This window comes from Echiichthys vipera, assembly GCF_963691815.1.
Source record: "Echiichthys vipera genome assembly, chromosome: 8".
Classification (NCBI taxonomy): domain Eukaryota; kingdom Metazoa; phylum Chordata; class Actinopteri; order Perciformes; family Trachinidae; genus Echiichthys; species Echiichthys vipera.
Genome location: NC_139833.1, coordinates 14,804,941 through 14,872,691, shown reverse-complemented (window position 1 = coordinate 14,872,691; position 67,751 = coordinate 14,804,941). Strand labels below are relative to the sequence as shown.

Sequence of the window (67,751 nt, the reverse complement as noted above, 5' to 3'; positions counted from 1 at the left end):
ACACACCTGTTCGCACACACCCACACTTCCCACTGATGCACTGTTAGAAATCATCACTGAGTTTTATTAGTTTGCTCTGCCTGGTTTCCTAGTGCAGTGTAATATGCTTAATAGCACTCCAAAAATAAACGAGTCCTTCTGTGTTTTACTACTTAGCAGTGACCTTGACTTAATGACCAATGTGATTCAACATCTAAATGCTTAACTACCCCTGTCTACGGAGCGCAATAATAACCAGCTCAGCAGAATGAGTGTATAACGACCCCCGGGACTGTTGGGTTTTCAAACAGGAACGACCCAAACACATACACACTTGTACACAAACAAATTCCCATGGGGCAGTGAGGGTCTCAGCTCAGCAGGGACCCTCCAGAGAGGTGTATCTGAGCCAGGCCTACCATTGGCCAGCATCGTCTATCCAAGCATCCCCTGTGAGCTCATTAGCCCCAATCATAACCACTTCCCTATATCTACTTTACATGCTCCATCCATCGCCACCCTGCCACACACAAATTACACTCTCCATCAGAATCGGACGGATAGTGTGGGTGTGTGTGTGTGTCTGTGTGTGTATGTGGGTCTGTGACCGCAGGAGTGTATGTGTGTTTAAAGGACAAGGAAGGTCGGCAAGCCCCGTGAGCCCCTGACATTTCCCAGTGGATTTTGCAGACCCAAGTAGAGCAGAGTAAAGTGGGCGGGAGGCGGCATGAGGGGACACGACCGGAGGTGAAGAGTGGGTAGAAGGAGGCTAAGAAGTATGTTTTCTGGTGATGAAGTGGACGAGCAGGTTTCAATTCTGGGCCCCTGTACAGTTCTTTTATGCTGCGTGACCCAGATGGGCAGTGAGGGAGAAAAAGAGGAAAGAGTGGGAGGCAGAGAGAGATGAAGAAAGAGGCTTTTCATTTAGAAAATGAGTGTATGCTGCAGACACGGGAAGGACCCCAGAGAACCATAGAATGGGGATGAGACAACAAAGAGCCCCACCATCAGTTTAGTGAATGGATCTGTCCATCTACCCCTTTTATCTCCCGCTGCTCTCTTTTTTTCAGCATCTCTTCCTCTCTTAATCAGCCTCTCATTGTGCCATTAGCTGAACCTGAAGTCTTAATCAGTGGCTTGGCACAGACACCATCGTATATCCACTGCCCTTCTACACACACGCGTACAAACACTAAATAAACACATTTTAATGCGACACCAATCATGTCATCTACTCAATGAGCCCTCCCCCCCGCCTCTTGTCGCCCACCACCCAAACATAACACATGGGACGCCTGTCTCTCCCGTCCATCAGTCAGCCAACACACTGCCAGTCTAAAAATATAAGTGAGTGTGTGTGTGTGTGTGTGTGTGTGTGTGTGTGTGTGTGTGTGTGTGTGTGTGTGTGTGTGTGTGTGTGTGTGTGTGTGTGTGTGTGTGTGTGTGTGTGTGTGTGTGTGTGTGTGTGTGTGTGTGTGTGTGTGTGTGTGTGTGTGTGTGTGTGTATGGCTTTTTGGTGTAAATTCCTTGGGGAGGTAGAACGATTTTAACTCAGTAACCTGAATCACCTCCTATTCCAAATCTTGGGTGCATGAATACTGTACACACACACACACATACACAAACACTTATGCATGTCAGTGAGTGTGTATTGATAATGTTCATTAGCATATTTATGATCATTGCCAGCCCCTTATTGTTTGCACGCTACATTAATCTTCATCTGTTGCCTGCCGACTGACAGCTCAATCTAACAAGCCATCACTGGGCACTGGACACAAACACACACACACACACACACACACACACACACACACACACACACACACACACACACACACACACACACACACACACACACACACACACACACACACACACACACACACACACACACACAAAGTATGCATAGTTGTACACAAAGCATACTTGCATCAACAAACGAGGGGCATTGTCTTCACACATGCAGACACAGACACACACACACGACACATTCAGGCAAACAACGTGATTGACATTCACCCCTGTGAGCATTATCACCGGAGGTTATCCTACCCAGCTGTGTGGGGGTCTGCTCGGCTTCTCCCTGTGCAGCACTGTGGAGTTGTGCCCCACAGGCGAGTACACATTCCTTCTGGGCCATAGGTGGGTGATGGTACCCCTTGATCAGGGTGCACCAAGCCACTCTCTGTACGTCTGCCTGCACAAACACCTCACATATGTCCTGTCATCTATCCCGACCCTTCCGCCCACGTTATTACAGACTGACATATTCACAGAGGTGGCCCTAAGCCAGCACTTGCCCTCAGGTCAACATAAAGAATGTAAAGACACAAACACTCCTTACAGGGGTGAAAAGGTAGGAGCACGACAGAAACACCCAGGGTGCTAAATAGTACCTGGAGAGTGTGTGTGTGTGTGTGTGTGTGTGTGTGTTAAATGAGTTGACAGCATGTGTGCGTGCACAAATGGGCACTCGTGCAATGTGCACTTAAATGTTAATGTCTTTGTTTAAAGCTATGACTGACTGACTGACTCACAGCTGATGATTACTGGCTGAATGAGTGCTGGAAACAAGCCCAGTTCAATGGGCGGTCTGTTCTCCTGTTGCCTCTTCCTTTCTCTTCTTTTTTCTCCCCCTCCTCCTCCTGTTTTACCCTGCTGCTCCAGGAAAAGCAACCATGGAGCCAGGATATCTGCCTGCTTATATGTAATGTATGTAAAAGGTAGGAGCACAACAGAAACACCCAGGGTGCTAAACAGAGTGTGTGTGTGTGTGTGTGTGTGTGTGTGTGTGTGTGTGTGTGTGTGTGTGTGTGTGTGTGTGTGTGTGTGTGTGTGTGTGTGTGTGTGTGTGTGTGTGTGTGTGTGTGTGTGTGTGTGTGTGTGTGTGTGTGTGTGTGTGTGTGTGTGTGTGTGTGTGTGTGTGTGTGTCTACATTTATCTGGGATATAAATTAAAGATAGCAGAAGAATGAAAGCAGAAAGATCATAATATATTTTTAAATCCACTTCTATTTAAAGGGTTTTCAGCATGTTGACTTTTCTTTAAGGAATAGTTCAACATTTTGGGGAATTACCTGAATGACCCTGAATGGAGTCCTGCATGGGGCTCTGGTAGGGGACTCCATAGTTCTGCTGGGAGACTTTAACGCCCACGTGGGCAATGATGGAGACACCTGGAGAGGCGTGATTGGGAGGAACGGCCACCCTGATCTAAATCCGAGTGGTCGTCAGTTATTAGACTTCTGTGCTAGTCACAGATTATCTATAACTAACACCATGTTCGAACATAAGGATGCTCATAAGTGTACGTGGTACCAGAGCACCCTAGGCCAAAGGTCGATGATCGATTTTGTGATCGTATCATCTGATTTGAAACGACAAATGAGTAGTGCGGGTGAACTGGGAACGTCTGGAGGAGGCCCCTGTCCGAGAGATCTTCAACTCACACCTCCGGCGGAGCTTTTCTGGCATCCCTGTGAAAAGTGCCAGAGTAAAGTGGGCAGGAGGCGGCATGAGGGGTGGAGGTTGGGAGCATTGAACCGGAGTGGGCAATGTTCAAAGCTTCCATTGCTGAAGCTGCAGCAGTGAGCTGTGGCCTCAAGGTCTTAGGTGCCTCAAGGGGCGGTAACCCTCGAACACCGTGGTGGACACCAGTGGTCAGGGAAGCTGTCTGACTGAAGAAGGAGGCCTTCCGGGATATGCTATCCCAGAAGACTCCGGAGGCGGTTGCAAGGTACCGACAGGCCAGAAGGGCTGCAGCCTCTGCTGTGTCAGAGGCAAAGCAGCGGGAGTGGGAGGAGTTCGGAGATGATGCCAGTGATGGTTGCTTTGTTTTGCAGTCAATGTTGTCTCCAGTTTACCTCTTATGTAGTTCTTTTCTCTCAGTAGGAAATAGTATCGCTGTCAGAAATTTCCAATATCTCCAACTCCAGGAGGTTGACGTGAAAGTTTTTTCCGACTCGTTGATTGTAATTATAGTCTGTAAGATATGATGTGAATGCAGCTGGTTAGCTATGTAGAAAAATCCTCATTTTGTATTCCACCTTAAAGCTCTGATTGGTTGTTTGTTTCTCCAACTACAGGTCTAGACAGATACCTGGTTTCCAGGAAAGTTAACCCTCACTAATTGTTGCGTTGTAATGTATATGTTCTGTTGTTTTGTTTTGCTTTGCATTGCATTGCTGCAATGCAACTCGTTGTGGCTCATGGGGGAATGCTGGGTCTCTGTAAATCACAAATAATTAATAGTGTGGTCTAGACCTACTCTATATGGAAAGTGACTTGAAATTTCTTTTGTTATGATTTGGCAGTATAAATAAAACTGCATTTCAGAGCTCCCTGCTGGCAGTGTTACATACAGCAGTGTTAGTTTTACCTAATTTCCTGTCTAGACAGGATGTTGTTATTCGGGCAAAGATGAATGGCCGCGTTGTGTGCATTAACTAAGTTATCTTTGTCCATCGTCTTCACATGCTTTATAAGACTCAATGTCTATTGAGTATGTTTGTTTAATAGGCACAATCTGTTAATTATTTCAGAAAATAGTATCTTTGTTTGTAGATACTCTGATTCTTGTTTGCATGTATGTAACTCTGCTAATGTCAGTTCTCATTGCATAATTATTTCCTATTGGGCTTGTGGATAACAGCCAGTTGCAGTGTCTTCATTGAGTCCTGTCAAAGTTGCCAGGCAACCAAATGACATGCTGCAAAGTTACTGGATGGACGGATGAATTGTTGTTTAGCGCATAAGGATTAAACAAACACTGTGCTGGTCTGATACACTATCTTCTTACTTAAACACTCAAATTTATAAATAACTGTAATAGAGGACTGTTTTTGAAGGTTTATTGAAACTAAAAACAAAAGGCATGTTTGTTTCAGATACAGTGTAAATATAACAAAAAGGTATGCGAGTTCTAGGTAACAGTGCGACACTATTGACCAGAAAATGCATGTAACGTTGACAATAAAGAGATAAATAAAAATTAGAAGCATTCCGTTGTGTAAAGTTTGATAACTAATTCATCTTATCAATAAGTTACGTATTTGTGAATCAGAACATAGTGTGCAACCCACGTTGTTTATCTTGTCTTGTTTCTTATCTAACTGCACCCCATCAATGATGTTGGGCATTTCCTCGTAACTTTACATCTGAAACAAGACTCCTTACATTTTTATAGATAAACCTCCTGTGAATTAGATGATATATGAAATCTATGGACTCGTTTGTCTTTGAGCTATAAGATGGTTTAAAATACAACACGCAGGGTAGAAGAAGTCGTAACGCTTCTCTTTCCTGGGCTATAAAGCTATTTTTATAGAGGCTATCTATAATATTCCACTATCAGAGATTATAGAAGTTTTATTGTGATCGCCCACAGAGAGAAGAGTTTTATGTAGCTTTAGTAAATCATTCCTTTCCCTGTTTGATATCAGCTCCTAATACTGTTTTGCCCGTGTGAGTATAAGAGTTGAGCAGTGTTAACATTTATGAGGTGCAAGCTAATATATTTGAATAGTTTATGGAAGCAGTAAAGAGTGAAATACATAATTCGCTAACATGTACCATGTAAAACGGCTCTTAAATATGAGCTGTGAATACAAATGCAGATTTTCTATTGTTTAAGCATATTCTATCATTCACGACCAGGAAGGCTCTTTCTCCGCACTGCATTTATCCAACAGTAAAACTCCTCCTGTCTCTTGTGCAAAATGAGCAGCAAGGAAGGGGGTGTTATCTTACAACGATGCATCTTCACACATCACAGAAAACTGAGGAATACATGTATGTCCAGATGTTTTCTTCCCACTATCACTGATTAAAACAAATTTCCATTCATCCAAGAGAAATGCCTTTTTTGTGTGTTTGATAAATTAGGTTGAAAGAATATTTTAACCTATTGATTGGTTCAGATTACAGACACACACTTAACCTGTTTTTGCTGCTACCTAATCCAAAATCTGCAACTGCACACCTGACTTTTTAGTTGATATCGCACAACACCTGTGTTATGGAACAGATTTGTTAAATGTTCATATTAAAGAGATTTGTGTTCGACAACTGTTTGTTCCCTGTTCAGACAGCCTTTTTTAACCTTTAGATATTTTTACTCTCTAGATCTGAGTCGACGACCACAACCTCAGAATTTCATTGTACAATGAGAATAAAGCTTTTAATCTTGAATCTCGAATGAAAAATTTTAGTAAGGCCAACCTAGCACGGCTTATTCATGATGTAGACACCACTGTGGTAAAGACAAGATTGGGGGGAAAAGACTAAATAGATTATTGTGTGACATCTTTTGGTCAAAGGCGAACTACTCAATTTCTGAAAAGATGTATTATAACTTTTATTTTGTTATACATGCCCTCCAGCTTCTTGAATTAAATGAAATGGTAAAAAGAGAAATTTTTGCAATACAGTGAAATGGAAAAGATCCTTACTAACTTTATTTAAATTACTTCTGCCAGTCTTAATCCTACAATCATAGCAATTCATTATATTAAAAACTGCATTGCACACACACTATACATTGCTTTAAACACCATGCTTAAATTTCATGTACATTTCTCTGTTTCAGGGCAATGATTCCATGACCTGGTTAGTGTGCCGAAGGTTCGGATTGATGTATTAACACTAACTGTGTTTCTTTCATCATCAGCTGCATTTAGCCCATGATTAACTCCCAATCATATGGCGTGATTAAGCCATAATAAAAATATTCCATACATATTTAATATTCCACTAACAAGGAAACCAGCTCCCAAACTGCCAACAAAATAGATATACACCCATAACACGCACACACTGCCACATACATCTCTCCTTTCCTCGCCTGAAAACACACACCTAAACATTTCACAGCTATCTCCCCCACACCCCGGTGCTGGTGGAATTAGAAAACCAACCCCGCGGTCTCATTAATTAATTAAACACCATGTGCCAGTGGCACCTGGGTACCGGTTATCGCTGCCACTCAGACACACCGTGATCTCAATAACCACCCCACCACAGGGCACTGAGAGAGGGGAGGCGGGGGTGGAAGGGACATTGATTCTTCTTTCACAACTTTGAGGTAAAGACAGTTACTTTAAAGTAGGAGGAAAACAGGAAGAGATAGAAAAGAGACTTCATACGCCATCCTTCTGCGGAGGCAGTAAAGTGGGGCATATTTAAACTAAACAGAGCCTGTTTGCGGGTCCCTACCTCCTCTACAGGCTCCAAGGGGTCTTTTTATCATCTTGCCTAGTGGGGGCCCTAAATCACTGACGCAACGCCCTCCTCATCATCTACTCTTAATACCTCTGCATGTGCAAACACCGCAGGAACACACACGCACGCACACACGCGCACCCGCACACACGCGCACACGCACATACACACTTTAATTCTTGCCATAGTAGCCTTTTCCATTTCTAAGCTGCCTTTAATAGCGTTTCCTAGCGAGTTCCAATCTTTACTTTTAAGAAAAGGTTAAATAGATGTATAATCTACATTTTAATACCATATTTGACACATTTGCTTTATCTTATGAACTGTGGACCAGTGTCAATAACAGCTGTCTCATATAAATTGAAAAAAATACATTTTATGTTATTTTAATATGTTTTTATGTCTGAAGTGTGGTCACAAGTTTGTTTGTTTTTACATTGCTCACAGCTCACAAAGCAGATCCCAAAAAACTACCTTAAAATGTCATTTAAGTATCTCATTTTGAATTGTATTTATTTATGATATTGAATGACCATCAATAAAAGATCAAACAACCCACAACAAATACCACAGTTATAAATATACAGAACTGGGATTTCCAGCTTATAGAACCCAGATTTAAAATTATACATATACTTTATTTTATTCTTCATCAAAAATATCAGGATCACTAACATAAATTGACTATCACTGTGATATTCCAAGTGCTTGACTTTAGTATCAATTCTTAATTAAAGCAGGGCCACCTGCACTAATTGGATCTACAGGGATAAATGGTTTTCAGTTCTGAAAAACAAGCACCGCTGGTGTCTTTGCATTTCAGCTTTTGAATCTGCCTCTGAAGAAATGTCTGAATCAATATGAGAAGTGGGAATTGAAAAGTCAATGCAGGTTAACCACACACGTTAAACAAACTGCAGCAGATATCAGAATAATTTGTTTTTGAATGTTTGACTCACGCTGTCACCCTGCACCTGATAGAATAATAGAGCACATATTCGATTAATAGGTAACATATTAGGCTGCCTATCATCTTGAAAGGGTTACAGTCAAGGCTATCTGCGACTAATGAAGACATAGAAACTATTACATAACCTGGTTACAGCGCACCAATATTTAGAAAATGCATTTCAGTCGGTCTGTTGACTTCAGCTCACAGCAGCAATGGACCTTTTGGGAAACTGGAACAGCCTTTTTTCCCAAATGACATGGCGACAGGTGAGAATTATTAAATATATCCACAAGTTTTTAACTTGATCCAGCACTACCTACAGTTCTGTCATGGACGGATTATGGGACAATGGGCCCCTGGACACAGACATGTAAGAGGCCCCCCACTCTGTCTACGTAGGAACAAGACACCCAAAGTCATAGAGTCGACTTTAAGTTGTTTAGTAGTCATTTTGAGTCTCTTTGTGGTCACTGTGCAATTATTTTTAGGTGGTTTTCCATGTGGTCTTTTTGGTTCTCTTTGTGGTCATTGTATGTCCAATTTTAGTTGTTTTGTGTCCAAGTAATTTTGCATCTTTTTGTGGTTGTTTTGCATATATTTTTTAGACATTTTATGGTTTCTATGACATCGTTTTGTTTCTCTCTGTGATCATTTTTCATCTACTTTTAATCATTTTTCCGGTCTTTGTCTGAATTTTTTGTCTCAATGTGGTGGTTATGTGTCTATTTTCAGTCATTTAGCATGTCTTCAGGGTCGATTTGCATCCCTACAGTCATTTAGCATCTCTTTGTGATCATTTTGTGTTTTATATTCAGCAACATTTTATAAGTCAGGGCCACTGACCTTCAGGCCCCTGGGCCTGTGCCTGGAAAGCCCGTTCAGTAATCAATCTATGCATCCTGTCTGATATGTGTGTGTTTGTTGACCAGTTTTAGAGATGGTATGAAGAGTTAAAGTATGTTGGTGACTAGAACTATGACAAATCTGATAGCTCTAACTGTATCTGTAGTTATGTATGATTCTACACCATACAGAAAGTACGACTTATTTCAAGATCTTCATTACTGTGGCAGCTCGACTTTTATAAATATTGTCTCACTTTTAATCTCCAAATCAAGTCAAATGCAGATCCAATGTCTTCAAATATCCCAGATTTACATCAGAAATATCAACTTCTTCCTCATTTAATGTTCGTGCATCGTATGTTGAATACTGCGACTGCTCTGACTTTGCTCTTTTTTTTTCCTTTAGATTGATCCGAGTGTGTCCACAGCAGAGATCGGAGACCTGATTGAGTTTGTGCACCCATGGTCAGGATTGTCTCTTTGGGGTGTTTATGTTGGAGAAGGCCGTGTTATCCATTTTGGAGTGGGAGGTAAGAAACTGCTGCATGTGTGGAACTTAAAAAGTGTTACTAAGAAAACTAAAACGTATCAGAATTTATTTCAATTAAATTTGCGTTATGCACTTTCTTACCCTATTTCCCTGTAACTGTTAGATGAGAATATGACACAGAGAGCCTGCCGCAGCTTCCTTCAACAGATGGTCCCAAAATCAAAAGGTGACCGTGTCCTTAGGAAGACCAGAATCTGCACACAGCTCATCACGGAGATCAAAGTGCCTCCAGGAACTCGAATCAGAGTCAACAACAGCAAGCACAACCTGGTTCCATCCCCACAGGAGATGATGATGAATTGCTGTGAGACGTTTCTGCACCAGGAGTTCAAATACGACCTGATGAACTTCAACAGTGAGCATTTTGCCACATTTGTTCGATACGGCAATGCAGTGAGCAACCAGGTTGGTGTGAAGGGGATTGCTTGGTATTAGCTCTGTAGCCAATCAGCCTACAATTTAACCTTAAATTATTTATTTACTTCTTTTTTTTTTAGATTCCTTTTAAGACAAAGAATGATGCTCACATGGATACGACTCAGACTCTGCAAATGATAATACAGCAACGCATGGAGACAGAAACTTAAGATCTTCTGCGGCACCTCATGTATTTCTGTCGCACTGACTTTTAATGAGCAAAAATAAAACTCCTTTGCTGCTACATTCTCTGAGAATGTTTGATTTCACAACTCAAGGCACACTCAAATGTGTTCAATGAAAAGAAAAAAGGGATGACACAACAAACAACAATGTTTCTGTGCATCCACGCTCACCCGCAAAATCCTTTAGAAAGTCTATTAAAGGCCAAAAGAAAAAAAACTTGCCAACAAAAAAAATCCCATATAGTCAGGAAAGTATGTGTCCTCTTGTTTATTAAGACTTCAGGAATGTCAATAAGAGCATTTCTATACAGTAGGAGGGCTGAGGAGGCCAGCTCGCAGACACAATGACCTTCTGCTATTCTCCTTGTTGATAATGACCCAGACAAAGCCACACTGCCCATCAACCAGACCTCTAATAAAGGCAAACACTCTCTATCATCTGCTAATAACCTCCACGCAGCAGCAACAGTCATTAACAGGCCAACGTTAGCGTCTGAATGCGAGGAGGGGAACAAAGCCCTGCGCGGACAGGAAGTAGTGGAAAGCATCCCGTTTATCGATCTGCGACTGTGTATTGCCTGATGGCGCACGCTGGTAACTACATTCTTCTTCTTCATCCCCAAAACACACAAAGACAAACTATGGTGGCAAAGCAAGAAAAAAAATACACAGTGCAAAACATTTCACTCTAACTATCAATCCTTTTGGTACGCTCGCTTGCTAGGCTCTTGGTTGTACAATGACACACACACGCACACACACAAACGCACTCGCACACACACACGCAGGTGTGTTTTTTTTCCCAGAGATAGGAAGGTAAACTCGTTACTCTTTTCTTAATTGGTAAAGAGATTCCGTCCTTTTTTTCCTCTCAGCAACCCCTCGAGGGGAATGCTGATTGATTGTCCTCTGAGTCCTCATAATACCCCCTCCCTGCACATTTACACATATATTATGTTTCAGAAGACTTCCACTTCACCCCACTGCAGACCCCAGTCGTCCACAGACAATTCACAGTTCAGTCGAGTATCATTTTTCCGGTGTCCCATCTCTCCTCCGAGATTTGCACATCATTGGCTCAGCCTGACAATGTACCCATACAGCTGGTCTGAGAAGGCCTGAAGAGAGAATTTATCTTGTACCCTCCTCCTCCCAGCTTGGCCCATGTCCCTGGGGAGCTGCGGCTCCCTCACCAGCCTCTCCATGGCCTTAGAGAAGGCCTCTGCCGTGGGCTCGCACAGAAAGCCTGTCTCCCCGTCTGCCACGCTCTCCAGGGGGCCCCCGGAGTTCACCGCGATAACAGGGCAGCAGCAGTACATGGCCTCTACAGGAACTATCCCAAAATGCTCTCTGCTCGGGGTGTACAGCACGGCTGTGCTACCCCGTAGCAGTGCCACCTTCAGTGAATCAGAGGGGGAGCGCAGGAAAGTGACACAGTCCTCCAAGTGGAGCTGCGCTGCTAGCTCTTTCAGTTCAGTGTAATGTTGAACGTTCTCCGTAACTCGGTCATCGTAGCCCCCCGCCACCACCAGGTGAATACCAGCTCTCTGGTCTAGAGCAAGGTTGCTCCTAAGGGCTGCAAGAGCCTCCAGAGCCAGCCCCAGATTCTTCTTTCTCTCATATCGGTTCAGAGAGAGAAACAGGCAGGAGGTTCCCTCAGGGAGCAGCCCTTCCAGGCCTTGTGCTTCACTGGACTGCTGGTCAAAGGTACATGTGTTGAGGGAGGGATAGAGGACATCTGTCTGGACTCCTCTTAAACCAAGAAAGGTTTCACTGAAGATGCCTGCAGTGAACTGGCTGTTTACCAGAATCTAAGAGGAAGTGCAGAGAGATTAGTTCATAAGGATCTCACATATAGCACAGGCATGGATATTCTCTATAAGATGGATGACAGCCTACAGTCTTTGATTATCCTAATGTCTAGACTACAATCAAAATGTCATTTTATTTTCTATCAGGGCCCTGAGCTTTACAACAGCTTGCCTGCAGAGATCAGGCTGTAACACATTTGAAATAGTTGCTTTGGTTTATTTAAGCTGATTAAAATAATATAACTTGTATTTTGATGTATTCGATTGCATTTTAGTTTTAGCAGTTATCAAGAGCCAAATTCATTCGGGAAAACTCAATTGTTTTCCAAACTTCAACCACTGAACTATTATTTTTCACCTTTTTTTGAAGGCAGCTTTTACCTGTGACATCACTGGAAATTCCAGTATTCATGTAGTTGATTAAATGTCTATACGTAAGATTTTCTATCCAGTGCAATAAACCCACTTTGTGCATCAGAATCAACTTAAATTCCTAATATTTTATTTTGTAACGCGTAACTACCGTAATCAATCGTCAAGATGCAAAAACAAGGATTGAAATAAAATTGAGAAAAATCATATTATACTATTAGTTTTAACAATGGCTTCAGAATGTCTCTGACCATTCTTAACTCTATGCATAAAAACACATTTTTATTGCATTTATTACTCTTAAAACACTGAAAATCTAATACAACTATTTTTTTCATTATTATTATTTTATTATTAAACTTGATCTTATACATGTCTGGTATTTTTTTAACCACCAAAATTAGCTTTTCCATCTGGATAAAATAAAACTTAACGGTGACACAATCCTGCCTTGCAACGAGACGATCACAACCTGTATAATGATACGGCCTTCAACCCTCAGCCGTTACGTACCATATCAGCCATGCCAGTGGTGCGTTCTTCAAGCCAGTCGATGGGAGCGCGATAAAGCTTCTTCAGGATCGACTTCCTCTGGGTCAGCAGCTGGTCTGGGAAGTGACAGTAAAAAAGAACCTTCTTCCTGCGACGCGACAGTCGCAGCACCGGGATACACACTGACACCTGGGGTAGAAGTAAAGGGGTATAAACAAAAAATGCACGTGTTCCCTAAAAAATGTTTCGTCTTTCTGGCTAATCAGAAGCAAATATGGTGGCAGGAAAAATAAATAAATAAAACACTAAAAAGTAGAGAATGTATAAATCAATACTGAATATAAAAACACATAACATAGCTAATAATTCAGTAAATATAATATAATCATATACTGTGTTAGTACTAAACAATGTATTTAACCTCTAAACACAGCCTAAGACAAGTACTGTAGAGGCTCTACGTGAACTTTGCATGGCATGTTTTGGTTGCAGTTTTGTTCATCTAAGCAGAGAGACTTTCTTTTCTGCTGTCACACTATAAGTCTAAAAGACTATAAATATGCGTGAAAGAAAGGTGATACCTGTGCGTATTTATGTGAAAGACAAAACAGTATATAAATAAGCAAGGGAGGGTCAACTTTGAGATATAGTCAAAGGGTGTGACACAAAAACGGAGATGGGCCACTGTTAACAATGGGAGCTATTCTCTCAGAAACAGAGACAGTTACAAGATACAGAGGGCTCAGAGGAACTGAAATGAGTAACAACCAAACAAATAAGTAGTTCCTGTATGACATGACTCACCTGATCACAGAAGATGACATCATACTCCAGACCGCTGAGGAAGACCAGGTAGAAGGCCACGTAGATCATCCTCAAGTAGGCACACAGGGCATGCAGGTAACCGAACACGCTGGTGGGTAGCCAGTCACCCACACATACCTATTAGAAGAGTAATAGACTCAATGAAATCAGTGTGTGTGTGTGTGTGTGTGTGTGTGTGTGTGTGTGTGTGTGTGTGTGTGTGTTGTATTACGTGGGAAGGTGTGTGTGTTAACCTACCACAGGCAGTTCTGGGTCAAGGGTCTCAGAGAAGCAGTGTGTTGGGTCATGATGGGCCGTCCATATCTGAACGCTACATCCCTGAGACTTCAGAGCGACGGCAGCATCGACCACCAGTCGCTCTGCTCCACCAATGCCAAGGTCTGGGTGGAGGAACACCACCCGCACCATCCTGCACACACAAGAATGAATAAAGTTAAATTTAAATCTGGAATATATTTCCCAACAAGATAATGGTGGTTTGCAGACAGGGTTGAAATTAAACACATTACATATCACATTTCAATTTAATCATAACAAAAGTTATCTCAAGAGACTTTCCATAAAGAGTAGGTCTAGACCACACTCTGATTTATTTATGATTTACAGAGACCCAACAACCCACCATGAACAAGAGCAAGTTGCACTATCTTTAATATAATTTACAATATCTATATAAATAGTATTTATCCAGCAATGTTGTGGACAAAGTTGCGACGAAAACCTTCCTTTTACTGTCAAACCGACCAAACTCTATGGAGGACGGCCATCTGTCGTGACCCGTTGGGGGTGAGAGACACACACAGATGCAAAGATAGACACGTTCACAGACAGACAGACAGACATACACACACACACACACACACACACACACACACACACACACACACACACACACACACACACACACACACACACACACACACACACACACACACACACACACACACACACACACTAACTGTAGTAATATCCATAGTAATGTGAATATGACTAACAAGTTATGGCGTTAATATACTAGAATGATATTGATAGTAATAATAATGGGAGTTAAGGTAAAATAAATATGAATAATGATAATTATAGTCAACAAAATGATATGAATTGTAGCAAAAATAGCTGTACTACTACTGCTGCAGAAGATGACGCTTCTGCTGTAAATGTCGTTAATTGTTTGCTTGAAAGGAAGTTTTCTCGTGCTATAGTGATGAGTTGTTAGCCTGAAGCTAATGCAATTATAACCCGTTTAAGAAAAGCTAACGCTAACTTGCTGGGCAGTCGTCTTTATAACTGAATGCGGTTAACGCTATATCTCCATATAAATAACTACAATACAGTGATGTTTACCTTTGGATCTCTTGACTACCTTGTCCGAGTTTGGAAACCTGCGATTAGATGATCGTAGCAGCAACAGGAGCTGTCATGAAACTCTACCGTTTGGACGCCATGTTGGCTCATATCATCCATTCTGACCAACCTAACCGCGCTGTCGTGTTTGAGCCACAATGGCGCCTGTTTCCTCTCAATGTAAAGGACGCATTTCCTGTGAGACACGTCTCCTTCAGAATTCAAGCGGATAAAATATATGCCTCTAAAATAAAGCACAAATATACACATACATTCAAAGTACTAAAATACAGCTGAGATGTGACAATATGTTAGATTTGATATTCATAAAAAACAAGCTTTTAAAATAACGTTTGATTTGTTATTTTTGTGGTCGATGCGATCAGCCGGTCAGGCTTCTACTCGGTCTCCTGTGCTGGTCTTCGTGTGTTGCAGTCGTGTCCTTTTTAGACAAGCGTCAGCTTTGTGGGGATCTCTTCTCAAGTCCTGACCAATTCACACACTTCTGCTGCTCATCTGACGTGGACATCAGCTTGAAGAGGGGTTCAGGGTTTCACTTCGCATCGGACAAATAAAAAAACAAAATGGTAAGATCATCAGCTCCATCTGAAACTGCTGAAGCTTTAACTCTGCTGTACTAATTTAACGTTACACCCGAACCGACGATGGGCTATATCCGTTAGCAAGCTTGCTAGCTCGTCATTTGTGGACGTGGCTCCTTTTAAACAACTCAAACAGTCCCAAAATACACATTTAAAGTTGGCCCAGCAGTAGATATTAATAAATTATGTCATATAAGTGAACACAATAAGTTGAGACTCTGCATGTTATCACTAGAAGTTGAAAGCAATGAATGAACAGTGTGGACAGTTTGTCTAGTAGGCCTGTTGCCATCAGTGTCATAAACACACTGTACAGCTATTCAAGCATAATTATTAAATATATATGTCGTTAGGTTAGTTTTAGCTGTAAGTGTGTTTGTGTAAGTGTATGAGTGACATGCACAGATACACTAGATTTTAAGGATTCAGTGTGCCTTGCAAATGTATGTTTAACATTAGCATATGATGTTTAAATATAAGAATGTTATTAATGATCATTGTAATATATTATTGTATGTGCCATTACAAAGCTGTGTGTATAGGCTTTAGGCCACACTAGCTTTTAGGTCCAGTTTAATATGCAACTCAATTTAATAATATATTTGTAGTAGTGGGTCCCTGCTTCATCTCTCTTTCAGCTAAGGGGTCCTTTGGCTTAAAACACGTTGAAGACGCCTAGTGTGAGGGGCAGATATTAGACAGAGGGTATAATCGGTTCATGTTTATTTTATTTATTTTTTTCCTTCAGCCTGGACCAGCAGCAAGTGCAACCAATGTTGGGGCGTCTAGCCGTTCCCCCAGTAAGACAGTGGCTCCCCGTGCAGCCGGCTCCACAGTCAGACAGAGGTACACACACACACACACACACACACACACACACACACACACACACACACACACACACACACACACACACACACACACACACACACACACACACACTCTACCAAACATTTACCTCTACTCTTTGTCCAGTAGACAGAAGGTTGCATAGAGATGTGCTACAGACCTGAATAAATAGGTGCAGTAACAAAGAACTAGAACTTGGAGAGCACAGACCCCGATAAGCCCTATATCACAATGGTTATGTAGTGTGTTTTTCCATAATCCTGTTGACAAACAAAAAAATAGAGCTAAAAACATAAACTCCTTGATGGAGGTAATGAAGACTCTTTGGTGTAATGCTCAAAGGCTCCCTGAATAGTTGGAGTATAAAAATATTGTGAATCCTTTGCAATGGTCGTCCCGTTCCCCAGATTTCAACCCATTTAAAACCTATTGGAAATTTTAGTCAGCCCTGTTGGGCAGCTCTTGATCACTATCATCAAAACCCCACGAGGGAATATCTTTTGAAGTTCAACCCTCCAGTAAAATGTGATCTGTCACACATCAGCATGTTGGCCACCACTAACTGTGGAAAAAGTAGACATTGAAAACCACTTCACATTAAACATGAGAGATAAGTTATGTGGTCATCCCGGCCTGCACACATTCTCTATAATTATTTGCGAAATACCCCCAGCATTGACCCCGCCTGCTCATGTCAGCATACTGTAAAGGGTGATTGATGATTTTCAGATAGACCTTCTCTTCATTTTGCATGCCCTGTGTAGATTAGAGCAGCAGATAGATGTTGTGCTGTTGGCTTAATCAGTGTGTAATCAGAGGCTCGCTGTTACCTCTCTCATTATTACCCATTACTATCACCCTCGTCATTACCTCATTAACCTCCGTTTAATCTCATCACATGAGTGAATCAGCCATGAATCATTCTGCTCTTTCATCAGCAGCTATTGTAGTTAGTTACATACGATTACAGTGTATAAATGGACAGATTTTTAAAAACTTTTTTTAATGAAATGTTTGGTTTCAAGAACAAAATAACGTGTCAGTTTGTCCTAATAATCTTCTTTTCCTAAAGAGTCCTTTTTATAACATTAAAATAGTTCTTTAGTAGAAACATTTAGGCATTTTAACAGTTTAAAATCAGATTACACATTTGTCATGTGAAGCCCTTAATAATGAGATATGACGCTCAAACACTTGGTAGTGTCGATATAGTTTTGACTGGGGGTGTGTGTGTGTCTATTTTTACAGGAAAGCTACCAGCAGCGGCACACGCAGCGGTGGCAGGACCACAGGATCGGCAGGCACCGGTGGCATGTGGCGCTTCTACACAGAAGACTCGCCAGGCCTCAAAGTGTAAGTGCAGTTTATAAAAGCAGAACAAAGGAATGTACATACACACTCGCAAAAAAAATGAAACCTCTGACATTTCTTACTTGGCTCACAAACACGTACTAATTTTCAGGATTTCCGCCACTTTCATTCATTCATTCATTCATTACATTAGCGTTCTACATGTTCAATCAGGGAAAATGGCAGGAAATTGGGCAGGCGTGCCTCTGTGTTGAAACAAATCATATCCGAGCACTGGATCAGCTTGATTTAAGTCTCTATACCCCACATACACACACATGCACGCACGCACGCGCGCACGTGTTGGGAAAGCACACTTTTGGAAAACTCGCAACCTCATAAACTTCTATCCCGCTGCATCCTCACCCCTGATATTAAAGAAGGCGTCCTGCCTCCTGGCCATTGCTGGCCACGGCTGATCGATGGTGCTGTGGTGATTATTGAATGCGTCTCTACAGCAGTCGAAGGAGGGCAGACTCGCCATACTGTGCTGTATATCGAGTGCGTGTTTGTTCCTGCGTTAGACACCGGCCTCAAAGCTTCATTAAAGGATGCACTCTGAAAGGTCAACTCAATTACAGCCTTTCTGACAGGGAGAGGAGGGGGCCGCTGAGGAGGTGGTTGGCATGGCAATGCTGCTCCTTAGCAATGCAGTCCTTCACCCCCCCACCCCCACACTCAGTCCCTCCTTCAGAGATGAGAGTGCCTCCTTGTTTCCTAAGCTCATCAATAAAATCAGCCACTCCACAAAGACTCTCTCTGGTCGCATTTAGAGCAAATGATGGGATTGTGCGTGAGTGCTGATCAGTTTTTCTTTCTTGTGACAGCGGCCCGGTGCCAGTGCTGGTGATGAGTCTTCTCTTCATCGCGTCGGTGTTCATGCTCCACATCTGGGGAAAGTACACCCGCTCTTAAACTCTGCCTGATGACCTCTGACCCTGCGCCTCGGCTTCTTAACACATCGGACCTGGACCAAACAACAAATGAACAACAACCTTACTCCCCTGCTTCCCTTCTGCACTACAGCATACAGACATACATATGATGTACATGAGCTTCATCTGCACCGATGTTGTGATCTCCACCTGTGTTTTTAAGATCTGATGGGATGAACTGGAGGAAGCTATGCTAGCCCACCTCAGATGTAACGTCTGTGTGTATGCGGCTGTCCGTCAAAGCAGCAGCACCATGTTCCTGCCACTTTTGCATCAAGGTTCAGTGTGGTGCTCAAGGACATTGTTGTTTTCAGGCCCCAGCAAACATTTCCTCCTGTATCATGAATTGCATTTTTTTGTTAACAAAATTTGTACAAATGTAATTGTAATATTGTACAATAAAAAGTAAAAATCAGTGTGTGTGTGTTGAAATTGACCCTTAATGTGTTCTGAAATAATAACCCTGTTTTGATTTGAGACCTATCAAGTTGTCTGTATACGAGAACAGATCCCAACCATATTTTCAGTGACATAATACTCACTTTGAACTATCTGTAACCAGACTGTTGAAAGCTGTACATTTGCCAGAAGGCATTTACAGACATTTGTTTCAACAAAAAATACTTTCAGAACCACAACTGTTAAAGTAATTTAGTGTGATTGACAGTTCACCATGCTTGATTGACGAAAATTCCAGTGACTTGCAACTTACTGTATTTGACTGAGGCTTTGGCCATAACTCACTATAATCACAATTTGTTTTAATATGTTCAATATTAAATGGTCCTTAAAACCGCATATAGTCGTATAATTAACCGTAATGGCCTTAAACAAATGTCATCCTATAGCTCAATGAGATTACACAGCACGTATACATGAAAGCATCTTATCTGCATGAGCCAGTAAAGCCTTGACTTGTCTATACATACGTTTTAAACTGAGGTTTGACTGGATGAAAGTGTTAATAATTTTTCAGTATGCATACCTCTCTGGAGGTTTAAACATGGGCTGCCCCCAGGGTTTGTCCTCCCCACCAGTACTGAAGCATTTTACTGTCCATATCAATAACTGCAGACAGGAAACATTACCTTTTGAAAAGTGGCAAGTAAAGTTTTCAGTGTCGTTATACCTGAAAACATTCAACATGCAGGATATTAGGAGTTGTATGGCTTATGATGACTTAAATGCTGAATGTTACATACTAGTTGTCCATTTGAATCTGGTTTATTGTAGGAGAAGGTACAATTTTAGGGAAAGTATATACCTGCATAAAACCATTCTCTAAAAACTTATTGCAATTTTTTTGAGGCAACAATCACAATCAAAAGAACGCTCTCTAACCTAACTGACCTAAATGTGCATTTAGGCTTTTCTTCTTCTTCCCCAGGTGTTTTTCTGTCTTTTCCTGAGGGGGGCGCTGCAGACTATTTTCTGACTATCACTGGGTCACTAAATATAAAGATATAACTGTCCTCACTGAGGGAGTGCATGAACACATGTTATGTCTAATCATATCATAATGCAATGTAACATGTCTGTATAGCAACACGCCATCTGTTTGATACTCAAATGCCTCAATGTGATGTTGAGTAAATTCTTTTTAGATGAAAATCACTAGAAATGAGTCGAGTGGAACAAAAGTAAATGAAGAGAACAGCTTCAATTCAATTTGTCCTCATTAAGTGAAACACTGTGCAAAAATGTATGATGACATGATGATCAGTATATATGGCTGGGTGTTTTGTAGTAGTAGAAGTAGAAGTAGTTCTGGCCCAACCTGCATCACCAGGTTACCTGTGTCGAATATGAAACCACCAGCTGGCGTGTGTGTGTGTGTGTGTGTGTGTGTGTGTGTGTGTGTGTGTGTGTGTGTGTGTGTGTGTGTGTGTGTGTGTGTGTGTGTGTGTGTGTGTGTGTGTGTGTGTGTGTGTGTGTGTGTGTGTGTGTGTGTGTGTGTGCGTGTGTGTGTGTGAGTGAGTGTGTGTGAGAGAGAGAGAGCTTGCACCTTGTGTTAAACGTAGCATTCAGATCCTGTTCATTAATTCATTCTGTTGCTATGGCTCTGCTTTCCCACAGGCTTCCAGTGTTCGTGGTAAACTCAGGCACAACTGCCACATCACTCTCCCTGTCGTCCTTGTCCTATGCACACGCACACACACACACACTGAGATACACTCACAAACTCTGCGGCCCAATTCATGGTGGCACAACACGGCAGTGAGCCAGAATAATTCAACGTAACAATTAAATATGAAGGAGCCGTGGCGTAGCTGTCCCTCTGTTCAGGAGTCACAGAGGCCCAGGCTGCCCGTGGAGCACTCCGCACTGCTGCAACCTGTAGTTCCAAACTCCTCCTGACACCGTCTAAACAAGTCAGCTCAGTGTTTCATCAAAGGGTAGAAATGAGGTGAGATTTCTTTGTTTCCTTATCGCTGGGACCAGAGTCTTCAGCCTTTGTGTTTTCGGACAGACAGACACATCAATAATGCTCTAAAATGTTTTTCAATTTTGATTTTTCACTTTGCTGTTTCTCCAGTTGGCTTGTGCGTGTTGGAATGTTATGTGGAAATGTTTTTGTTGCTTTATATTTAATTCACCCGTCCTAGTTAGTATAAATATTAGTGAGGTGACTGTAGGATTTTATCCTAAAGAAGGTGGTTTGCCAAAACATTGATTTTTAGAAGTCAATATCAATCTTTAAGTCACAGTAAGCATGCAACTCTCAGGTATGTGACTCACTACAATAGGTGTGTTTTTCTTTAAAGGTCCCATATTGTAAAAAGTTTTAATGCCTTTGTTATATATATATATATATATATATATATATATATATATATAGCATTACCACAAGACAATATTATGTGTGTTTTGAACATTAAACATTGAACATGTTCAAGTGAAAACCCAAAATACAAGTATGAACCTGAAAATGAGAATACTATGGGAACTTTCATTCTTTAGCAATCACTCAATAAACATTATTCAGCAAGAGATTTATTTAACGTGAATGTTAAGTTACCAGACAAGTGAAGCCTTTATTGTCTGTTCTACATATATCATCCTTAACATCCACATGTGAGGTGACATTTGTCTCGTGGAAAGAAAGAGAGGAGTGAGAGATGGGAAGAAGAGAGAGAAGAGAGAGCAAGAAAAGAAGCTTTCTTCAATGCACTTCCTCTGTGTCTTTTTCACCAGAAACTAACCCATATCCTGTGAAGAAACCACACAGTACAAGGGATGGTCCCTTACATAGAGGTGAGCACGCACACACGCACACACGCACACACGCACACATGCACACACGCACACACAGACCTGTAAATAGGTCACATGTATTTTCAGTTCTACATATAAAGAACATGCTGCTGTGGTTAAGCATTGAGGAAGTCTCTCTCTCTCTCTCTCTCTCTCTCTCTCTCTCTCTCTCTCTCTCTCTCTCTCTCTCTCTCTTAAAAATATAATCAGTATATTTTGTGATTTCTTAAAAAAATTATTAGGCCTATATATATAGATAGATAGGTAGATAGAGAGATAGATAGATATAGATATAATGATAACAAGATAGAAATACAAGTGTGTGGACACGCGGTTTAAAAAAAAAAGTACAAATAAGTGAGAACTGTGTAAACACTGGTGTGTCTCTTTCTTTCTCGCTCTATGACTATGTCTCTCATTCGACCATCATACACTTGTTTATGCCCGGAGATGTTCCACCCCGCAGGTGAACGCAGCTATCAGGATATCAGGTTCAGCAGGGGGCTTATGATTTGAAACTCTTCTTTCTTTTCAAAGTCTGCGCAGAATATTCCTTCTTTAGATGAGTGTCCAGTCAAGCACACACGTATGTCAGGTATGTGTGTGTATTTTTGAACAGATCACATGGTTGGTAAAGCGTGGAATGAATCGGCAGACGGATGGAATCGATCCACACTCAATGACCAAGTGAATCCTGAGGGATGTCCCAAAAACTGAGGGCTGGTATATGGGATGCAAGGACACCTGGGGACAGGATCTACACTGAGAAATTGTTTAGAAATGGTGCTGTACACAGGCCCCTCAGCTTGATCTATTTACAATATATGTTGTAGTGTAAAGTATTGGCAGCGTTGGAAAAAGTATAAGTAAAAGTCCCATTAGAACATAAAAAAATAATGACCATAAGTAATGGTCATTATTCTAGGGATTGGTCTTTTTCATGTGCAAAAACGGATCATTTTTATATGCTTATCGGTCCACAGTGGAATACATCATATTTGTATCAGCTTATTATATGTTTTGGTTGGACAATTGTTAAGTGCAAGAGCAAAGTGACCCCAGCTGTCAGAAAAATGTAGTTGAGTGAAATAAAAAGTGCTCAATGATTACTTTTACTGTGCTTTTACTTGTGTGAAGTGTAAAAGGCATAAAACAGTTGTACGTTTTTCAACAACTAATAGTTTTCTTCCTTTTAGTGCAAAATGGCTGGTTACATTGTGCATTTTCTGTATTTATGTAACATTTATTATTGATTTTATTGGGAATTTAATTTTTTGTATCCTTTTTTATAAATAAGCGTGCGTTATTAATATATTTATAATAGTAACTCAAAAAGCTACCAAAGTAGAGTAAATAAATACATTTACTTAGGCCCGGTCGCCGTTATAATAAGACCAGAAGTGATTAGTCAGTAGAACAGCAGTCAATCGGTTCAGCACTCTGTGGCAAACGATCATTAGCAGCAGGTCTGCTGAGAGGTGAGAGCTTGTTCACTGTAAAATAATCTCACACCAGGTTCTGCACCCAGACCACATGGTCACTGTCATATGAACTGTATGTGGGTCAGGTGGGTCAGAGGGAGCTGGGCCACAGAGAGAGAATTTGTGGGTGAGTGTGTGGGTGCCAGCTGGAGGCTTCCTGATATTTCTGGATTCTCCTTCAGTGAGAAATTAGAGTCAGTGTCGGAGCCAAAGCTGAGTCTGCATCTATCACTACCTCATCTCTCACTCTCTTATCCTCTCTATGTGACACACACTCACTCCGTGCTTTATACATGAAAGACCATTCACCCTGCAAAATGGTGGAACTATTAGAGGAAATAGAAGTCCTAATAAATGCTTATATTTCTATTAAATTCTGTTGCATCTGTCCATGTTGCATTCCAGTAGAGTTGTAATTGTTGGTTGAGGTGACAGAGACAGAACTATTTGTGTCTTTGGTAATATTATCCAAAGGTACTGTGGAGAACATTTTACATGGATAAATTGTTTTTTAGGCAACAGGCAAACATGGTGTTGCGCAGCTTAAAAATTAAGATCTTCACCAACACCGAGTGTCCTGGCAACAAGATGCTGACTGCAGTTCACTAACGGCCACCGGTGTCGCTTATAACAAGGGTTTTATGAACGTTACACAGAGAGTCTTTAAACCATCTTTGTAGTTTGTTTTATCTACAGTACTTTAGCACAGTTTGCTCCATTAATGGATATATGGCTCATCAGTGTCAAAGATCAAGTTCTCAGATCTCAGATCAAGTATTTAGAGGTGGTATGTTCCTTTCCCAACCAAACACACAGCAGCAGGGGTTGCTGCACAGAGATTTTTCACCTGAAATCAACTTGTTTGATTCACTTGTTTTCAGCAGCAGGTGGCAGAGCTGTTTTCAAGAAAAAGCTCTCAAAACCCCACTGTACACTACCTGCTCAGCACCAAACAGCAGACAGGCAGTTAGTGGCGAGCTATCTCCACAGCACTGTCAGTGCAGGAGTATAGTCTGGCAACATCAGTTTATCATTCAGAGATACGCTCTGGCTTTTTTTTTTATTTCTTTAAAACAAAATCCCAATCATCTTGGACAACGATCCAGGTGTCAGGCTTTGTCCCAGCACTATACATTCAGTGAGCGAGACGAGCTGGGAAATAGTTTGCACAGTGCTTGCTACTCTCAGTCTTTCAATTAGAGTCGATAAAACAGACAACAATTCTTTAAAAAGGACATTTCGATGAGTTGATGATCTTTTGGTTTGTCGTTATGCTAATATTAAAATAAAATAAAATAAAATAAACATGGTAATATTAAAGGCACGGTGATGTGGTGGTTAGCACTGTCACCTCACAGCAAGAGGGATGTGAGTTCGAATCCAGGCTGGGGCCCTTCTGTGTGGAGTTTGTTCTCCCTGTGTGGGCTTCCTCCCATAGTCCGAAAACGTGCAGGTGTTAGGTTAATTGATGACTCTAAATTGCCCGTAGGTGTGAATGTGAGTGTGACTGGTTGTCTGTCTTTGTTTGTCTCTATGTGCGTCCTGTCCAGGGTGTACCCCGCCTCACGCCCAATGTCAGCTGGGATCGGCTCCAGTCCCCTGCGACCCAGATAGGGACAAGCGGTTGAAGATCGATGGATGGATGGTAATATTAAAAGCCTTATTTGGAAGTCCACATTTAATTGTTGTTTTTTTTGTATACAAATCAATTTAAACATGTCAAGCAATGAATACAAATGTTAAATATTTCTCAGCAAATGCATGAGATATGGTGTACTATGTTCAAATAAGACACATGAGAAGAGAGCACTAAATACATGAAGAGTGAAAAGAGAAATAAAGAAATGCATCAACAAAGAACTGACAAATGAGACGAAAAGCTGTTTAAAAATAGTCAATAGACAACTTAAATAGAAATGGAAATTAAGATCTTGAAGAAGGATATGGCTCCAAAGGTTGAGGTTGAAAGCACAAAGGAAAGAAAACAAATATACAGAGAGTTGACAGAAATAGAGGTTGAGCACAAGCAAGAGGAAAAACAAAGAGAAGAAGAGGCACTGGTGAGAGAGATGAATAAGTACAGGAAGATGGAAACAAGTGGAGACAGTTGATGGAGGAAGACAACCAAAAGACATTTAACAGATATATGGTGATGCAAAGAAATAAAAAGAATGGAATAATGTGGGGGCTCAACTTAAGACAAAAATGAGAACTAGAAAGAAAAAGGCCAGAGACAGGAAACCAAACACTCTTTTTTGATGAGAAGACAGCAAATGTGTGTGTGTGTGTGTGTTTCAGAGAGAGTGAATACAGATATATTCAGACCATATGAGAAAAATATAAAAATAATACGTCATTAAAGCATGTAAACATGCTCTATTAGAAACCCAAAACACAAGTATAGACCTGAAAATGAGCATGATATGGGCCCTTTAATATAAAAACAAAATACATCAAGTTGCTTAAAAGGCAGAATACACTGTAAACATAAAACCTGAGTGAGTTTGTGTACACTTATGTGCCACATGTGTATGTTTGTGTGTTATGATAAGGAGGAATCCCACGATGGAGGCCACGTTGTGACCTTTTAGCACACATCAGCAGCGTGGCCACGTCAGGCCTGGTGATGCCCCGTGTGACTGCCCCAGGCATCTGGGCTGTGATGTCATGAGCATGTATCCCCCAGCACCCCCCGTTACTAACTGCCAGCCTGCAGCAGAGCGGATCAGACTGGACTCTGAGGGACACACTGGCCACGGCTGGACTAATTTAAGGAGGGAGGGAGGGGGTGACACCGATGAGCTGAGTGTCTCAGGTGTCAGCCTTGTGCTTTATAATATTAAAGACACTTGGCGTGCGTGTGAGAGTGTGTGTGTGTACCCATGTGTTTGTAAGTGTGTTGTTTATGTGCAGTGTATTTTTAGGTGACTGTATTTTCCACTCCTTGTGCAGCGCTCCACAGCAGTGACAGAGAGGGGGTGGGGATTGTACTCTGAATCTGGGGATCACCTGGATCTTGTATAATAATGTTCCTCATTAAAATATATTGATGTAGTCTGAAAGATATTCTGAACATGCTTTCAGTTTATTTCCACACATAATTCTGTGTAAATAGTTGCAATATGTGTTACATTCCTTTTGTATTACAGCCTAAAACAATGCTGGGGTTACTTGCTTTCATTGAGTCAAACATTATAAACCCACATTATTAACAGAAATAGTCCAGATAATGACGTACACAGTCTTTCTTCTTAGGTTTTTCTTAAAGATAGAGCCAAGAGCATTTATCTCTGAGTCATATTTATCATTTTCTCGGCTCCCTCATCTGTGCTGCGCTCCTAAAGCGAATACCTCCTACATTACATGAAAATAAAATAATATTCTGCGATTAGTATTCTGAATGTGAAAGATCCAAATGAGGTGTAATTCTTGGTGTAGACAAACTGCCAAATGAGATGATATAACATTTGTTTTTGTCTCCAAGAAAATTGTTATTGATTTATGAGAAAAAATGACATGTGTGACTAGCATAGAAATAACAATAATAATAATTATATGGTGTACATACAACAGATGCATGGGTTGGGAGTGGTAGGTGGTCATATTTTTTAAGGGAGCATTTTCTCTATTGTTAATTACGAGATGTTATGTCTTTAATGAATGTCAAGATTTTGGTTATCTCCGGCTCTCCCTCTAGGCACCACGCCATCCACCTTGTACAATACAGGTGTGTCGGTTTTGTGGTTTATGATTTCATAAGCTTTCCAGTGTAGCAGAGTAGCAGAGTTGCAGCGCTGATGAATGAAGTAAGCCGTCACATACAATGAGAGCAGCCTTCAGTCACATGTCTGCTGGACAGACATAGAACATGATGCTATTCATAATAACTAGTAAATAACGTCACTCACTGAATAAAGTTATGAATGATTTAACATCGTCTTCCTCTGCTGCTGTGCTTCCCATTCAGCTAAATGCTTTCCTAAAAGCTTTAAACACCAACAGTAACTGATGTGTTGGCCACTTGGGGACGGCGGAAACGATCTGTAAACAAGACAGACAACACAGAGCAACATTAGCATTAATTTGGAGTCTGTTTGTGTCCGATTAATAAATGTTAGAGCAGCATTCACTCTCCTCCTAACTCTGTTTTTGGTCTACAGCAATTCCTGAAGTGAAATATCTGGCTTTTGAGCAATTAAATGCTCCACTGTTTTTAACACCTATTTAGCTAGTCACTAACGTTGTCAATTGGTGCTGGGTAGGTAGCTTAGAGTGAGTTTATCAGAGCTTTTTTATGCTGAAAACAGCTGCCTGAACTGACATTGATGAGAACAGTGACAATAAACCAAAACAGAAAATTATCCCAAAATCAAAAAGACTCTATGATTCTATGTGGGCTCGTCAGCATGAGTGGCCCCTTTCATATTATACAAATTGTTTTGACACATGTACAACATAGTGAGTGGAACATGAGTTTTGTTTGTGCATCAAAAATTTGCACTACCACCGCAACAACTTTGCAACTCACAATTGTAACCATAAATAATCATCAACGTTTTAAGTTTTTTATCACCACATTTGAGTTGGATCTGGTCAAGCTGCAAGGAGAAGGAGATCGCATTATACATTTGGTTCTGGGAAGATTGGATGATGGACAGTCGTGTTACAAACAACTTCCTGTTTTATGGCAAAATACACAAATTCGCCACCATACCACGGCCATGCCATTTGACTCAAAAGCTTTGAAATTAGGCTTTGTCCAGTTCTTTAGATTGTACTGACCCCGTTTCAAGTTGATCGGGTTAAATCTCTAGGAGTATGTTAATGTACACCCCCTTAAAAAGGAAAAAAACCTGAATGCCAAAATGGACGACTTCCTGTCGGATTTAGTTTATGGCTCCAAGAGGCTTATTCGTTCATCTTCACATCACACATCACATACCAATTTCCATGCATCTACATGAAAAATAGTGTTGCTGTTTCTATTGAGCCGATTTGGCCCACTAAAGCCTGAGGTCCATGTTTCCTCAAAAACGTGAGTGATTTGGAGGAATAATAACAATCCTCTGAATTTTTATAGGACCAAACCAGGTAATGATCGCTCAACAATAAATATCCTCATTGTGTCTATGAAACTCACATCTCCCCTCACACACACATTTCATCATGCAATTCTTTGATATTTGAACTCTGTGATCATGTGCCAAACTTTTTAAAGCATGTTGTAAAACCACCTTATCACAACATCTTCTCCAGGCTGCTTGATTTGCATACAGCAAGTGTTCGTGCTGATATAAGGCATGCTCATTCCATCTTAACAGGTCTGTCAGGGCAAGTTATTGCATGTGCGTGTTTACGGCAGGTGAGGGTGCATTACACAGTGTTCCGGGAGTGGAAGCGCTTAAGGAGTGGAGGCATAATTAGGTGGCAGTAGTCCTCTCAGTGGCTCAGTCCTCTGTGACTTGTTGGCTTATTAAGTAGAGGGTCGCTGGGTCAAGTCTCAAGAACTGAGGGTCAAGGTAGCAGGTGCCAGTTTGCCTCCTGGGCACTGCTAACGTTCAAGGCACTGAACCCTCAACTACTCCATGGGCGCCTAACCATGTTGACCCTACGTTAACCCCTGAATTGTATGTGTGCATAACAAGGAGATTTGTGAAAGGATACATTTCAATTGCCAATGGATTGACAAATAATAAAAGGGTAATAGGTAATAATGTGAATTGGTTTCTAACACAGTGAAAATCCCCAGCTTCGAATCCAAAACCCAGCCAACACAACTCTGTTTGTGGACAAAAATCAGAGCTGTGCTTGTATCATTTTACATATGATAGAGTTTTTCTTGCACTTTACTGTGGACCTGAAGTCAGATGAAAACCCGTGGATGCAAAGAATATTGTGCAACCTCATTTCAAACTATACTTTCATTCATAATTATCCTGCAGCCGGCGCTCTGACCCAGTGTCTTCCTGTGACCCACCAGACAGCGGCCACAGTCTTGACACAGGACCCTCACATACACATCCTTCACAATAGTTACGTAAGCCTTTCTCTCTGCTTAAGAGATGAAAGAATTTGCATATTGGTCAAGTTTGCTTTTGTGCTAACGGAGCACATACCATACTATACTCCTAGGTTGAATGCTGATCTCTCCCGCTCTCTCTCTCCTTCTTTTACTCGCTTGCCTACCAGCTGCAGGTCTGAGCAGGGAATTCCCTCATAATGTTCAAGTGTAAATCAGAAGTGTTAAGGGGGCTTCTGTGCGTTTGTTCATGAGTATGGATGTGTGTGTGTGTGTGTGTGTGTGTGTGTGTGTGTGTGTGTTAGTGTGTGTGTGTGTGTGTGTGACACATGTCAAAGCCCCAAGTAATAGAGAGGATAACAACATAATGACAGGCTAGTCCTCCAGTCATAATTGTTTCATAGCCTCGGGCTGAGGTGTGGGTTTGTGAGAGGGTGATGGGGTGGGGGTGAGCTTATTCTGTCTGCTACCTGCTCTCTCTAACACTTTCCCTTCTTTGCTTTATCTACTACTCTTCCTGCCTCCCTTTCTTACAGTAGTGGAAGAAGTATTCAGATCTGTAAAATACTATTATACTATTACTATTAATAGGAATTACCATTATAGGAATAAACTGTTTGAGGTGGAGCTAGTTTTGATTACGTTATATACAGTTTGTTACAGTGGTTGTATCCAACGTTTCCAACCTAGGGGTCATGGCCCCTCCAAAAAGAGGGTCAAAAGCTACAGTACATGTAAGGGGTCATGAGATAAAGAAAAAAAACCTCTGGTGAAAAGGGGTGAAAAGGGGTGATTAACAAGAAGACAGCAGCGAAAATGTCTAACTGGAGAGGAAACAAGATTCAGGAAAATTCTGTTGTGTGCTGCACGTTTCAAAGAGAAGCTAAATATCTAAACCTATGAACATCTTTGTAAGTTGCCAAACACCAAAATGGCTGGAAACACCGGTCTAATGATCTCAGAATGCAAAAAACAGATATCTGCAAATAAATGCAGATAAATTAAATTTAAAAAAAAAGGTCTAAAAAAAAAATGCTAAATTGACATCGTCAGATAGCCGATGGGTTCCAAGATTGCATTTCAGTCAATGCATTACCCCTCTATTCCTCTCTACTCAGACCGTTTGCCTGCATGCAACCATTGACCCACTCAAACATTAACTACTAATACTGCTGAACCAGAACACTTCTCATACAAAAATCTTGTCCTGTGGCCTACAGATTCTGCATTTGCATGTTAATATTTGTAAACAGCGATGACTGGATTAATAAAACTTTGTATTTCATAAGTTTATCATACGGTATATAACTACACCTGTCATGAATATAAAGTTGGTTAAAAGGAATATTTCCCTCTTAAAAATAAACATAAACATAAACATAACACGAGGCATTAAACTAAAAATACTCCTGTATAATACCGGAATAAGTATATGTACTTTGTTACTCTCCATCACTGTTTTCTTCCTCCTCATCTTTTCACCTCAGTCTCTCTGGGCTACTGCTTCTGCCTGATGTTCACTAGTTGTTCAAATGAATAAATTGATGAGAAGAAGAACAAGTAAAACAAATCCAAAGATACAATCTGCTGGGGGTGAAAAACGCAGACTTGCAGATTTTTCTCAGAGATTTGCAAGGTGAATGACTGATGAGTGGGGACAGCAAGTAAACATGACAGCGTGTGTGTGTGTGTGTGTGTGTGTGTGTGTGTGTGTGTGTGTGTGTGTGTGTGTGTGTGTGTGTGTGTGTGTGTGTGTGTGTGTGTGTGTGTGTGTGTGTGTGTGTGTGTGTGTGTGTGTGTGTGTGTGTGTGTGTGTGTGTGTGTGTGTGTGTGTGTGTGCGCATGTGTAAGCTCTGAGCACTGGACTTTAGCTGTATTTCCATGTATTATTAAGAAGCTGAAGACTACAAGGAAATACAAGCTTGTTTAGCAGGCAGCTTGTTTTTTCTTTTATGAGAGTTTCATATTGATGACTCTTTTGTGAGTCAGTGATTTGTAGCCAAACAAAAATAACTTTGATTCAAAGTCATGCGTTGGGAAATCAACAATGACCTTTTGGATACTTTGATTTAAAATGTTTTCACAGTTAGACAGATTTGAGCGGATTAGTCACAGATTTACAAGTTTACACACAAAGGTGCCTGCCTGTGCACGGCTCTAAGGAGTGGTGGATCCAGGTCGTCATTGGATGTCACGTCTCATATCGTCACGTGGCCACAGGAGCTCAATTATTCATGAGATCAATGTTGAGATTCAACCAGGCCTGGTACACCCCCCCCCCCCCCCCCGAGGCTCTTCTCCGCCTCCATCCTTCCTTCTCAATATTTCTCAGAAGATTATTTTGCCTTCACAGTACTCTTTTCTGCTGAGATGAGTTGTGAGAGCTGTGAACACGAAAACTGAGAGTGTTCACCTCAGGGGGATGACAGCCAGTGAGAGGCAGTGAGGCGGACACCGGTGTCAGATACCCAACAATGACCAGGGAAGTGTAAACTTGTGTCCCACAATTCCAAAGCTACATCTCTTGGGTCATTCGTTCACTATCCCTACACACAAAACACTCACTAGCCGACTCGATAGTAAGAAGTAAATCAAGATTACGGACACTTATGAATCACCATCGTTGCATCACTGACAGGCGTGGTGCAGTGTTGCATTACTGCAAACGGATGCTTTGTAGGATTTTGTGGTATGAAGTAACCTGCAGGAACACCACATCTTTAATTTCAATGTGAGTTTAGTTTTTGTCAGAATCAAATAACCCTTTATAAGTAACCTAATGTAAATAATCATTTCAACCAATTCCAAGGCAATTCAACTTGAAGTTTCTAGTCTTAAGCTGTTTTACAGCCTAAAAAGTAAGAAAAAAAAGTCACACAAATAAATGATAGAAGAAAGAACAATGCTACCTACTACATTCAACCCTTTCCACAGTTCCTTCAACACTCAACATGCAACAATTTCACCCACACAAACATGCATATTTGTATTCTTTCATGTGGAAAACATGACTGGTTTTCCAGGAGACAGAGCAACACGGAAGGACGGACTATCCATGCATGCTGCCTGATGCCTCTGAGGTCCATCAAATATGCATCATGGCCAAAATCCCTATACATAAAGGACCAAACACGTATGCTCAAATCATCAAGACTCACCTGCTTGCCATAACTGATCACATATACAAATGTAATGAGTATCCACACTATGTGCCACTTTTTACACACACCAGATATTTTGATGTATTACAGTAGGAAAAGCCCAGGTGTTAGCCAGAATCAACAATACCAGGTCCCTGAAACGGAAGCAGCTAAATGGAAGTGAGCTTCTAAAGTGCCCATAATATGCTCATTTTCAGGTTCATAATTTTGTTTTGTGTTTCTACTAGAACATGTTTGCATGCTTAAATGTTCAAACACATTATTGTTTCTCATACTGTCTGAAATGCTCTATTTTAGCGCCTGTCTCTTTAAGTCCCCCTTTCAAAATATCCCAATCTGCATTTATGGCTCTTCCACATCTGCTCTCTGGGTTCTTCTGCACCATTATTGCAGTCGGGGAATGACTGTAACAACACTGTGGCAGCACCTTCAACTTATAGCCCTTTTATTCCTGAGATGGAAAACATTCTGCGTTATAAAAACTTTGCCTAAATAAAATAAATTCGAAATAAGCTAAGCTTTATGATTTTCTAGAATTAAAAAAAAGTTAATCTGGTTAAAATATCCAGCCCCATTCATGCAACATCTCAACGTCTCATCTCATGTGCTTTTAGAACTGTAAATTAAAATGTGCTACCAATGATATCAGCAGATACATTCAAGCAGATATTATGTACAGACCTCATCACTTCAGTATAAATACGCCTTTAATAACCACCCCCCAACATATCAGTGTTTCATAGCAACGCATAAATATTTCCAGGACAAGTACCCATAATGCCCATAGCGCCTGAGAACTACAACTAAAAGGCCCTGGGAACTACAACTTCCACAGAGAGAAGTAAGTGTGTGTGCGTGTCAGTTGTCCTAGCTGTGACGTCTCTGCAGGGTTTGTATGTGCTGGTCTGAGCTGCCTGTGCGTGGATGCCTGGGCAGTGATGTCAGGCTGTGGCTGTGGTCAGTGAAGTCGAGTTGAGGTTTGGGACCATGTTGAGCTGCAGCAGCTGGAACCAACTCCCGAGGGAGAGCTGGGAAAATGCCCCCCCAAAGGACACAGTGAGAGACAGGAGCCCTTTTCACAAAGAGAATCTGCAACAGCGCGGCAATGAAGGAACACAGCAAGGCGGCATTCTGGAAGCAAAAAAGGCGTCTGCGTCTAGTGTGTGTGTGAGCCGATCTGCACCATTAATCAACCCTCGAACCCGGCCTGACCCGTAAACTGTCAACTTTATTCATTAAGGAAGCACAACAGTCAGTAGAGAGAAGGAGAAGCACTTGTGCGTGTGTGTTTGAAAGAGGGAGAGAGATAATTGATAGAGGGAAAGAAACGGTGGACTATAATGCATCTATAAGTTATTAATAAATCACACTACTCTCAACGCTGCTTTGTCACTTTTTGACCCTCCAGTGGGTTGATTCTTGTGTCCTTACTGTGGGTTGATTCGTGTGTCCTTACTGTATGTCGTATCACCCGGCTGGCTTTCCCATTCACACAAAAGTCGACTCTGTCACTACCTCTGCTGCTAGCTCAGAGGCACAACTGATCTGTCCCCCCATTCCAGCTCTGCACCTTGCATAGACGGCGTAATAAAGGCGCAATTACCAGGCTGTGTGAAAGGGACTAGAGATAGGGGACGACCCTGACTACAGCATGTTATTAGTGGATGCATTGTGATGCTGTTCTGTCTTTGTGTGCCGTATGGTTGTGCGTAGTAACTAAAATCATCTTGTGTGTGTGTGTGTGTGTGTGTGTGTGTGTGTGTGTGTGTGTGTGTGTGTGTGTGTGTGTGTGTGTGTGTGTGTGTGTGTCTGTGAGTGTGTGTGTGTCTGTGTGTGTGAGCACAGGAAACAGTGATGTGTGATCAGTGAACTGTTTATTGTCCACACATTCAACATCGGCTGTCAGTCCTCACTGCCCTCCAACACACACGGAAAACTACCATGTACTACTCCTGTGTTTTCATTCGCTTGCCAGTGGGTATACTAACTAACACTGGCTTAATAAAGGCTGAGTCAGGACCCATTTGTCTCTGTATGTGTGTATCTGTGTGTGTTTGGGGACAGTGAAGTGATGATGGCAAAGCAAAGTGGTGTACACACACCCTCTCTTGCTTCTCTCTTGACACGTGTGAGGATAAACAACGATTTCCTTGACTGACGTTAACACCCTGTTGAGTAAACATACACCTTAACTCACACCACGGCAGCCACATACGACAGCCCCTGCACACTCAGATGCATATAGGCACCTCGGCTGCGTCTACAGTCGTCTGGTTAACGTCGACAGGCCCAACAAACAGCGCCAGTTCAGGGTTCAGAGCAGCTACAGCTACAGCTCTCCCACACGGACAGCCGCTAACACAGCACATACCTGTATTATGATTTAACAGCCGCCGATTGTCAACACGGTTCACTGTCATGCCCCATAGGGAAAGAAACAGAGACACACAGGTCACACAAAAGATCTCAATCACTCTTGTTTTTGCACTCACACTTACGGATAAGTCATGTCTCGAACGTTTAATTAAGAACAATTGAACAATTAAGAAGATGACTTTTGCCAAAGACAAGGCCCCCTGACCTTTCCTGTGCATTATACCCAGTTCTCTCCTAGTTCTTTTCATTAAGAACAGTCCATTACTTTATTATATGCTCAAAGAAATAAACAGACTCCAAAGCTGAATTAATACGACCTTGCCTAAAGTTCCCTGGGGCCATGTGACAGTCAGTTAGTTTGTTGAATTTCTCACCGCATGTTTGTAGTACCATCAACATTCTTAACTCAACAAATGATAGGTAATCCACACACATGGCAGGAATTGATGCTGCTGCTATTGATGTATGAGTTGTTGAATAAATCCTCTTTCATCTATGTGTCTGCTTTTAACTATCTGTCTGACTGACTCTATTTGTTATGTAATACAGCTTGTCATTTCATATGTCTTACAATAAAGATTTATTCTATTCTATTTGCTCAGTATAAACTAAAATATTATGTCATTTTGATTATTGTGCCTTTAAACGAGCCGTCAGGACTTCTGTACGGTTGTGATGTCACAACTTTTCTATATATATGTAGAAAATACTGTTGCAGTCAGTCTCTGGCTGCAGTGACGGTGCAGAGACATGGAAGACCTGGAAAAGCTGACCAATCAGAGCAGACTGGGCTTTTTCAGGAGGGGGGCTTAAAAAGCCAGGCGCTAAAATAAGACGTTTCAGACAGAGTGAATACAGTTATATTCAGACAGTCAGAAAGAGTAACATAATGTGTGTTTTAACTATAAAGCATGTAAACATTTTCTAGTAGAAACCCACAAACTTCATTACCTTTTTCTATTTTGTATTTATAATAAGGACGTGTGATGTGATTTCATCATGTGTCTCTGTTTCAGTGCTGTGCAACCAATTTGTGTATAAATAAAATGATTGATTACAACTAACAGGGTTTGCCCAGTTTGTCCTGTTGGTCATTCAGCCTTAGGTGGAGCTCCCAGATGTTTAGTTAAATAAACCATTACAGTGTACCAAAACCTCACACCAATTCATGTTTTTTAACTTCCATTTAAATAATAACAATGTTTGAATGTCTTTTAATGTATATTATTACTGATGCATTCATGTGTAAGGAGCGTTTCTGGTTGCAGCTATTTTACTGCTGCAGCTAATTGCACCCTGAGGTCAAACTTAACATATAGCTAAGGTTATTGAGTCTTATAGCTACAGTATCACAGTTGTAAGAACACACTTTTTCAGTTAACGCTTAACTTGAACCTTGTTACAATTCTGTCTTTACTATTTCCTCTGCATAAAGAAGAACCTTTAGGCTAAATAAATCTATTTTATTTCATCTACACAGTATATATATTTATATACACACAACACATCAGAAAACAGAACCAGTGTCTCAGTAAGGAGATACCGCAAGCAGGGAGATTACAAAACACCGAATGTGAAAATACTTACTGAGGCAACATTTTACCTTGAAGAAAAGAAAAATCATCAGTCAACAAAATGTTACAATATTTTCACATGTGATATTATTCTAGCATAAAAGATACTTAATGTAGTAGCTCCATTCATGCTGCAGGCTGAAAAAACCCACTGAACTCAGGACGTCAGAACTGTGAGTGTATGTGCCTCCAGGCACAGAGAAGTTATTGCTTTGGTTACAGGAAATGTTGGTTTCCTTTCATGGCCAAATGCGTAAGTCAGTTCTTTAACTGATTTAAGGGTTATCCACCCCAAGAACCATAATGATAAATTTAATGATAACGATGTGAACATCTACACTGATGAATGATAACACTGTGAACAGCAGCGCCAAGCACATACCACATGATCCAGCTGTCCCAGCCCGACATGCCCCCCATTTTCTGCATTATTGTGTTTCCTAAATGCCATCAAATTAGCTTTTATAAAAGAGGTAGTCAGAAACGGTGGTCAAAACATTTATAAAGCACTTGTTTTTGTCGTTTATTTGTCATAATTTTATTAACACGAATGTGAATATCAAGAAAACAGTTGAAAAGTACACTTTGTTAATAACTAGAGGGCTGTTTGTGTTTCTATTGTTCATCAAATCACTGTGAAAGTGATCCCAACGATATAATTCACCACTGTCATCGTAATGGTGTGGCCGTACACTGTTAAATTAATTAAATTAAATTAATTGGATTTAATTAAAACTAAAATATTTCTAGTTATCAATATCATTAAAATTACCATTCTTGGTGTGGGCAGCCCTTAAGTACACATGAGTGTTTGACTTGATTAGATGTGTATGAGGGTTTGTTTGTGCACAAAGGGACACAAATGGAGACACAGTGAAACAATCCTGAGGGGCAGTCGGGATATCATGAATGAATTCCTCTGCTGTACCAGAGAGTCAGCTGTTTGTGTGCAACGTCAAGCTATGACAGAAACTGGGTTATATTCTACTTCATACTTCTACTCCTCTACAGTCATCATGCCGCCAGCCCCCTCTCTTCTGCTAGCAAAAGTCGTCATTTACTGCGCACCTGCAGCGACATGCAGTCCGTCAAAAGCTTCCCTGTAATGGACCTCAGGCACATTAGCTATGTTCAAAATCCTTCCCTCATTAACTCCCTCGCTATCCCCTATATAGTGCTTATTAAATAGTGCACTATATAGGGAATGACCAAACGAGATTTCAGACACCACAGTGTTGTTTTCTATCAAATTGCTGCGTTATTAGATGCACCAGATATATGTGTACATATATTTGTATATGGAAGCGGGTACAATACAAACCTGTACTCAAGAGGATGGTAAAAGGTTGTATTGATGTTCATGTCAATTTCAATTTTAAATCCCAAATAAATTGTTGGAATTTCAATGTTGTTAAAGTGGGGTTTTGTTAACAATGGTTGTGTTTCCAGATAGCGAGCTGTAATAGCCTAATTTATTTCACGAGTGAGTAACTAGCGAGGAACTAGACAGCTCGCTAGTAACGGTTGTTGGTAACTGCAGTTAGCTCTCCGATACTTGGCTACCGTTAGCACCTATTCTGCTTATTCTTCTCCTCCAGTAAAACACGACCAGATTGCATTGTGGTACGTGTTACACTCAAATTACTTGTGCATTGTGGGTAATTTATAGTGGACTATATAGTGAATGAAATTAACTACAGAGAATTTGAACACCACTACAAAATGGCGAACACACTATGTAGTGCACTACTTCTATGATAGGGAACGATTTCGACACATTATTAAAAATTATATGTTCATTTCATGTCACTGGGACTTAGAGTTCAGGATCTGAATACTTTCTCTGCTACTATTCAGGTGTGCATGTTGCTGCATATGAACATGTGTAACTTAACTACATTCAAACTTCTCATCCTGCCTGTTTTGCCTGTCTTCTTGTCCTGTTGAATAGCTAAATCAAGCCACGACAGAAACAGGTTTAAGTGTCTCTTCTCTCCTTTCATTTTAAAACTGACAGATCTGCGAGAGACAAGGTATAGAAAAGACTGAAAGCCCACAGAGCTGTGGCATAAAGGTGCAAGTTTGAAGGGGTGGAGTGGATGGAGTGTGGGGAGGTTGGGTTTGTGCAGGGACATGCTAGAGGATAAGGCGTGTTCCCTTTGGCAGCGCAGTGTAAATCCACCGGTGCCATCTGATGCCTCGGTTTGTGACGGTGCAACAGTGTGTGGTAAAAGCTGAGAAAAGATCTGGCAGCTATAAATAGGTGGTGTGTTAAAGAGGCACGTTGTAAATATAGTGCCCTGGTGTGGTGTCACTTTACACCCCCACCTCCTCTTGGTCTCAGCCCCAGCCTCTACTGGACTCCTCTTAACAGTTTCATTATGCCAGAGTGCGTCATGAGCACTGGAAAAAAAGACTTGAAAACACTGGAGGAAAGGGAGAAAGAAAGAAATGAAACATGGGGGCTGGCAGCAGTGCAGTTATGGGACAGAGTACACCGCAAGGGGCGTGAGTGTGTGTGTGTGTGTGTGTGTGTGTGTGTGTGTGTGTGTGTGTGTGTGTGTGTGTGTGTGTGTGTGTGTGTGTGTGTGTGTGTGTGTGTGTGTGTGTGTGTTGTGTGTGTGTGTGTGGGGGGTGTGTAGGTGTAGATGTGTGATAATATATATATTTATCAAATCAAGTTTTTAGGCTTGTCTATCCCTTCCTCTCCTTATCCTTTCTATTCCCACTTCTCCTCTTTTCTCGTTACTTCTTTCATGTCTTCTCCTCTCCTTGGCCTCCTGTCCTCAGTCCTCCTCTTGTTTCCTCCCCTCTTGTATCCTCGCCTCCTTTCCTTTCTTTTTCTCTCTCCTCTACTCCATCTTTCACTGAGTTTTCACAGGCAGCTTTTTCAACTCTGAGGAACTGTGTAACCACAACATGGTGTCGACGGTGAGAATTTTTGCAAATAATTTGCTGTGGGCTTTGGTCTGTCAGTTTCTACCTGGCATGTGACTCCAATCACTCATTGTGATAAATAAAGTTGTGTTTAGTTATTGCATACAGTGTTGTCTCTTGCATCTTTGTGCATGATGGATCATATGAACATACAGCATGTACTGTTGCCATTACAATGCTTCTGCAATGCTACAACTGAATAAAATTTGTAAACTTCAACTGCCTGGTCAATACCCTGCAAAAGTTAACATCCCTCATCCATTTTTCTGTTGTTTTTTTCTTTTTTTAATTTGCGGCAGAATTTTTAACATAAGTAGTGTGTGAGAATATACTGGGGGCATGTTCACGAGTCCGCCCTCTCATTGGCTACCGCTCTCCAAAAGTTGATTCTGAGTCAACTTTCTGAAAGCGGGCAGACAGTAAACATCTGTGCATTTTTGCCAGTGTCAGCAGGCATCGCTCATACAGCTGTTCTCACAGAGAATTATTTGAACCGCTCCGCTGCATCTTCTTGTTTCTTCTCTTCTCCTCTAGTTCCCCATCTTCTTGCCTCTCCTCTTTTCTTTTCCTCACATTAAACCTGTTTAGAAAGTGCTTTGCCAGGTGTGGTGTGGACTGTGTGACTGTGTGTGACTGTGACTGTGTGTGTGTGTGTGTGTGTGTGTGTGTGTGTGTGTGTGTGTGTGTGTGTGTGTGTGTGTGTGTGTGTGTGTGTGTGTGTGTGTGTGTGTGTGTGTGTGTGTGTGTGTGTGTGTGTGTGTGTGTGTGTTTGTGTGTGTGTGTGTGTGTTGATGAATTTCTCCTTTTGCATATAAAATCCTTCCTATGTCATCACACAGTGACGTCCCTTGACATTCAAATGTCCGCAATGCCAGCTTTTAAGGGAACAGTGATAGAATGTGTGTGCGCACATCTGGCAGGGATTTTCAAGAGCTTTTTCCTTCTTCCTTCCTTTTCAGCTTGAACAAGTGACTTCTTTACAAGACAAAAGTCGGATACAGTCTCTCTCTCTCGCTCTCTCTCTCTCTCACACGCACACACACACACACGCACTAAGTGACGCAACAGCCACTGGTCATGTTCCCAAGGTCCTGTTCTCAGAGCAGTCTGACTGGAGGCCTTTGTCTGCGCTCACTTTAAAAATAAAACTGGAGCAGGGTTACCACACACACACACACACACACACACACCGCGCACACACACACACACACACACACACACACACACACACACACACACACACACACACACACACACACACACACACACACACACACACACACACACACACACACACACACACACACACACACACACACACACACACACACACACACACACACACACACTCGCTCTTTGTGCATGAACTAAGCCTGACCCGAGGTGGAAAAGGAGCAAGCTGCCAAACATGATGCTGTTTAAGTAAAGTGTGTGTATGTCTATGTGTGCGTGCCCGTATGTACGTACTCCCATACTGTATTCATGTGTGTATTATTCCACTCAACCTCCTCCTTACAGTGTAATTATGGGCTTGTGTAACACCCATGTGTATATGAGCACTCACACTCACACACACAAACACACACACACACACACACACACACACACACACACACACGCACACACTTGTGTGTGTGCGTGTGTGCCTCAAACATGATCACACCACCTGTCATTTTACGGCTGTGCACAGAAACATGATCCCCCACAAATTACAGGACCCAGATTAAAGTTGTCAAAGTCTTCATAACTCCTCATAAGTTGAGGAGCCTTTCTGTTCTTACAGTGTTACTTACTGACCCTCCCAACATCCCAGATCAGCGCCTGGAAGGAGTTCATGATAAAGATCCCGTTTCAACATAACTTTAACCACTGTCATCTCTGTCAGCTAAACATTTTCCAAAGTCATTTTATAGATTTGACATTATAAAATGTTAAGGCTTCAACTGAAACACTACATAAACCTTAATGAGTTGAGATCAAACACTGTGAACCTTAAATTGAAGACTTTTTTTGTCAATTACAGTAGATAAACTTGAAATTAAATGACTATCAACTGACAACAAGGCAATGGATCTATATTTCTACTACAGTATAGAGGATTTGGGGTGTTAAAGATTTTTCAGATCCTTTAGAAAAACTTGCTTACACATTTCGATTTTTAGAGTTAAATAGCAGGTTTTTACCTGCCAACAATGCTACGCCTTCTGGAAAACTTTCATCCAAACTATGAAAATTATCCTGAGCGCACCATGAGTACTTACATTTCCAACATGGACACACACACACATTGAAGTTCAAACCCTTTACTGTGCCATGTTTTACCAATTGGGAAACACTAAACTCAAGACACACTTAATTAGCTTTGTCTACTAACTGCAAGCTCCTTACCCTTCTCCATTAGCCTCTACTCCAAAAACACCTCAGCCACAAATGAATCACTGCCTTCCTGATGATTTCGAGGGTGCATGTTGACATGAAGCACAGATGATACCCACTGAGTTGGCAAATGAAAAAGGACCAATTGTTTAAAAGAAAAAAAAGCCCCCTTTAAATATCCATTTTGTATCTATTTTAATGTAACATAATCTAGTCTTCTTGTTTATTTTTGATTTTTTGAGAGTTGGGGAAGCTTTTTCCAGTTTTTCATTAAAAAATAAAGAATAAGATGGCAAATATCCATTTAAAATGTGTTTTTAAGTTTTTGATGCCACTTTAAAAACAGTTGATCAATAATTTGAAATATTATATACTTGTATTTATCTATTTATTAATTATTTGCATCCATTTTTATTCCATATCTTCATGGATGAAATAAACGGTTAAAATATCAATCAGGACTGCAACTAACTATTTTTTTCATTGATTTTCTCAAGTAATTGTTTTGGTCTATAAAATGGTTAGAAAATAATGAAAAATGTCTATCAAGAATCTATCCCAGCCTCAAGTCCAACTTGATGTCTTTCAATGTCTTGTTCTGTCAGTCCAAAACCCAAATGTATTCAGTTCAATATAATATAGAACAGAGAAGAGCAGGACATTTGTCTCAAAACACCATTTTCTGCCACTTTTGCATTTAACGATTAATTAATCAATCATCAAAATAGCTAGAGATTATTTCTCTGTTCATCAACTAATCAGTTAGTTGACTTATCGTTGCAGCTCAAATATTAATGAATAAGTTGCTTAATAATTTGCAAGGCTCCCTCAGGAGCCCTCTGCCCCATCCCTTTGACTGAAAAATATGGTTGCCCTAGTTTCCCATTATGTGTCAGTGTGACCCCTGGCAGGCCAGTGGACAGGCCACATCACAAGGCAAACCCTCTTCAGGACACTCAGTTAGGAGCCAGAGAACAGCGTGGTCCTTCAAGGGGGGACACCTGCTGAATCAGGCGCTTCTACGCCACGGAGTGTGATGGAAACTGATCCACTAATATCAGCCATGTGCTATTAGTGTCCTGTACAAACACACTGCTGTCTCTTATACTGTAACCTGGCACACACACACGCGCTGCTCTATAAATGCACACTCACGCGGTGGCTGTCACACATACCTGATCTGGTTTCAGCTGCACAAGCCTTCCCGGCAACACATTATAAAAGCAAGTACACTGGGCCACACATGCAGATACACACAAATACACACACTTGTTGGCCGTGGCTCTTAGTAGTGTCCCGTTCTGCAGACACTTGAAAGGACACCCCAGAGAGGGGTCCTTTTCACAGTAATAGTGCCCGGCAGCACTTAGCGCGGACCCAGTGGCTCACTCCCACTATAGTGAAGGGGATGAGGGTTCTCAATTCCACGACAGCCCACTCCGCTCTTCCCGCCGAGTGGGGGAGAGAAGAGTCTTTCATGGACACAGCACTCCACTGGCTGCACACTCACGCACACTCCAAAGCACTCACTCACCTGTCCGCCGTGGAGTGCGCGATCTCAAATTTGAGTGATTGAACAAGTGGGAATTGGCAATGAGTGTGAAATATTTCTGATTATATACAAACTCAAAACGCTGAAAGTTGGCTATCGCAACATGAAAATGCCCATCATACAATTACATATGGGTGATAAAATGAAGGAAACAACAAAATACAGTGTCTTTGTAAGCTGTTGGGTTAACGTAAACTGACAGAGCAGCTTCAGTGATCCTTGGAAAAAACTCCCAGGTCTCCAAAGCTCTACTAGAGGGATGAGCAATTTCCGCTGTGTGCCTTGAGATTGTTAATGATAAAATAATTGTCACCATGATAACGTTACAGAGTCATAACATTGTTCCTCCTATCATTTTGAACCACGGTTGTGTTGTGCAAGCCTTCAAACTCAAAACTCAAGATGGATTCTGTTGAATTATTTCAGTGGTACCCGAAACAACAGGTCTCTCACCAACACATCCTCTTGTGTTTTTAATAAAGTGCTGTACGCAGTCTGAGACATTAGTTCGCTCAAACCAGTCAGGGATCCTTCACCCTCCTGCATGGAGCATCTGCATTTATTAAAGTTTTCTATACTATCTATTTTTTTCTAGTCTATACACTAGTGTAATGCCCACTCAAAATGTGCCCCATGGAATGGTCCGATTGCTTGCAGCTTTCTTGGGTAACCGCTCATCAAAACAACTTCACACTAGCATCATGAGCAATACACCTGCCATGCCATAGTTGCATCCCTAGCAATTCTAGAGTATACGCATAATTTGTTAACAGCTACAGACCAGGCTATTTTCAGAAACTAATGCGTTAATTCATAAAATGATATTGCTGATGCTTTGAGTTTGCTCCAACGTAACATCTCCAGCCTCTTTCTTTCTGTTCTTGAAAAAATCTACTGCTTTATAGCATACGTCATCAGCTTTATAATATTGGTGACATATGGCAATTAGCATACAAACAGCAACATTGAATTGAATTAGCCATTCTGTAAAATGGTAGCTCACTAATGACGCTAGGTTGTAAACGTGAGCTACGGGAACTAAAGCACTTAATTATAAAACACATGATATTATATTTAACATATAACATTACATGCTGAAATATAGGTCATTCTACCTGGGATGAAGACATTCCTCTCTCTGGTACTTCTGGCTTGGGCTTGGGCAGACTGTGTTGCATGTATCCTTGGCCTGTCAACAATCCATGTGAATCCCCTGATCATGTAACGACGACAACTTTTATGACAGCAGTCGAAGAAAATACCCAAGAAATTGCCCAGAGCAAATCCTACATGTTGTTGTTTTAACCCGACCCAACACCTTTGGGATGACCTGGAACACCAACTGTGGAACATCAGGGGCTGAACCCACAGCCAGGATTCATAATCTGGTGTAAATCCTCCTCTGTTATAGAAGCATTTTAATATCCATAGCTGTAGAATGAGATGTCCAACCATTATATATGGGTGTACTATAATATTTGAGTGTCCACATACTTTTGGCCATGTATTGCCACCCCTATCAGAGGAAAACCTCTGCAGCCCCTCGTCTCTTTAGCAAATTACTTTATGTTGTCTAAACACACTTTACCTTCGCAGTGGAAAACTGAACCGGAGAGCCTGTGGGTCTGACAAGGACGGGCATGAGAGCAGCGGTGAAAGCGAGATGGCATCTTTCAACAGCTCTTTTATCTATCTTACAGTCTTCCTTCCTCTTATCTCTCCTGACCATATTGCACATATTCTGATGCCTCTGTGGTATTCCCGTGTGTTTGCCAGCTCAGCTTCACCGCTGGAATTCATCACTCGTGGCTCGACGCAGTCAGGATTACAGAAGCATTCCCTGCTGCTCAGTCACCACATAAATTCACCTCACCCGAGTGAATAACTGGTCTTTTTGGACTGTGTGTTTCTTGGCTGAGGATCTAGACAGGATGAGCATAATACTAAGCCTTTAGGAATCAGGAAGATAGTTCCCCGGATGCCTGGAATTCCTTCCGGAAACCTTTCTGTCTGACAGAGGGTGTATTAGAGTCCAGCGTGTGTGTGTGTGTGTGTGTGTGTGTGTGTGTGTGTGTGTGTGTGTGTGTGTGTGTGTGTGTGTGTGTGTGTGTGTGTGTGTGTGTGTTTGAAACACAGAGAGTGAAAGTGAGAGTTACAGCAACTATCTCTCCCTATCTCTCTTCCTTTTGAGGCCAGAGCCGGCTGTATCTACTCACGAGACTAGAATTATGAGACAGTTATTCGGAGAAGCCTATTATGGTATGAGGACACAACACATCTCACTCCCACACACCTAAACACACTCACAGACAGAGACAGTTACACAATCGCAGGTGATAGGAATCAGGCTGTTCCAATGTAATCAGACCGGGATGTGATGATGCTGTGGATTCTTCAGATACCTAAGTGGTCAGGTTTATTCCCCACTATAGACGAGCATTGCAGACAATTGCCTAATAGCAGTCCAAATTTCAATAAAACATAATCTATGATACGTCCATTGCACTTATGAAGTCATGCAAAGGAAAAAGGGAAGAGGCACAGGTGAAAGGAATGCAGAATGAAAGTCATCTGTCTGATCTGTCATACTAGTGACACACTTTCTTGTCCCTGTTGCCGTAAATTCAAAACTCATTTACAGCATGTTGACATCAGAGATGGACAAGTGTTACAAAACGATGACTTAGGCCGAATTCACATTGCCTCATGCTCCAAAATCACTTGATACTACACTTCCCATAATTCAGTTCCATACGGCATTTCAGAACAGGCGTCAAGATACTTCCGGGAGGCAGAACGTGAGCAGCTTCCACTGACCTGAAGAGATCCAGCCGGCTACTGTAAACAGTGTTACACCACTAAAAAACTGAAAATGTGGTGTGTTTGGGGTTGTGCCGCCTGCTATACATCAAAGAGTGTAGGGTTTTATCGATTTCCTTCAGAAAAAGAAAAAAATCTAGCCTGCGGAACCTACTGGTGAGGAGGTTAAAGCAAGTGGACGTTGTCTAGTGCTACAGAGAAGACCGCAAGACTGCCTGGTGGTGGAGGAGCCTCTTCTAATGGGGCAGACTGGGAACCAAACCTTCATCATCAGATAATGGATCTGTGTCTCCAGTGGGACAGTTTTTGGCTAAATTCTATCAAACTTTCTGTTTAACCTACAAATATACCTGTAAATGATGGGGGGATGTTTTGAGATAATCTAAGGGTGTTAAACTAAAGTCTAACTTCTTATTTTTGTAACCATACATCGTTTTTATCTTTGTGTCAACAAGAGTGGTCAAAAGGACGCCAACACCGGTGAATTAGCCGTGTGCTACTCTCGGCCCTAGTCGTAAGTCCCGATCTCCTCGCCGTAAAAACTGGGAGCTGTTGGTCGTCCACATTAACATCATTGCTGTCAAAAGATCAAGGACCATACTTCAGTCCTTCACAATAAAATGACATGCTTTAACAGCTCCAAGATATACCGTAAAGTCTTAAAGTCATTTTTAATGTAAACCACCACCTGAGCCGCTCAGGCTGAGCGTCGTTCTTACTGCTTTCTCTCATCAAGGTCACTTGTAATTTGATATGTATATGTTCGATGTACAAATATGAAATTTCACTTGTAGATTCTTAGAAGTGTGTAAATAAATTATACTTCCACTTCAGTGCAGCTCACCCATTAATTCAAGCCATTAAATCTGTTTTCTCGATCGGAAGGGTTTGTTTACTAGTGGTGCCATCAGAGAACGCTTCGGCTTTTGCCACCCGGAAGAAAGTATATTATTGTTGTGACGTCATGGTGAATTGTCGTATAGTGTCTTTCATTACATTTTTCATTGATGACAAACACACTAATGGCACCAGTTTGTAACTGTAAAAAATTTGGGCTGTGATGACTTCATCAGGATCACACAGAAGACATTATACAACTGTTTTCACAGTATTAACAATGACAGTAAACTGATCTGCATAAAATGAGTGGGCACCAATTTATCTTGGTAAGTAAAATCTTATTTTTACTGATGAAAATAAACCAGGATTATCATTGGATCATCTGTTTATCTGTCTGTCCTGCTTTCGTCTCTCATGATTTTTGTCACTAAAGCTGAGACAATGGACGTGGATCAGGTTCAGCAACTGATATTAACATGATGTCAGAAACGGCACAGAGGCACACCTTGCAAGACTCAAAGTGGGTTTAGAAGGAAAGCATGACACGCATATCTTACACCTCTCAGACATAGAGCCTTTAGCCTCCTTCCTTGTTATTATTTTTATTTTAATTTGGAGGGCCTGGATTGCCTTTCTGTTTATCCTGTCTGGCCCCCCGTTTTCCAAAATCACCAGACAGTTTTTTAATCTAAACTTTAATACACAGAGCGACCAGTCATCTCCTTTTCCATTTGTACTGCATATTGGCAAATGAGCGGTCCATTTGTCCAATTCTGATTTGGTTTAAATCATAATGTACCACACATTCACGCTTGTTTCCCACTGCTGGAAACTAACAGCAGAATAAAATAGTGCCCCTGAGTTCCTTTTTTTCCATTTTGTTTCATGGCGCAGTATTTGCCATTTTCTCCTACTCATTTGATTGCAGTGCCAACATATTCTAGTATTCTACTTGCAGCTTTTTTTCTTTTTTCTTTCACACGCAGAACACATTGGAAACAATCCCAGTCACAAGTTCCCACAACTCACCTACAGTAGCCCATGAGGGACAATAAATGCATTCAAGTATGAATGGCTGGCATCTTACCGAAAACTTTCAAACAGGGTTAAAGGATACTCCTAAATTTGCTGTACTATAAAATCACGTCCACATCAAGAACCTTCAAGGACTTTGTTGATTTATGTTTTAGCATCTCACACCAACGTCTGGCTAAGTGCGACCTCCAATTATCTCTCTCTACAGAGTGCTGCTGAGATGACGTATTTGTGTAGGATTTCTCCACTGGATTTTGGATTATTGCGGAAAATAAGCTCTGCAGCACACAAGTTCATAATACACATTTTGTTCAAGATACTTTCAATGCTAGCGCCAGAAGTAAAAAGCTAATGTTAAGCTACAAACGAACCACCCACTAGCTTCCAACTGATTTTGTTTGTACAGCACAATGATGTTTGTAGTTTTGTTTAGCCACTTGTTAGCATCAGCCATTTTTAAGCCACATACAAGCTTCAAAATTCACAAAGGGGGTATTGACTGATGTACTTTATGTTGTAGAACAAAACGCTGAAATCTCTAAAGCCATGGCATCCAAACAAAAACCCATTTAAAAAAAACAATGACTTTTAGACAAGGGAACCAAAGTTCAAAAATATTAACTCACTGCGGGGCTTTAGGGCTCATCCAGAAGCACTCTGTTGGACTGAGTAAGTTCACTCTTTGATGCTGCATCTTTCCTCTTTGTCTCCTCTCAAACACTGACATTACTTAAGAGGATTTAAGAAGTTGACGGATTCAAGTGCACAGAGAAGCGAATGCAGCGTCTAACAGCTGACGGACAGGACCACGGTGATATCGAGGTCATTCTCTGTTTCTTCTAATAAATGGGCAGTCACATGTAATGAATGCTTTGATCTCAAAATGACTTACTGATCATCCATTGTGTGTGTGTATGTGTGTGTGTGTGTGTGTGTGTGTGTGTGTGTGTGTGTGTGTGTGTGTGTGTGTGTGTGTGTGTGTGTGTGTGTGTGTGTGTGTGTGTGTGTGTGTGTGTGTGTGTGTGTGTGTGTGTGATATCTGTCACTTGGAGGCTCCCAGCACTATTATAACGAGCATACGGTTGGCGTCACACACAACTCATATTAACCCGTTGGCTCTTTTTGTGTCTGCAAGATTGCGTGTTTTTATCTTCGTCTCTATCTTTGCAAATGTACACACACATTTTTATGTACTCGTGCGAAGGCTAATGTTAAGTGTTCTACTCATGTTTTAATGTCTGATTATGTCGAGTGAGTCAGGGAGAGAATGAGGCAAAGTCTTTGGCTCAGAGCTACAACTTGAGTGCCGCCCCGCTCTCCTCATCTAGCCTCATCATCCATCTTTATCAAGCCCTGCACCCTTTGGTCACTGTCCCAAAGTTTTTGCGGTCAGTGCCCTGAGAGAAGTCAGCCATGCACCCAGAAATCTCCCTCACAATCCCACAGCCGCTCAATAAGGACCATTCATGGTGCGACACTATAGGCAGTATAGGCGGTAACAGAACAGAACATTGTGCTTGCACACATTAATGACAAAGTAAGGGTGAGCCAGAGGTGAGCGAGAAACCCAAAGAAATCCCAATCCAATTTCACAGAGAAATTTAAAAAAAAATCACAGGGACACAATGAGATGTTTCAAGTGCAAAGCTTCAGTCTCTGAAGAATTGCAGTCAAACGTCCTGACGATCCCACACTCCCTTCCCTGCGTGAATCCCTCGCTCCTGCTAGAACAAGATCCATGAGTGGCTCCCATAGATATCCAACCTGGCAAGCATAATGTCTGTGTGTGTGTGTGTATGTGTGTGTGTGTGTTCCTCGAGCTGTCCCACAGGGAATACGTGCGTCTCGTCTGTGAGTCACAGACATGGTCTGTGTCTGTGTAAGAGTCCATCAGAACACATCAGCGTCAACATCCCCTAGTTTACCTCAGGCATTCTCTCTCTCACACACACACACACACACACACACACACAGTACATTGTTAAACCTCCCCAGGGCTATGTGCTATCCCCCCACGTCCCCTTGAGCTGAAACCTCCTTCTTCTTCTTCCCTCCTCCTTTCACTTTCCATGTCAGACGGGCCGTTAACTCACACTGAACTGCTAGCATATGCTAGTCGACCAGGAAACACAGAAAGTTGTCCGGAACTGGATGAGACACTTCATAACACACACACACACACACACACGCACGCACGCACGCACGCACGCACACACGCACGCGCACACACACACACACACACACACACACAACACACACACACACACACACACACACAACACACAACACACAACACACAACACACACACACACACACACACACACACACACAACACACAACACACACACACACACACTTTTCACCACATGCGAACTACAGTATGCATAAGTCTCCAAAAGGACCAAAAATCCACAATCCTTAAAAGCAGCACTGATTTAAACTGACTTTCACTCACATTCGACACTATACACCCCAAAAAAGTCACCTCACGTCACAGCTTACAGTAAACAATGTCCCCTTGTGACAGGCCACCTCTGAAAATTTTCCAGTTTTGGAAATTGAAGTAAAATGGAGAGAACACAGAAATGAGTGGTTGATTACAAATAAAGATCTCTCTTGACTTGATTATGAAACCAATGGCAAGCATCAAAACAGTCGCTCCTATTGTTTTCTATTAACAGCTCCCACACCAGTGCGTGCGTCTGTGGATGTGCTGCCCCGCCATACTGTCCTATTTCCAGCCTGATTTTTTTTTTGCTTTGTTTCACTGATTCCCTGCTTGTTCATCCCTGGCAGCTCTTGCTGTCGAAGTCTCTCATGTGTGTTGTTGAGGTCAAGAAATATCCCGAACTATACCACCCACAATCTTGTTATTATGAAGACAAAGATATTGCCTGGTGAGCCAGAGGTTGGCTCTTCAGGTGAGAAATAAAATGTAAGTAGTGGGTGTCTTTTCACATGATTTTAAAAGAAAGTAGAGGAAGAAGAAGTAGAAAAGTAGTAATAACAAAGTGTAAAAGTGTTGACGTGATGCCCGGACAAAATGGGCCGGTGGCTGAGTGGTTAAAGCATGTAAAGAGGCTGAAGATCCTTAAGGCAGGGTTCAACTCTAACCTGCAGCCCTTTGCTGCATGTCTCCCCCTCTCTCTCTCTCACCCCATTCCCTGTCTGTCCTATAATAAAAGGCTTGTAAAACTGCCAAAAGAAATTGACAAACAAAAGAACAACTGGAGACCATCTTGTGATTCCACAATGCCAAATCTGCATCCTTGCTCAGATCTCACCAAATTTGACATTCATTTTGATCTCTACTACCTGTATCTTGCTTGCTTACAACGCTATCACGGCAACAAAATCTGGCAGCAGACAGACAGACTGTGTTTACAAAGAGCAAAATACTCTAAACCACCTCTGTTGTAATTCTCTTTACAGTAGACAAAGTACACATTTTGCAGTGATGATGTCACACAGACTCACAAGGTGAAGACAATACCGGCATCACTGTCGCTGCTGATGAAGACAATTAAATTAAATTAAATGAGTGATTGTCCTGCAAATGGGGTTTTTGAAACCAGATTGTCACACAGATTTTTGATGTCTTGATCTAATTTCCACAACACAGCTACACAGTTAAATACTAAAAGAAATAAAGGCAAATTAATTCTTAGATTGTTTTTAAAATTAGCAAAAATACTGATCACTTAAATATGCAGAATAGGCAAAAACATATTTGCAACTTTGTAATTTTCTACTTACCGGCACAGGATATAAAAATAATAATGTTTGACACTGTAGTAAAATGTTGTGCTTTTCATGTGAATTTATGAAAGCTTTGATTTCTCTCCATCTCTGTACAACCTGATGGCCTTCAGTGAAGAGACAGCAATGGGGACAAAGACAAGAGAGACAAACGGAAACAGGGAAATAGAGGAGGAGAGGCCGAGGGACACACAAACAGAGAGAGACCGATAGACAGAGGCGGTAAAGTGTGGAAACAGAGACAGACAGATAAATAGAAAACAGGAAAGAGAGATAGAAAATTGTGGAGCATACAGACAGAGTGGACAGCAGGGCTTTACTCTGAGTGCTTCAGCGAGACTCTCTGCGCTGAGAGTCATTATCGCTCTATGACACAGATGAATGGTACATTAGCATAAGCGAGGACCTGACTTGACACATGGCAGACACAGCTAACTCCTTTTTTATGGGCTTTCTTCCACCAGTGGCAGTGACATCTTGTTCCTTCCTGCAGCATAAGTTTGCTTGTTTGTTTGTGTATTTGGCATAATCATGTGAGTGTGTGACTTCAACATCCACAGCACAGTTCGTCACATGAAAAGAACATAAGCCATCGTGCTCAATCGTGCTGCCTCAAACAGCCGTTAATATGTCATGCAGGGTGTGTATGTGTTTGTGTGTGTGTAGAAGAGCATAAAAGAGAATATAACAGCTCTGCAGAGCCTCACTACAGAGTGAGTGTTCGTTAAGAGCCTCTGTATGGAGTTGTGGCCTTGTTTGGAGTGTGCCTCATTCTGGTGTGTTGTTTGATGAAGAGGCTCTTAGAACACACACACACACACACACACACACACACACACACACACACACACACACACACACACACACACACACACACACACACACACACACACACACACACACACACACACACACACACACACACACACACACACACACACACACACACACACACACACACACACACACACTCTTTCTCACTACAAATGGTATCAATGGTTTTCAAGCACATGGAAAATGAGTGTGTGGGTGAAAGCAGCATCCCAAGGTCTTCCATCCATTGATTGTTCTGCATTCCTCTCAATAATTTCCAGAGTGTATATGTCCATGACTATTCCTGGCATGTGATTAGGAGTTTTGTGTAGACAGAGCCGTGCGTAGGGGAAAGTCTCTTACCCTGGCTTAGCTCTGGGTTTCCGGTTCACTCTCTGCGACTATGCTGACTGAGTGGAAGTCACTTCTTGGCTTCTTCCGCGTCTTTATTGACTCACCGGGCAGGCAGAGTGTATGTCCACAAAAATAGCAAGGGGATCCTTTGTGCGTATGAGGTGTCCTCCTGACGCAGTGCCACTTAAGCACCTTTGAGCTGGGAAACACTGGGACTGCCCGGCCTACCCATCCACTAATAATTGGATCAGCGTTTGACGAGGAGTCCCGGGCCAGGCTGCAACTAACTAATGTCCTAATTGGATTAGTGAGTGTGGCTGTGTGTGTGTGTGTGTATGTGTGTGTGTGTGTGTGTGTGTCTGAGGGCTTCCCCAGCTTACCGTGTCCCCGATGTGTGTAGTAAAGCTGCTAGAGTAAGACGTGCATGTAACGTCACTCTCTAAGGCAGCTGTCCGGTCGCCGTTGTGACGTATCTTTTTTCCAAGCTGCCACGGTAACACCGTAACGAAGATTCCATCAGCAACACAAGCAAGACGTGACTGAGCAAGAAGAGGGAAAGACACAGAGGAAAAGATTAATTTACCTGACAGGATCACACTGAGTGAGCCGTTAATGAGTGTGGGGATGGGGCCTACCGGGACAACCCAAGAACCCTGCGAAACTCAACAAAGTGTGCCCATTACCACGATTACATAAGTCAGTTAGGCTCTACTTGGGATCAATAGAACAGATATATATTGTTATTCAAAAAGTCATGATAATGTATTCTAATGGTGCAACCTTACAGTTATGTCAGTCTTCTCATATGGAGAAGAAGAGTGGAGAGTGCAGGGGGCAGGACATGATGTGGATTACACCGTGGTCGAGTTGTTTAATAATTTGGTCTTAAACATCCAAGTTTCCTGCAGTTTCTTGAATTTGTCCAATGATTTAAGGGTCGGCCCTTACCGACAGAATTTTCTGAATCTCAACGTCTCTCCAGATAGACATTTTCATTGGCATCTTTGTGTAAAAACCTCTTCTTCTTCATCCTCTGATGTTTGAGCATGATGGAGATGTCATCCCCATGCCCACACACTCACTGTACACACGCTCTAATCCTCCGGGCAATGACCTCCTTTAATCACACATGGGCTCAATCAGACTTTGTACAAGGGAGCTGAAAGGGTAAAGTCCCTTTTACGTTCTCACATACAACTCTTCCGGGTAATGTCTATGAATTCTGGGTTGCAGTGCATGTTTGAAAGGGGCTTCTGCTTACCCTGTGATCATAGATTGGCAACCTGTCCAGGTCAAATCCCAAATTCAGTTCTAGCTGGGATAGACTCCGGCCCTCACAATGACTGCAAAAGAGAACAATAAGGTATAGATAAAGGAGGGATGGATTCTCTTGGGCATCAGGATAGATCAGTGAGTGCTTTCATTAGAGGGTCATATAATAACCTCTTCTTTTATTCAATGTGTCAAAAAAACCAAGCCTGAAGTTTGCAGAAGCTTCTCAACCAACAGAAGACAATTTAATCCATGTGATATATATATATATATATATATATATATATATATATATATATATATATATATATATATATATATATATATCACATATGGTGTGCACATGGATGGAAAACTGAACGGGTCTACCGGGCACAGGCCCATAAACTGAGGGAAAATGTTGTTGAAAAAAACACTAAATGATCACTAAAAGATGCTAAATGACCACAAGTATACATATCAAAAATGACTACAAAGAGACAAAAAATGACTGTAGGGATGCAAAGAAATACAAAAAACAACAACAAAGACACCCAATATGATTAAAATAGATGTAAAATGACCACACAGAGAAACAAAACAACAACATAGAAACGTAAAATGCAAACATTGATGCAAATCCACAACAAAGAAGATGCAAAACAATTAAAAAGATACAAAAAAAACGAAACATGGACATACATTGACCACAAAGAAAACCATCTAAAAATAAGTGCACTGTGACCACAAAGAGACTCAAAATTATAACAAAACGACTAAAAGTACACAGACTTTGAATTTGGGTGTCTTGTTCCTACCTAGAGAGACTGGTGGGCCTCTTACATGGTTGTGCCCAGGGGCCCATTCTCTCATAATCCGTCCATCGGTGTGCATGAGGAATTGTGGTTTAAATGTGTCTGAAAGAGCTCTTGTCTGTCTATTCTTTATTTCTCTAAAATGCACAAATACACAACAACAAATGCTTAATATGACAGGACTATTGTCCAGCTTTTTAGTGTTACTTATGATAACTCAAAAGTCCCCACTCTGTCACCTGACAAATTCAGACAAAGAATCTAGTTTGTTCCTGAGTTTGCGTGTGTGGGCGAGTGAGTGGGGGCAGGGATGCTGAATGTACCAATCTATAAGCCCCATCGAAAGAAAAACTACTGTTCCTCAACCGGAAAGAGCATTGGAGGAGAAACACTCAAACTGGATGTCCTCAGAGTAGTTCATACACACACAAGCACACACAGCAGGCAGGGGAAGATGTCAATACTGAATTTTGGCAAAAAGAAACATCAGTGAGTTGGAGATAGAGCAAGATAACTTGTTAGAAAATAAATCATAAAACTTCAATGCACATTGTTTTCATACGTTTTTGAGTTAATTGTCAAACAAAATGATGTGCTTTTAAGCAAGCATAACCAATAAACAGTAACAATATCAGGCTTTGAAAATTATGAAGGATAGCAGACAATCCTGGTTTTAGGACTTATTCCAGCATAACTCTATACATTCAGATCATGACCGATTATGACCGATAACAGTATACAACTGCATATTAAAGCACACTTGAAGCTATTCTTACCTTTCTGGCATGTTGCTCAGCACTTAGAAAAAATTTGAACATGAACAACTCCGCCTCTCTCCAAATTATAGTATAGTAGTTAAATTTTGCGTTGAAATGACGCCACAGACAATTAAATGTATTTCTTGGCAAAGCAGCAAAAACAAGTGCTTTCATTAGTGCGTCATATAATCAATCACCAATGTTTTAATTCATAATTTGATAGATAGTAACTTAAAAGACAATTAACTAGATGAAAATCTTACGGATTATAACTTTAAACACACAGTTTAACTATATATACACACTATGACATAGTAATGCACTCTCAGAACAAACACAACATCAACAAAGAGGAGTGTATAACAGAGCACATTGAGAGTGAACGACTCGCAGAATAGTGTAGAGAATACCTCTTAGATTATTAAGAGCTTTATTGTATGAGCGTGCACATGTGTGCTGTATGTGACTTGTTACAAGAGATATTTAAAGCGTGCTAATGAAACATTCAGCTCTTGGTCTGAACTGTTCAAGAAGCAACTCAACTTTTGGCATGTGGCATTTCATCAAAGTCACGTAACAAAAGGCTCAAGTGAACGTAACCATGACCCTTGTGCCCTCTGTCATTTTAAACCCCAACCCTACAAGCCCCACTCATTCACACATCAATCAAACACCTCCTCCCACACAGACCACTACCACACACCCACACACAAGCATGTACAAACCATTCAGGTGGGAATGTACAGTATATGGGTAATTAAGTACAGGACTGCACCTGTCCCCTGATATTCTCAGCAAGAAAAATACAACCTCAGGCTTTGCATGATTGCATTATCCAAAGGGTGGATTTATATGAGGCATGTGAGCGAAATGCCTTCTAGCGTGTCAAGTGTGTACATACAGTATAAGCATGTACACGTTTTTTTTCAGACCTTGAAAAGGTGACACAAAACCACTTCAGTATGCAGGTGAATAAACTTACTGACAAACATTACCGGGTTGATATTTCATTATTCAAATATTGGCTTCAAGTTGAGTGACAACTAATAGGACAAACACATATTTAAAGAGGACAGCTATAAGTCTTTTGTTTAGACTGTTATGAATATGAGAATGCAAATATGAACAGGGCTTTTTACATTATTGATATTTCCATGTTTCTTTTGAATATAAAGCAGGTCGAGGTGCTACATAAACACTGTGAAATTATCAATCCAAAGTGAAATGCACACAACCCTTGTTCAGAAATGGTGTGTTTAAACTCGCTGTCAGATGCTGAAGACACGAACAGGCTAACCAATCAGAGCAGACTAGGTATTCACCGATATGGTTGTTGTTTTTTTTAGTGTGTGTGGTTTTTTTCAACCTTAGCTGATGACTGATATGGACTGCTGATATACTTGATTCAATATTTGGAGCCAATACAACTTTTGCTCCCAATTTACATCATAAAAATGACACAATGATGATAACAAATGTATCGGTCTATCACTAGAGCAGACTGAGCATTTTCGGGAAAGAGTCAAAGAAACAGGCGCTGTTTAAAGAAACCCATAATACAAGTATGAACCTGATAGAGCAGAATACGGGAATTTTAAACAAATCTGACCACTAATCTGACATTAAATGACAAAAATCACAGTGAATTCCATGTGAAAATCTTATTACAATTACATATTATAATACAATTTTGAGGGAAATCCTCGCCTGTTGGTTGAAATACTTGGCAATCTTGGAAGAGATGACCTGTAAAATTAAGCTCCTGAGAAATTCGAGCCACCAGCGTGCTGTCGATTCAAAGCTAAATTACTGCATTGTTTGAACAGTGAGAGCCTGTGTTCTGTTGTAATTTTCTGTTGAAAATAGGAGGGTAAGTAACTTGCTACATGTAAGACACTAATGTTAGTTGGCAGCGTTAGCTTTGCATTCACTGGGTGTATGTGACGTATGGTGGGGATTGTTTCTAGATGTTAGAGGTCGCTCTAAATGAGGGATTGGTCGAGTGAGCCGTTCATGGTATGTGTAGCAAATACAGAGGTGAATTATGATCCAAGATGGCGCTGCCCAGTAGAGCTATGTGTTTTGTTTATATAAACACACAAGAGATGCTGGATGATTTGTTGCAAATTACTTGATAGCTGTGAGGCGGAGGAGTCATATTTTGATATATAAATGTGTTATTTATGGTGCGGGATGTGTGACATCATTTGGAAAAAAAAATGTTTAACTGTTTCTCTCAGCCTTGGAAACAGGATGTTTTTTATCAATTATCTCTGAAAAGAAGCCCACTGAGACCCCTCAACACCCACATACATACACATGCACAAACGACTACTCCCACAAAAAAAAAACGATTCACAACTACCTCAAAGAACACATGGCAAAAGAGGAGGAAGTTAGTGTGGTCACACTGTATGTGTTCATCATCATCACTGACAGAAATAGCTCAGAAAGTAAACAACACATCCCATTCATAAAAAAAAAACAGCCAGAGAACGCCTACTTCCGTACAGTGAACTCGAAGCAGAGCAAGAGATAAAGAGAGAAACAGACAGACATGTGCACATAGAAAGATACTCCACAGAGACAGGCACAAAGAGAGACGGAAATTTAGAAACAGACAAAAAGAAAGCGACAAAAGAGTAGTGTGAGACATGGCCACAGTTAAAAGCCTGGTGATAACATCACATCCTCGTCACTGTTGGTTCCACTTCTTTGGTTTGGAAAACACCAGAAACCTACGTCACGTGGTGAGACACCACTTTCCAACTCTCACCATTTCTCAGTAAGTCAGTCACACACACACAATGACACATATACACACACTCTCACACATACAGAATATCAACATTATGTACTATCACAGATGTACATCCTGTACACTACAGAGTAACACAAGAAACAGGACTCCATGCTCCATGGTCTCTGATGCACCCATGTGTGTTTATTGGAGCCACCAGCTGTTTCCCAGCCCACACATTGTGCCATTACACCAAACCACTTTCCAAATGCGCACATAATGTGGTACAATGCAACTACAGATAAGGAAATAAGCGTTGTTAAGTTACATGCATTTACGTGTGTGTGTGTGTGTGTGTGTGTGTGTGTGTGTGTGTGTGTGTGTGTGTGTGTGTGTGTGTGTGTGTGTGTGTGTGTGTGTGTGTGTGTGTGTGTGTGTGTGTGTGTGTGTGTGTGTGTGGTTTGGTGTGTCAGAAAGAGGAAGTGATGCAAGCTGCAATGGAAGATATATATTTAGAAAAGGGCGGAAGTGTCCGTCTCATTAACACATACACAAAATACAGACATGCACACACACACACACACCCACCCACACACACACACACCCACCCACAGGAGCAACCAATGAAAGTGTACACTTCCTTGCTGCTGACGCCAATGCAGCCTTCCAGCGGTGCACGGTAGTAGATCTGATGCAATGTGTAGTAGATGTTGAAATAAAAAACACACAATCATCACTTGTAGGTAATGTACTTTGAACAATGTGCAGACCTGCAGCAAACATTAATTTCCATTCATGTGGTAGAAAACAGGTATGAAAAGATCTAGAGGTCCTAGAGTAACTTGCTTTCATATGTATGCAGACACACCTACGCACAGTCTCAAATCAGTATCACCAAACCAACTGATCAGCAGCTTTCTAATCCTATTTTCTGAAATAACCCACAAGACTACCAGGTGATGATAAAGCTGTGTCATTGCAATACTGATGTCACATGATTGTCATGGCACTGAAGACAGTGTGGGTGTTTTCACTTCCATTTACATCACATGGTAACAGGATGAAACCAGCAAGGGAGACTCGAGTGGGCGATGTACCACGTCGTACCTTGATCACTGGACCACAGACTTACTCTCCGTGTGACCAAAGGGTAAAGAGAAGAGAAAAAAAGGCAGATTGTTTGGGTGATTTAAACCTCAATCCCCACAGGACACAGATCTGGCCTTGTGCCTCACGCTACACAATTAGTATTACATAGGTGTCACCCAGTCTGATCTGTGTTTTTTGTTTCCACTGAAACTTAAAATTCAGTCCTTAATGCGTGTGTTAGAAGTAGCAATATGGTTAAACTTTCCGTTTCAAAAAACACTAAATGCTGCTTTGTTATTGTAAAGGCCTGCGAATATTCTCATTTGTCCAGGTCCAAAGTCCAAAGTCATTTCAGTCAAAAGCAACTGGAATTGGTTATTTGTCTAGGAAGACGTTTAACCTCTCATCAAAGAGGCTTCATCAGTTCATGTACGCATCTGACCAGGCTGGGACTGGTCTAACTAACTGGTGTGAGATCCATGTATTTAACCTCTCACAAGGCCGATGATGTCACTGAAACCCTTTGTGCTCCAAGTGCCAACGACCGTTGTTAGAGTGACAGTAGTTGGTGGGAATTGTTATTGTAAAGCAATACGTGAAATAATTATAAACTACTACTTTTCATTAAAGTAGTCCCATATTGTAAAAATGTCCATGTATTTTTATTAATGTATTCTAAAGCAAGTCGAGGTGCTTTATAGATACTGTGAAAGAATCAAAACGCTCGATCCACAGAGAAACTGTGAAAGCCTGGTAAAAATGACCGTACCCACGTAAAACTAATCCCATCCTAACAGGGCTTTTGTCTCTTTTTTTTTGTCACGAGTGCGCAACGTTATATCAGTGACGTGCATCTTTTAACAGACTGCGCTGGACATCGTAGCATGTGAGAAAGAAAGAGAGATGGAAGGTGTTTTCAAAGCATTTTTTTTAACCTTCCACAACAAACACGTAAAAACAAGCACACACTTCCAACAAGTACAAGGGCCAATCCCCTCGCCCCCTCGCGGTGTACCTCTGGGGGGGTTAATGGACGCACTCACTCACCCTGATACTTTCCTCTTGCCTTAAGCTCATCTTCCACTGCCCCTGTCCTCCCACTCCCCTCTTTTTCCCACTCCACTAGTGTTTTCCACCCCAGTGGAAACAAGGAGGGGTGGCAGGGCCGCTCACCAGTACCTACATTGTACAACGGGAAATGGGTCAGATACAGGAATGGATGGTGTGTGTGTGTGTGTGTGGGGGGGGGGGGGGGGGGGGGTCTTCTATCACTACCATTGAGCAATGTACAAGCTAGGGGCAGGTTTTGTGAATGTGTGTGTGTGTGTGTGTGTGTGTGTGTGTGTGTGTGTCTGTAGGTGTGTGTGTGTGTGTGTGTGTGTGTGTGTGTGTGTGTGAGTGTGTGTGTGTGTGTGTGTGTGTGTGTGTGTGTGTGTGTGTGTGTGTGTGTGTGTGTGTGTGTGTGTGTGTGTGTGTGTGTGTGTGTGTGTGTGTGTGTGTGCGTGTGTTTAGAGGAGGCTGGGGTAAGCTCGTGGTGAGAGCCCCCAGGGTGGCATCACCTTCAGGCTGCTGGTGCTTTTTTCTCAAAGACACAATTGAAGACACAAACAGTCTATCATCAGTTCTGCCTTAAATACATTTTGTAAGCATTTGGAATCACAATCTTTCTGTTTTGGATTTATATTTCACCGTTTGTCTACATGGTAAAAGAATACAAAATGATTCATGTCTTCCATCAGTTTGAGCAAGGTAAACAACACACTAATTTTATCTCATAAACAAGATACTCTATTTTCAAACTCTCAGTCTCAAATCTGTCGTACACGTCGTCATGCATGTGGGCGTCTTTGTTGTGTGTGTGTGCAAGCGTTTGCATGAACGCATGTGTGAATGGTGTTGATGCGTAGGAGACAGTTGCGTGTTTTGGCTTAAAACATGGCTGTCGAAGGCTTGAGTTGTCATGACGATTTTTAGTAGGACTTCACCATGGTGACCATGACTGGACACACACACAAGTGCACACAGAAGCACAATTTTAATCTAGTGCAATGGATAATTATTAAATGAGTGAATGACACGCTTTTGTACACAAATGTAGTTCTGACCCAGTTTTTGAGAGAAGAAAGCAGGCTTTTGTCCAATTGGTTCCTGATACCACACTACCTACTACTGATCATTTATAAAGCCAGGTTAAAACTGCTTTTATTATAAACATTAGGATATGAACTGGAGGTCGTAACGGGTCCAGACCTGACCCAGCATCAGGAAATCTAGCAGGGTCCTGTTATTATTACCATGGGTAGTAGCTCAGCTCTGTGTATCAATAAACCTGGTACTTAAGTGGATCCAAATGGACTCGCTATCACTCAGGGTTCTTTTTATGTGAGACAGAGAGTTTGAACTGTGAAGAGCAGAGAAAATTTGACTGATGTACTGCTGCTCTTTGGATGACCACATTTTAGATCCAATCTAACTGCTGCTAACTAACTCTAAATGCTCAGATGTATTTGGATCACGCCTGACCTTACTCGACCTTCCCCTTTTGGATCAGGTGTCTTTCATTTTTAAGTAAATTTATGTCTGGGTTCAAGTCGTTTTTCCATGTTGCATTAGGTTCAAAAACCTCAACTCTGATGTACTATTAAGCTGATAATGAGCTTAATTACAATTTATACAACTTTTAATAAATTAGCAGCTAAATAGTGATAAGTGTTCCAAACTGCATGGTTGTATGCACGTCTTTTAAGCCAAACACTGTTGAAAAACCTAAACTCGACTGCAAAGCAGCTAATATTGGTAGCTGAGCAACAAGTTAGCGACTGCTCTCCAGCAGCTCACCACAGTGAGGAGAGGAGAGAAAAGGGAGAAGAGAAAAGCAAAACACATTAAAGACACTCACACTGAGAATTCAACCACTGTGCTGCAACATGTTTCTTTCGGTTTAATTAAAGGCATTATTTTTTTTATAAATTAATTGTGTTATTAAAAAAAAAGAATATCTGAATAGCAAAATTGAAACCCGAATACCTACCCGACCCAATGAATTGGGGTCCAGCCCTAACTAGCATAACATAATAATAATCTCCATACACTTGAGTTGGATTGTGGGTAATGTAGGTGCCAGGTTCTGAAAACAAAATTATGATATCTCTGGTTCTGTCGCTTCGATTCTGATCCTTTTTTTTCTAACTGTCCACCGTGAGTTTGATAGTGGTGTATGACAGCAATAAAAAATGTTGCTGAGCACTATAACTGTTATAAATTATGAATCAAAACTACACAAATGAGACACAAGATTCAACAGACCTTACCTTATCCTTTAAAAAACCACCCTCATTAAATATTGTAGGTTTAACCTTCTCTGTTGCGCTCTGCTCTTTCATCTACAAAGCTACAGAAAGCACTGGGTAAACTTTAAAGTGCAATGTTGTCATTTTATCCCACAAAAGGCTACATGTGTCCTGGCTCACTGGTCTGAATCTGTAGCAGCGTAATTCACATTTTTACACTGCAGTGATGAGAAAGACGCAAGTGTCCTACTGTAGGGGTAAAAGGTCAGTTGACCATTTCAACCACAACTCTCTGTGGCACAGAGAGCGACAGTGGCCCACATCGCATCTCCTACATACACAAGACGCACTCAGACGTCAGCCAGTCACACACAACAAAGCTCTGACATCATGGCCGACATGACAGCTAAGCAGGAACAGCTGTCTAGTAGTTACAGGCCACAGCACAGGAGAGTGACGCAACAGTTTGTATGTGCGTGTGTGTGTGAGCGTAGGAGTGTGTGTTGGTGTGCGTGTACTGTATGAGAGTCTAGGTCAGCACTGCGTCTTTATAGGATAGACAGCGCTGGTGTGGTCAGCGTGGGAGAGATGAGTCACAAGGTCAAACTAAAGTTGCATTCCAGTGAAGGGAGTAGAAGAAGAAAGTCAGAGTAAGTGAGAGTAAAGGAGTCAGAAGTCACATAGAGGAGGAAAAAGCAGACTTGACAGACAGACAGAGGCAGTTTGTGTTTTAGTGATTTGGTAACACGTCTTCATGTCAATCAAAGTTTGGACTGAGTGGCCCAAAGCAAAGATCTCATGAACTGTGCGATGAGGTTAAATCCACACAAACAGACAGTGTGTTTCCATGCTTTCCTGTGCTACGTGTTCATGTTGCGTACAGATAGTCGTGTGTGTGAATGGTCCGCTCCGCTGGGGAAAAAGAGGGAATCCTGCCCAGACATTCCATGGCACAGATTCCCAAAGAGTTTCCACTACAAGTAAGACACACACACACACACACACGCTGCCTCTCAGGGTGAATTCCTGATGTGCAACGGGAAACAAAGAAACAGCTTTAGAGGCCCAGCACCAGCACTCTGACAGCTAATAACCTATTGGTATATTAGTGTCATGAAGAGTGGCAGATAAACACTTAATCAGGCAGGTTGTCGCAGTGAACAAGCACATATTGCCGCAACCTGCACCCACCATGCAAATCCCTCACAGGACACAGCTCCAAATGGCACTTCCCATAATGCAAAGTAAGGGCAGCCTCCGATACAAAAGAAAAAGTTACTTCTGCAAACTGAAAATACATGACAAACACATAATATATGAATATATTAACGCCTATGTTGTTTAAAGTTATCATGTTATCATGTATCAAGAGAGAGAATTGGATGCCAATAGAGCAATGTCATATGACTTGTTGCAAGACTCCAAGCAAATATTGTACTATTGTAAGTAGATAATGTAAACACAGAGAATTGTTGAAAAGTAATGACATTTTGTTAACTATAAGATTACTATAAAGCCATACACAGAGGGTAAACAAAATTTTCAAATATGTAACAATTCATGACAGCCATGCACGTAAGTAATGGATAAATCAAATTGTTGATCTGATGGGTGGCACTGATGAAAAGTTAGTGAATCACCAAAGTTTTTACGATTTATCCTGAGGGTGGCATGAGTGTGTGTACCAAACGTCACAGCAATCTATCCAAAAGTTGTCCAGACATTTCACTCAAAACTAGGGCTGTCGTCAACCAAAGAAAAATATAAATGTTTGTACCAAATTTTGCGTTTTACTGTATAAGTGAAAACTTCGATCTACTGGTGACGCTAAATAAAAGGTCGGAAAATCACCAAAGTAATTAGGATTCACCGTCAATAAAGTCATACTAGTAATTGATAGTTTGGAGAAACTTAACAAGACATTTGAAGATCAATCTGCTTGTTTTGGCTAGTACGGTTCAGGTTCAGGTTACTTTATTGATACCAAAAGGTAAACTAGTTTCTCCGTCGAGTCAAAACCTCCATCCCAATATGAACAGTAAAAACAAGACATAAAACAAGACTAGAATCGACAAAGCCAACTGACAGTGACAAGAGTTTAAGGCAGGCCAGGGGAAAACAGAGGAGCTCTGGTTTACATAAGATTGAAGTAAGCACAACTTCTCTCCTCCCATTTTGCCACCGTCTTTCTGGCAGTGCCACAGTGTAACGGTTCCTCTTCTCCATCCAACCATCAGAGCCCCCACTCCCCGTTCATGCATCCATCCGTCCGCCTCTCCACCACTGTCCCCACTGAGCAGAGTGGGGCAGTGGAGCATTTCCACAGTCGTGGCCAGGAGAGCTTCCAAGGCGTCACAGACACACACACTCACATACAATCACACAATTGCTGTTCCACAAGCTTTCCAGATACACACACAGAAACTCAAAGCGCCAGGAATTAAATAAGTCCCAGGCATACCTTATATAAAGACCAGATATTTTCATAGAGAAAAGGAATATCTTGACTACGGAAAAGGCATCTTTGACAGCCACATATGTCTGTACACACACACACACACACACACACACACACACACACACACACACACACACACACACACACACACACACACACACACACACACACACACACACACACACACACACACACACACACACACACACACACACACACACACACACACACACACACACACACACACACACACACACACACACACACAGTGAAGAAGCTACTGGTCATTGTCATCATTGTTGAGGTAATGACTCCTGCTTACACTACTATGATTACCTCATGTAGTCTGTTTCTATTCCTGTCTGCTTTGAATATGATGACTCTTCCTGTGTGTGCATGTGTGTGCGTGTGCGTGTGTGCTCTCCCCAAAGCTCATACCTACGTCTCTTCTCTTTCCATTAATGCTGATAAGTATCAAATTTTAGCTGGTTTCTTTCAGGAGAAGATAAAAAACAACACGTATGCAGTGACAGATCTGCATATCGCAATCATTTCGGATGTTTGTTGGATGTTAAACTATAATTTGAATAGGAGTGCTGCCTAATGATGGGTTGTGAGATAAACAGGGATATTTCTCTAATGTCTGTAAAATCATGAGCTTCCTGTTGAAATTATTTGTACGGTAACAAGAAAAAAGAAAATTATGCAACCAACTAAATAAAGTCATTAGTATGGTGTGAGTCAAAAAAAAGAGAAGTATATGCGATTGTGTAAGTGTGTTTGTGTAAGTGTGTGTGTGTGCGCGTGCGTGTGCGCGTGCGTGTGCGTGTGTGTGTGTGTGTGTGTGTGCGCGTGCGTGTGTGTGTGTGTGTGTGTTCAGTGACATGAAGCCCAGCTCCCCCTCCCCTGCTCGGTGTGGAAACTGAACCAGAGCAGTGTTGTGTAGCTCTATTTCCACATTGGAAGCCTGTTCCTGGATAGAAGCTGCAGTGGAAGTTCCCCCTCATTGAGTGAAGGAACACAAGGAGGGAAAGAAGAGAGGGGAAGAGGAAAGACAGAGCAGAGGAAGGACTGAGTGATGAGTTTAAAGAGCGGGCAAAAGAGAGAGGAGAGCGTACCCAGAGACAGCGAAAGAGGAACAAAGAGTAAGGGGAGAAGAGAGTGGAACAGAGACGGTGATGGCGAAGGCGTTGTGGGGGAGGAGGAGGGGGCTGTTGGCATCAGCTAAGTGGGTCAGTCTGAAGTCATGACCTGCCGCTGACCTGAGTCTGGTCCGGCAACTGTCTGATTTTGAATGATTTCAAAGGCAACTTCTCTGCCTTATGCTGCCATGTTCAGAAAAATATAAAGCTCATTAAAGGTACCCTGTGATGTGTTTCACCAGCAGTGGCGCAGTGGAGCAATACTCTGATAAGAATGTTCCTGTGTTTTGCATATGTTGTGTTTTAGAAGCACACATGAGGATGTGTGTCACTCAATACCATGGATGTATTATAAGAACTGGATACGGCCACTCACGGTACTGAAACAAAAGTAAGCTGGCTACACTGGCTTATCATTCTTGGAGAGCGGGAAAAAATGCTCTGACTTTGTATTTCTTTATACCAATCAAAACTGTTAATAGCTGAAGGGGCCTGACACCCAACATGTGCCTCACACACATCCGGCAAGCCAGAATACTGCATTCAATTAAATTCTAAATAATGACCAGCATTATCCCTTACATATGTATTCATTACGTTAGGCGTCAAGCAGAGGCGCGCTTGTCAGCAGGCAAGGCAGGCAACTGTTGGAGCCCCAGGCCACAAACTTTAAACTACAGCACTAACGATGCGAAAAGTTTGCAATGACAGTAGAAGAACTGACCACCTGACTCCTCAAAGATTTTTCTTTCGTTCATTTTCCTTCCTTTGTTTTTTTGTTTATGTTTATATTCATTTTTTGAAAATAACTAACGTTGAAATAACTAAAGCGTGCACTTTTGGAAAATCCCCAAAGAAATTTAAATCAAAAGTAAATGGACTTGGTTATTTGTCTAGAAAGACATTTCACCTCTCATCCAAAGGCTGATGATGTCACTGGCACCCTTTGGGCTCCAAGTGCCAACGACAGTCGGTGGGAAGTTGGTTTCGACTTTGTTAGTGCTCTACTGGGTCATAATGATGACCTAAGGCCTGATCGTTGGAACTAATGTCCACATCCTGGACAGAATGGACAGGTAGTTTGAAAGAGGAGTGAAAGAAGCCATCTATGCAAAAGTAGATAAACC

The 67,751-nt window shown here is 41.5% G+C and overlaps 3 protein-coding genes across 3 annotated transcripts; 2 read left to right on the top strand and 1 right to left on the bottom strand.

Moving 5' to 3' along the window:
• Nucleotides 1-8,363: 8,363 nt before the first annotated feature.
• On the top strand, nt 8,364-10,133 carry LOC310950917 (phospholipase A and acyltransferase 2-like; the record flags this gene model as incomplete). Its single annotated transcript, XM_083918948.1, has 4 exons — nt 8,364-8,417; nt 9,403-9,526; nt 9,650-9,951; nt 10,044-10,133. 4 exons carry the CDS (start codon nt 8,364-8,366, stop codon nt 10,131-10,133), a joined length of 570 nt encoding a protein of 189 aa, XP_083775074.1.
• Nucleotides 10,134-10,441: 308 nt separating this feature from the next.
• alg2 (ALG2 alpha-1,3/1,6-mannosyltransferase) lies at nt 10,442-15,047 on the bottom strand. The gene is made up of 5 exons (XM_083919197.1): nt 14,993-15,047; nt 13,886-14,057; nt 13,628-13,765; nt 12,845-13,012; nt 10,442-11,959 (listed from the first exon to the last, which is right to left on the bottom strand). Exons 2-5 carry the CDS (start codon nt 14,054-14,056, stop codon nt 11,219-11,221), a joined length of 1,218 nt encoding a protein of 405 aa, XP_083775323.1. The 5' UTR covers nt 14,057; nt 14,993-15,047; the 3' UTR covers nt 10,442-11,218.
• A 403-nt stretch (nt 15,048-15,450) lies between these two features.
• sec61b (SEC61 translocon subunit beta) lies at nt 15,451-19,143 on the top strand. The gene is made up of 4 exons (XM_083918314.1): nt 15,451-15,579; nt 16,343-16,440; nt 17,692-17,796; nt 18,621-19,143. The coding sequence occupies exons 1-4, from the start codon at nt 15,577-15,579 to the stop codon at nt 18,706-18,708; spliced, it is 294 nt and encodes a 97-aa protein (XP_083774440.1). The 5' UTR covers nt 15,451-15,576; the 3' UTR covers nt 18,709-19,143.
• Nucleotides 19,144-67,751: the final 48,608 nt, after the last annotated feature.

Bases quoted from the DNA above. Each gene is read 5' to 3' on its own strand.
- alg2 (XM_083919197.1), bottom strand. From the start codon at position 14,056: ATGGTGCGGGTGGTGTTCCTCCACCCAGACCTTGGCATTGGTGGAGCA. The intron at 13,766-13,885 runs GTAGGTTAACAC...CTCTTCTAATAG, and splicing joins TTGACCCAGAACTGCCTGTG to GTATGTGTGGGTGACTGGCT. The intron at 13,013-13,627 runs GTGAGTCATGTC...CTTCTACCCCAG, and splicing joins ATGTCATCTTCTGTGATCAG to GTGTCAGTGTGTATCCCGGT.
- sec61b (XM_083918314.1), top strand. The intron at 16,441-17,691 runs GTACACACACAC...CTATTTTTACAG, and splicing joins GGCTCCACAGTCAGACAGAG to GAAAGCTACCAGCAGCGGCA. The intron at 17,797-18,620 runs GTAAGTGCAGTT...TTCTTGTGACAG, and splicing joins GACTCGCCAGGCCTCAAAGT to CGGCCCGGTGCCAGTGCTGG.